Source organism: Camellia sinensis, chromosome 7 (assembly GCF_055761805.1).
Source record: "Camellia sinensis isolate YWXY chromosome 7, ASM5576180v1, whole genome shotgun sequence".
NCBI lineage: Eukaryota > Viridiplantae > Streptophyta > Magnoliopsida > Ericales > Theaceae > Camellia > Camellia sinensis.
The window spans coordinates 104,456,170-104,528,258 of record NC_138967.1 but is presented as its reverse complement, the minus strand read 5'-3'; the positions used below and the strand labels follow the sequence as shown (position 1 = coordinate 104,528,258).

General features: G+C 34.8%; 2 protein-coding genes, 1 long non-coding RNA gene and 1 other non-coding gene across 5 annotated transcripts; all 4 read left to right on the top strand.

Annotated features, from left to right (window-relative positions):
- Positions 1–6,788: 6,788 nt before the first annotated feature.
- LOC114315842 (uncharacterized) lies at positions 6,789–14,831 on the top strand. Its single transcript, XM_028262447.2, has 3 exons — positions 6,789–7,273; positions 12,209–12,496; positions 13,389–14,831. Exons 1-3 carry the CDS (start codon positions 7,121–7,123, stop codon positions 14,553–14,555), a joined length of 1,608 nt encoding a protein of 535 aa, XP_028118248.2. The 5' UTR covers positions 6,789–7,120; the 3' UTR covers positions 14,556–14,831.
- Positions 14,832–35,940: 21,109 nt separating this feature from the next.
- Positions 35,941–50,487, top strand: LOC114315843 (callose synthase 12). The gene is made up of 2 exons (XM_082878951.1): positions 35,941–41,538; positions 50,129–50,487. The coding sequence occupies exon 1, from the start codon at positions 36,187–36,189 to the stop codon at positions 41,530–41,532; it is 5,346 nt and encodes a 1,781-aa protein (XP_082735077.1). The 5' UTR covers positions 35,941–36,186; the 3' UTR covers positions 41,533–41,538; positions 50,129–50,487.
- LOC114315894 (small nucleolar RNA J33) lies at positions 39,173–39,253 on the top strand. The gene has a single exon (XR_003647958.1). It is a non-coding gene; the product is annotated as a small nucleolar RNA J33 (small nucleolar RNA).
- A 10,007-nt stretch (positions 50,488–60,494) lies between the features above and the next one.
- Positions 60,495–69,366, top strand: LOC114268111 (uncharacterized). Of its 2 annotated transcripts, none has more exons than XR_014335814.1 (5): positions 60,495–61,152; positions 61,860–61,904; positions 63,440–66,742; positions 67,450–67,494; positions 69,029–69,366. It is a non-coding gene; the product is annotated as an uncharacterized LOC114268111 (long non-coding RNA). The 2 variants fall into 2 exon arrangements; XR_014335815.1 differs by having other exon boundaries at positions 60,776–61,152; positions 63,440–64,166.
- Positions 69,367–72,089: the final 2,723 nt, after the last annotated feature.

Here is a 72,089-nt window from a genome sequence, read left to right as displayed (position 1 = left end):
ATTCGCAAACCGTCCAAATCTGAATAGTGAACACCCCTAGTTGCATCTTTTGGAACCTTGTGGATGTGATTAGGAGTAGAAATTAGCCATCTATTCATAAGTTTAATATGTAGAGTAGTTTTTCTTATTGTTACACACTTTCTCTTCACATATTTTGTCTTCTAGGAGCCTTGATCCATGTGTCTCAACTCTTCACTCAAAGTCAATGAGTGCTAGGGATTGTTTCATAGGATTGCTTGAATGATCCGTGGGATTTGGTGTTGAAAAAGTTGTGTTCTTTCATTATATTAAGTATTTTGGAAGTAAAATAAGAGGTTTTATGTCAAAAGGCATTGAACTCTCTCTTCTCAATCATTTGTAAACATGAAAAATGGTGGAAACACCCTTGTTCCATGAATAGAAGAAGAGTTTTCAATGGATTTTTCATGAATCTATAACTTTTAAAGCAAAGCTTCCACTAAGAAATTATGTGCATTAATCTATTCTCTCCAATTAATAGTATGGATTTGGGTACTAACCTGCCCTTATTCACAAAGAGATGATGTAGGTTCCCATATATTTCTTATGTTTGAATTTATTTTTGTTTTGATCCTCTTAATTTGTCAATTTGTTGCAAAATATATGTTGTATATATTTGTTTATGCTATTGTTAAAGATTGAGACCAATCTACCTCTTCCTTAAGTGATTCTTTTGAGTAGAGGAGGTAGAAAGGATGAGCACCCCTTAGAAGATGTTCTTAGCTTTTATTCTGGAATTTCTGCACTAACCTAAGTCTCAACCTAAAGAAGAGTTTCAGCCGACCTATTTCCTATTCGACTTGCCCATTTTGTGTTTGGCCAGATGATTCTCCCAAGAACAGAGCAAACAACTTCTGGGAAATGCTCTCCTAGGTGGTTCTAGAGCTGCTGGATGATTTATTTGCCTTGTTTATTATGATTTGTTAGATTCAGCAGTAATTTGGTTGGATTAATTCAATGTTGTAATAACGTTTTCAGTCTCCCTTCTTTTCTTTTATTATTTATTCAAAGTGTTATAATAATCTCTCTCTCTCTCTCTCTCTCTCTCTCTCTCTCTCTCTCTCTCACATTCGAATCGTTATAGTAGTCTTCTAACCCTACGTCTTTCTAACCCTTTTATTTATGCATTTTTTGTATAGCATCATGTCTTATTTATCATGCTCATGTATTGCATCCATTTTTCATGCATTCGGATCCAATTCATTTGCATTTGTGGAGTTTATCATTTCTAAGTTGAATATATGTGCCATCCCATGTCTTAAGATGATACCCATGTTATATCTTAGCATCCGAACCTATAGATGCATGTCATGTATGTGTTACATTAATTATTTGTATATAGGATCATGCATATACTAAACTATTCTTTCAGCTTCTCTCGGAGTACTAGGTGAATATTTGTTTGCTTTAGCATATTGTGTATATGTCCTCTATCATGTGCATTGCTATACCATGAGACTAAATGCTTAATTGAAATATCTATATGAATGCTAGTGGATGAAGGTTGTGCTGCTTATGTTGGAATGTAATTGATTCTTATGCTTCTAAATTTGTACAAAAAGGCTTTCAAAAATGCATGAAATCAAAATATAGCCAAAATAGGTGATACAATCTATATTTGATTGCCTCGGATAGTAATGTTCATATTAATAATAACCAAAACATGAATATATATATATATATATATATCAATTATAAAAACTACATCATGGCTCAGTAGAGGTCGATTTTTTGATCGGCTAAGTGGGGTTGCTTAATTAATGACCTTCTCCTCTCATACCTGAGCTTCCGAGCCGAGACACTTTGATTATGATAAACACTAGCTTTTAACACGAGTCACGAGTTTCCTAATTTTTCCAAAAAATTAGGTAGCAACTCTAAAATTTGGTGATGTAATCCATTTTCAACAAATCTTTGCAATAAAATGGTTTTCTTACAAAAGTTGTTGGATTTAGACTCTCATCTTTTGTTTCACATTGCACTAGTGAGATTAAATCAGGAGATTGGGAGTTTGAACTGTTGGGTGGCTTGGTAACCCCAGAGGCATCCCACAAGCGACATTTTGCTCGACAAAGTAGGTTAGGAGGTTTGTCTAACTTTGAAAATCTGTGGCAAATGGCATTTTACTCGGCACAGTAGGTTCGAATATTTGTCCAACTTTGAAAATATTTGGCGAGCAGCATTTTGCTTAGGAAAGTAGGTTGAGAGGATTGTCTAATTTCGAAAATCTTTGTCAAGCGGATTTTGCTCGACAAAGTAAGTTAGAGGATTTTTTCAACTTCAAAAATTTTTGTCGAGTGGGTTTTGCTCAACGAAGTAAATTGGAGGGTTTTTCGAACTTCGAAAATCTTCGTTGAGCAAGTTTTGCTTGGTGAAGTAAGCTAGAAGGTTTTTGCCCAACTAGCTTTTGCTCGGCAAAGTAAGTTGGTGGTTTGTCCAACTTTGGCATTCCTTATCGAGCGGGCTTTGCTCGGCAAAAAGCAAGTTGGTGGTTTGTTCAACAGTGAGATTCCTTACATAGCAAATTTTGTTCACCAAGAAGCAAGTTGGCATTTTGGTAATTCCTAACTTGGCTAGGCACTCTTTACAATAAGTCCTAAGAGCATCTCCAACCCACTAGGCATATCATGCTTGTTAGTCAAAATGCCTAGTATAACTTATTTTTTTCAACTCCAATGCACTAGGCATACGATTAGGCATTTTAGCTCAACTCATATTCACTAGCTACATGTAGCTAGCCTTCAAGACTAGGCAAAATATATTTAATCATTAGGATCATTTCCCTCCATCTTTGTTGCTGATGTGGCATTTTATAAAATTAATAGTATTTAGATGAATAGCTAAAATAAAGAGCATGGTTGGAGTAGAAATATGAAATAATTGATAGGCAAAATAAAATATATACTTTATAGTAATATTTAGATAGGTAAAATGCCTATTACCGTTGGAGATGCTCTAAGATTAGACATTCTATGAATAAGTCTTAACAAGGTTAGGCATTTTCAGAATAAGTCCTAACAAGGCTAGGCATTTTTAGAATAAGTCCTAACAAGGTTAGGCATTTTAGAATAAGCCCTAGCACCCATGTATGGTTCTAGCTGGGTAATATTACATAGCTATTTTTATCAGAACAACAGAAAGCTTAGAATAAGCCTTAGCATCCATGTATGGTTCTAGCTAAGCAATATTGCACAGCTATTGTTATCAGAACAACAGAAAGTTTCCACTCCTTCACTGGGTTCAAAGAGAATGAAAGTTTGGAGGCAATTAAAAGGAAATAAAAATAATCACAAGAATTATATGGGTTTCGACATTGCCACGTGGTGGATTTATGAGAATTAGGGAAATTTAGTTAAAACCCCTCCATTGGACCCTTGTTTGGTAAAAACGACAGCCCAATTTGTTTTGTTTCATGAACCCCTTAAGGAGAAAACACATAATTGAGTAAGGACAAAATAAAATATCTCTTTTTTTTTTTTTTGAACAATATTGCCAGAATAACATTACTGCAAGACAATGTAACATGTTATTGTTAACCAAAGTAACTGTTAAACAGGATAACATGTCACAGTGAGAGAGAGTAACATGTTACTGTTAAATAGAGTAATATTTTACTGTTAGTGTTTACATCAATTTCGACGATCATAATTTTATTTTATTTTATTTTTTTAATAATTTCATAGTTAACATGGATCTTATTTGATAGATCTTGATGAGAGAATTTTAAAAATACTAATTTTATTAAAAACCGACATCTACATCAAAAGTTATATTATTTTAAAGTTTAATAATTTGATAATAATTGTATGTGTTGGACTTTTCAACGAAAACTTTTTATGCTTATTCTAAACGTATTAAAGTTTTATTATGATGGAGTTTTGACCAAATCCCCCTATGAAATTATCATGTGTATTATAATTGTCAAATCATTATCAAATATTGCATTAATGTTTTATGTTATGCAAAAGAGTTTTTTATTGATAAATCTCATTTAGAAGTATTCTAACTCAATAAGTCCCTAAAGGAATTTTTTAACCCCTTTAGTCCCATGTATTTATAATTTTATTCCATAAAGTATTTTTTCTTGATTTATATTATTTTCTTAGACTCTTATGCCCTTATATTTAATATTGATATTTAATTTTGGAGGAAGAGAGAAGGGAAAGGATCAAGGCATAAGAAATTTCATACACAAATTAAATAATATTCATGTTATTATTTTATATTATTATATAATGGGAATATATTTTTAATTGGCAACACATTAAAAATAATGTGAACATTCTCTCTCATTTAATGTGAACGTTCACAACACATTTCCGAAAAATTCTCTCTCATCCAATGTAGTGCTGTGAACGTTCACAACATGTGAACCTTCTTATTTTTAATTGACAACACATTAAAATAACGTTCATTATATTTTTAATCGACAACACATTCTTATTCATAACATGTAGTAATGTGAACATTCAATCTCATCTAACATAGTGATGTGAACGTTCACATTTGTATGTTTTAATATGAATATTCACATCATGTAATTAATAATACAATGGCAAAAATTCATTTTAAATTAATGTGAATATAATTATGTGAATATTCATTTCAATTACATGATGTGAATATTCACATTATGTAATTGACAACACAATGACAAAATTTCATTTCAAATTAATATGAATATAATGATAGTCAACATCTTGATGCATGAGAACTATCAAAATATAATGACAATCAACATTAAATATCAACATTGATAGGGGATAGAAAAGATTGAGGGTGTTTTGGTCTTCTTACCTCAAATAGGACCTAATGGAATAGTAAAAAACAATATGGTTTGGATAGAATAAAATTTTTAGAAGGAGAATTTATCAAAAAAGCTCCCTATGCAAAACTCATCAAGAGTTACAAGCTTATTGATATAAAAGTCCTAAACAATTGGAGATTGATTGGGATAGAATTTCTGTAACATTCAAACTACTTGATAGATAAGTCACTGAATATTATAAATAAACTACACCCCTATAAGTTAAGATGGCAATCGCGTGATGATGCTGATTATATTCTTTACTAGATTTCATCATCAATAAATACATAGGTTGTGTGATTCCAAAGGCAAAATTTTTAAATCACTTTTCAAAATTCATAACCAAACAAACAACTTAAAATTACTCAAAACTCAATTCAAAAATTAATTTCAAAACTCATAACCAAACACACAACTCAAAACTCAATTCAAAACTTTTTCAAAACTCTATTTTAAAAGAATAAATTCAAAAAATATTTTTTATTTTATTTTTTAAAATTAATTTTAGAGTCATGATTTGATTGTGAAGTCGTGTTTTGAGTTATTAGTTTTGAATTGAGTTTTGCAAAGAGAAAATTTATTTGGTTTTAAGTTTTGAAAAGAGTTTTGAGTTGTATTTTGAAATTTTTTGAATTTTATTTTTTTTAAATATTTAAAATTTTTCTTAATTTTATTTTTTTAGAGTAAATATTTTATATTTTAAATATTTATTTATTTTAATGTGCATCATATTTCATATATTTATGTGCTGCAAATTTTTTTAATATTAAAAAAATTAAAAATATTTTTATTTCTGATTTTAAATATTTTACTTATTTTATAAATATATTTTTAAATATTTTAATTTTTTGCTTATGTGTTGGTTATAATTTGAGTGTAGAGTTTTGAAAGTAATGTGCAGTTTCGAGTTATGTGTTTGGTTATGAGTTTTGAAAATAATTTTAAAATTGAGTTTTGAGTTATGTTTTTTGTTACGATTTTAGTGTGGAGTTGTGTTTTGAGTTTAAAATATTAAAATTTAAAATTAAAATATTTACAAAATAAAATAAAATATTTAAAATTAAAATATTTAAATAAAAATTATATATTTAAAATGAAAAATAAAATTTTCTTAAACATTTTTTAATATTTTAAAAAAATAAATCCAAAAAATTTAAAATATAACTCAAAATTCAAAAACTTAAAATTCAAAATACAATTCAAAACTCTTTTCAAAATTCAAAATTCAAAATTAAAAAAAAATTCAAAACTCCTTTCAAAATTTTTTTTAAAATTCATAACCAAATAAATTTTTTTCACACTCAAATTATAATTTTAAAACTAAACCAAACAAACCTAAAACTAAACCAAAGGCAATAATTTTTCTGTGTCTGCACAAAAACCAACATCATTTAGTACATTATATGGCAAATTACATATACCTCCATTGAGATTTAGCTAAATTACAGATACCCTCTGAAGTTTCGGAAATTACAGATACCCTCCTGAGATTTATATTTTCATAACAAATTGCCCCCTGAAGTTTATAATTTCATAACAATTTACCTCCTAATTTGTTGTGCAAATAGTACCTTCAGGGGGTATTTGTAATTTCTCAAACCTCAGGAAAATATCTATAATCCTGCTAAATCTCGAGGGGATATATGTAATTTTCCCTACATTATAATGAACATCTCAGCAAAGAATTATGATGTGTACCTTTAGAAGGTGTATATAGGATGTTTTTTATAATTTTTTCACAAAATATTATAATTTAAGTTTAAAATATTATAATTTTTTTATTAAAAAAATTCATAACAAAATCTCATAATATCATAATAAAAATTACAAATATCATAATATTATTATTCTTAATTTTAAGATACATGTCATAATACACATTACAAACAATTATAATATTCATAATAAAAATGATAATTTTTTTATAATATAAATTATTTAAAAAGATGGACATTGTAAAAAGATGGACATTGTAAATTTTTTCGCAAAGAATATAAGAATATAATACGTAAAGTCGGTTGAGGATTGATGAGTCATCATCAGATTATTATCCTTATCTGACGAGTCCAATCGCCTCCTCATTCATTCATTTTAAACGTTTCCCAGCACATTGTTTTTGTGTGAAATCAAAATTTGATTTTGCAGACTTATTACCCAAGCAACTCTCTCTCTCTCTCTCTCTCTCTCTCTCTAGAAACCAACCTTTTCTTCCTTCTCTCTGCAAACCCTAGATCTATCTCTCTCTCGCTCCCCTTCGATCTCCTCGGACGAAGCTCAAACCTTCGATCTCTGCCCATGGCTTCTGGATCGTCGGGCCATAACAACTCTGCTTCAAAAGGGTTCGATTTCGCCACCGATGATATTCTCTGCTCGTACGAGGACTACGGCAATCAGGACAGCTCTAATGGCACTCACTCCGATCCCGTAATCGGTTCCAATTCCGCCAAGGTATGGTTACTTAATATAGTAGCTACTGGTTTCATTTCTAGTCGAATTGTGTGATTGTGCGTTTAGGGTTTTGAAATGCTTAATTTTTGTAAAATATGAATCAGTTATGTGAAATTTGTGTTGTTCGCTTTGTTGAATAATTTGAAGTTATGAGGAGTCTCTGTTACCCTAATTGGAATGAGAATTAAATGTTTTAGTTGTCGGGAGCTTTTATTTCTGTGATTGCAAGTTCGAGGTTTTAGGGTTTGAACTTCTGCTTTATGCCTTGGGGTATGCGTCACATGCCATGGTGGTCCAGTTTTCGTGCCGAATAGAGGTTCTAGCCGATTCATGAGAATTAGAGTCAAGGGATAGGTGTTGATGCAGCCCAGTGAGGAAGAGAGCATGTATGGCTGTGATCGAGTTGCTTGTCGATTGAAGAAATTAAACCTTCTGTTTTATTTACTTTAATTGCAAAAGCTCTTGTTAAAGAAAAAAAATTATATGTTTCCAACACCATCCCATGGAAAATGGGTTTTGTATCGATCGGAGCTGTGTTTGAGTGGATGAAATTTGGTATTCTTTCACCCTTAAGTTACATGGATGAATTGATGAATATATGGACAGGTATTGTATTGAAATTGGAGAAAACATGAACCTTGCATTTATAGTATTTAGATGAACTGAAGTGGTTACAAGAAGAAAGAATGACACAGGCTTACAAGGTAATGGAGGTGAAGATGGTAAGATAAAGTAGATATTGTTATGTCACATGTGATATACTTCTATCATTGAAAGGTTTGTTGATCTTAAAATTGGTTAGAACATAATTCAAAGCAATCCTACAGATTCTTTTCCTTTGGAACAAGGTGAATGGCATCTGATTACATATGTATGCTATTAGGCCTCCTTTGAATGGCTAGATCTCCTTTTTGTATAGGAATTACTTGGAATTTTGAATGTAGAAGCCCTCTTTTATAAGATTCTGGATTAAACATTTTCTTGCGCTGTATTTGTATTGCTCCTCCCTTCTGGTATATTTCACATTGTGACTTAACATTTTAGCAATTATATTGGACACTCATAGGTTTAAATATGCCATAGATTCACTAGGGAAGACTAGGGAGACATCTCGACAAGAAATGGCAATGGGGTAATGTAGGGTGGGGCTAGGTTTGTGGTGTATTGCCCCATCATGTTCCTTGACGGGTGGGAAAAAATAAGGAGGCTCTAGGGAGGTATTGGAGTATCTTCTCACCTTTAGGATAGCGCGATACTAATCTGAGAGATGATTGGGCATATGGGGGACAACAATTGATGAGTTCTAGAAGTTTAAAATATTAAAGATGATATGATGTGTTAATATTTTTGGTACTTTTATCTTATTATATTCAACAAATGAAATAAATTATATATATACACACATAAAAGTATTTAAGTAATATAATTAAGGTAGGGGAAGCAAGCCTCCTCCCATCTCCATTTTCTTATCCGATGGGGAAAACCCACTTAGGCTTAAATATTGGACTCTCATAGGTTTAAATATACCATAGATTCACTGGGGAAGACTGGGGAGACATCTTGACAAGAAATGGCAATGGGGTAATGTAGGGTGGGGCTAGGTTTGTGGTGTATTGCCCCATCATGTCCCTTGACGGGTGGGAAATTTAAGGAGGCTCTGGGGAGGTATTGGATTATTTTCTCACCTTTAGGATAGGATGATACTAATCTGAGAGATGATTCGGCATATAAGGGACAACAATTGATGAGTTCTGGTAGTTTAAAATATTAAAGATGATATGATGTGTTAATATTTTTGGTATTTTTATCTTATTATATTCAACAAATGAAATAAATTATATATATACACGTATAAAAGTATTTAAGTAATATAATTAGGGTAGGGGAAGCAAGCCTCCTCCCATCTCCATTTTCTTATCCGACGGGGAAAACCCGCGTAGGGCGGAGAGAGGATCATACTAGGGGCAGGGGCAGAGCAAATTGACATCCCTTATCTAGAAATGCTAAGTTAACAGTTTAGATAAACTCTACTTTCTGCTAAAAAGTAGGATCATAGCATTCATGATACACTACAACATATAAGAGTTTTAGAGACAGGTTTTTTTTGTCTCAAAAGTATAAATTTTGTTGCAAAAAATATTTAGGGACTAATTTCAGTTGCCGTGAGGACAATCCCTAAAAGATTGTCCCTAGAAAGTCAAAAAATAAACTTTTAGGGACAATTTTGAAAATGTCACTAATAAATGCACTTTTAGAGAGAAAATAACTTGGTTCCAAAAAGGTTTACTTTTTGAGACAAAACTCGGGATCCCAAAAGGTTAATAATTCATCAGTAAATATCCAATTTTGTTGCTAAAAATAAAATAACAACACTTTTGGTAACAAAAATATCGTCCCTAAAAAATGATTTTCCCTAAATTTTTATTTCTAAAACCTTAATTTCTTGTAGTGATATTTCGATTCACGATTCATGAATAGATTAATCGAATTAGTGGTGGATTCGCGGTTCAATTCATGATTCATGTGATTATTAAAATTGTTGGATTTGACACATTTCGAACCCTTTTTTTACCTCTTTTTGTGAAAATTCTCGAATACAACTGCTAAAAGTGTTTAGTATGAAAATGATTAACATGTTTTTAACCATTTTTCTTATTTTTATGAGAAAAAATGTCAAAATAGATATTCTAAAAATGTTCGAGGCTAAAATATCTTGTACTTATAAATTTTCTATTGTTATTTTGGTAAAATAAATATAGTTTAATTTAATACAGATCAAATCAGTTGGACTCAACAATTTCACTACTCTTTTTTTTTCCCTCCTGTTTTTGAACATTAAGTATACAAGCCACTTTTTTATGTTTAAAGTAAAGGGTTTCTACCCAGTCTCTTTTCTTATTTTACCCTAGGTTTCTAGGTAATTTTTTGGATGACTATGATTTTTAAAGAATTTATTCTGATTAAGATTTGGACCTACATCTCTTGGGATGAAGGCAAATGTCTTTCCACTTATAAAGTTTCATATTTGATTTTTACACAGATCGATAGACTTGATTTAACTTAGAGACGAGATAATCTTGTCCATATATAAAATTGTATAATATGTGTCAAAACTAATTTGTTTTATTTTATTTCATAATAACATCATTTTTTTGTAGTTTATGTTGAATCTTACTAGTCTCGATTTGATTCAATTCACGATTTGTAAAATTAGGATTTTGATTCACAATACGACTTTTGATTTGATAACTATGACTATGATAGGGTGATTTGCCTACACTATTAGAGTGATTGGGTTCTTATTTTTTTGTCGGACGAGTGATTGGGCTCTAATTAACTCTTTGTTTAGTAGTTCTGGTTTGGTACCAAATGAGTCCTTTAGATAATAATATATCCTTTAGATAATAATATATAAATGGACGTCCCACTTAATTTTATAATCTTTATCGGTTGTGGTCTATGCATGTAGTTGTGTATTCACGTTGTTTCTTTTATTCTCTAGTTTAATGTGGATTTGGAGAGAGCACCGAACAATTATCTTAAACTATTACCTATGTTTTATTTTATTTTGTTTTTGTCCTCTTGGCTTACAACTCTTTTAACACTTTGTTTGGGAACTTAGTAGAGAAGAGAAAAGATTGTGTTTCTCTCCCTCTTGTTTGGATAAAAGGAGAGAAAAGAAAAGAAAAGAAATGATAATGATAATGATTTCTCTACTGTCTTGCTTGGTTAAACTACATAAAAGAAAAGATAACAAATTATTTGATGTTATATTACCAAAATAACCTTTTATAGGTGTCTTTTTTTTATTTCTTCTATATCTAAAGGGACAATTTTGGTATTATAAAAAATTATAATTTGTTAGTTTCTTCTCTCTCCCAATCTCTCCACTTTTGGAGGGGTCAAAATAACGGTTGTGAGAGAAATGGATTTCTTTTTATTTATTCCCATTTCAGTCCTTTTACTAATACAAACAGGTGAGAAAAATGCATTTCTTTTTCTTTTTTTTTCCCCTTCCCAAATCACCCAATACGGACGAACTGTAAGAATTGATTCATGAAAGTTTTAATTGGAACCAAACTTCATTGACTCTACCCTTAGACATTTGAACTTTTCATTGGATTTGTATTCAAAGACAATCCTTGCAAAATTACCCACTACTTGCAAAATATCACATGCCGTCAATATAATCCTGACCCTGATAACCCATTTGGGTGCAGATCCTTGTTTAGTGCTTTAATCTACCCTTGTGAGGGGGAGGCTTTATTTCTCAAGGTAGTCCTAAATTTGTTTAGGTGAATGAAAAAATCTAGTCTATTGATGTATTAAGAAGTTAAATCTTTGCTTTTGTGGGACAACTCATTGAACTTTGTTTGGATATTTCACCTGTACTCGAGGCAGCAAAAGTTATGCTGCCGTATATGAAGATTAGTGTAGTTGTTAGGACCAAGATACCAACTGCTAATTTATGGCTAACCTAAAATCACATATTTTGTCATTTCTTTGATGTTCAAAATATTTGTAGCCTTTTAATTGCTTTGATTTCTTTCCAGGATTGTGATTTCCTAATTTGCCATATGAATCTCCATTCCTGGTACAGTTGTCAGTTCATCAGGCAAATTAGTTGTTTAGCGAGGATATTAAAACCAGCATGATACTCTTTTAGAATTTCAGAAAGCTCATATTTTGCTAGAAAGGTCTTTCCCTCATTCCAAAATTGTTGGGAACTAAACAGAAGTCATTTCCAGATGTCAAAGCAATTTACTTTCTTCATGTATTTTTCTACATATTTTCCTGTATTTTTCTACATCTTTTCCTGTTTTCAATTCATTATCAATGCCATTGACATCACAAATATTGTTGTTTTTTTTTGTTTATATGGAATTTCAATTGTATTTGGCAGCTTGACAATGCTACGTTTTTTTATTTGAGCAGGAATTCCACAAAAGCAGGATGGCAAGATCATCAATGTTCCCTGCTCCTGCCTATAATCCACCAGGGGATTCTTTTAACGAAGAAGTGATCTCTACCGTTGAAAAGTCCATGAAGAAATATACTGACAATCTCATGCGCTTTCTTGAAGGAATTAGTTCACGTCTGTCGCAGTTGGAATTGTATTGCTACAATCTTGATAAATCCATAGGAGAAATGCGTTCTGATTTAGTGCGTGATCATGGGGAGGCGGATCTCAAGCTTAAATCTCTTGACAAGCATCTCCAAGAGGTGAGTTCAACTTTCCACAAATACACTTTTTTTTTTTTTCCTCCCCTTTTTTTTCTAGATCATGCATTGATTTTTATTGTTATTGGTAGAAATAAAATTTGGCCCTTTAGACTGTGTTTGGTTGGGAGATTTGGAAAGGGAAATGGAAAATGTAGGTGAAATGTGAATAAAATATACTTACATTTCACATAGTTTTACACACTTTTTCCCTTTCCTTTTCCAAATCCCCCAACTAAATACAGCATTAAGGAACTACCGTGGCAATGATATATTCAGGCAACACTAGGAAAACACTTCCTGGAGGTGATGAATTGATGCTCGAGCCTTAATATGCATGCTGTTTGGCATTGGTAAATTAGTTTTGTGATAGAGTTTCTAAATCTCTATCTGCATTTCTCAAAAGTCTTGGAAATAACTGAGTGGAAGGATAGAAGCAGCTACTTGTATCTCAATTGCAGGATATCTTGGGTTTGAGGTCGAACATAGGGGATGCCATAAATGTATCTTTAAAAATTGGAACCTCCATTTTCTTGATTTAACAAGTGCTCTTGTACTGTTTGCAGTAGTTTTCTGGGATTTGAAGGCACATGATAGTAGGAGGCTTTTATATATTTTAAAAATAAAACAGTGGGGAGTCTTTTTATTTGTCATCCTCTTCTGTTTTTGGTAGAACAAATGGAAAGCCTTTGTTTCTGAGCCTGGTGCAATACAAGTATGGTGATACGAAGAGGGCCTGCTCTGCTGTGTATAATTGTACTTTCACCTGCACTGATCCTTCTTGACTTGCTTTTGTTATATGTTTCTATTTCAACATGTGCATTTATCTTACGTTTGTTCACTTCTGCAAGTGATTGAAGCAATCAGTATACCCTTTGTATGGTGTGCACTGCAGGTCCACAGGTCAGTGCAGATCCTAAGAGACAAGCAAGAACTTGCTGAAGCACAGAAAGAACTTGCCAAGCTTCAGCTTGCGCAAAAAGAATCCTCTTCTGCGAGCCACTCCCAGCAGAACGAGGACAGGGCTACACCACCAGCTTCTGATCCCAAAAGGACTGATAACACACCAGACATGCAATTAGCTCTTGCCCTACCCCATCAAGTTGCCCCACAGCCACCACTCCCGACCAGACCTGTGGAGCAACAGCAGCCTATGCCACCACCTCCACCACAGAGTGTGAGCCAATCACAGGCATATTATTTACCTTCAGCCCAGATTCAAAATCCACCGGGTCCCGCCCAGCTATCTCAGACTCAATATCTACCATCCGATTCTCCATATCGAACTCCCCAAATGCAGGACATGTCAAGGGTAGCACCGCAGCCAGCACAAACTCAAGTGAATCAGGCACCACAGGTGCACCAGTTACCTCAGTATCAGCAGCAGTGGGCCCAGCAGGTGACACCACCACCACAGTCATCTATGCAACAACCCCAGATTAGGCCCATGTCAACAACATACCCTCCTTACCTACCAAGTCAACCTGCAAACCCGTCCCCACCAGAGACGCTCCCAAACAGCATGCCAATGCAAGTGTCCTATTCAGGAAGCCATGTCGAACCAATGCCTTACGGATACGGTGGGCCCGGTAGAACAGTTCAGCAGCAGCAACAGCAGCCTCCACCTCAGCAGCTCAAGAGCAGTTTTGGAGTACAGCCCAACGATGGATACACGACTTCTGGACCCCACCCTACCCTCTCTCCGGGGAATGCTTATATGATGTATGAAGGAGAAGCTGGAAGGGCACATCCTCCTCCCCCTTCTCAACAACCCCCGCATTTTCCTCAAGGCAGTGGCTATCCTCCGACAAGTGTTCCACTTCAGGGTCCACAGCCAAATGCTGGCCCTAATCTTATGGGTCGTCCACCTCAATTCATGCGCAACCATCCCTACAATGAACTGATTGATAAATTGGTGAGCATGGGTTACAGGGGTGATCATGTGGCCAGCGTGATTCAGAGGCTAGAGGAGAGTGGCCAACCTGTTGACTTCAATACCGTGCTTGACAGGTTAAATGGGCATTCTTCTGCTGGGGGTTCTCAGAGAGGATGGTCTGGGTAAACCCCAATTGTTCCATGCTCCAAATCATCATCCATTTCCAGGAAAAACAAACATTGCGTGGTTTTAGTTATCGCATTGTCAAATAAAAACTGTTGTGATTTGCACTTGCCAGGTTTGGTGTATATGGATTGAGAGGGATGAGGATCATTGTATGCTTGTTATTTCATTCCAATACTTTTGTCGTCAGTTGTTATATACCATGTTTTATATTTTGCAATAGCAAGACACGTTGTGATTTCTATTGTTGCTATTAGGCAACTGTCATTTTCTTTCAAATTGCATTGTCATCGAGCACTTTACCTATAAACATGTGACGTTAATTTTTTTGGTGATAGTATGTAGTCGCTTCCTGTGCTTGAACTCCTGACCTCTTGCGCCTTTAGATGCCCACTACCAAAAATAATTTTGTTGTGAGTAAACAAAATCCTTATTTTGATTGATTCGTTCATTTAAATCTACTGCTTTAATGGTGTTTAAAGCAGTTGAGCATTACATATTGAACGGTTCGGATTTGGTTTTTGTAGAGAGCTGATAGAGCTTAACAGCACGTTCTAGTCCGAGACAAGCCTGTGTCTTTGTTAATCCACTTAGCAAAATCGAACTGTAGCCACATGCTTGAAGGGGACTGACACGACTCTTGGATATTTCGTCCCTTGTTTGGCTGAATTTTATTTATATGGAATGAAAACTGTGTAGTTTTGGTTACTCATCAACCATCTGCAAGGTACTAAGAAGCCATCTATGAACTTTGAAGTCTGATCTTGAACCTTGTTTGGCTGAATTTTATTTATATGGAATGAAAACTGTGTAGTTTTGGTTACTCATCAACCATCTGCAAGGTACTAAGAAGCCATCTATGAACTTTGAAGTCTGATCTTGATTGAATTTTACGTTGTGGGTTTGTGAATTTGGAAGGAAAGAATTTGACACACTATTTATGTAAGAAGAATATAAAGTTAAATTTAATAATTGAGATATTGTTATGAAACATGTATAGGAGACATGAATGATTACAGTTAATGTTGTGGGATAGCCATTAGAAATTTAGGTTTATAGTGTAGTAAATGTTTTTGCTATTTCCTACTATTCCATCTGTAAATGTATTTGTCTATAAAAGGAGATGCAATCCATTTGTAATATCAGAACACAAAGAAAGAAATGGTGAGAATTATACTAAAATGTAGAATTAAATCATTAAAAATAATAATATAATTAGATCTTGAAGATTTATATTTGAAGGTTCCTAAAAAACCAAATAAGAGTTCTTGAAGAATTCAGGCCTCGTTTGGGAACCCTCATTTTTAGCCAAAAAACCAAAAAGTTACTAAATTAGCCAAAAAGCCAACAACCCATACCAAAAAGTCAAAGATTCTCCTTTCTCTCTACTTTTTGCACATCTTTTCGTAAAAAGTCAAAAAGTCATTCCAAACATACTAGTTTTTTTTAACTCATATTTTAACCAAATAGCCAAAAAGTTACTAAATTAGCCTGTTCCCAAACGAGGCCTCAATTATCTCTTTATCTTGTGTAAAATTTATTACTTTACCTGCTTCACATTTTCTTCATTTTATAATAAATATAAAATTTTAATTTGATTTTGAAAGCTTGGTCAAATTCAATGTAAAAATTATTCATTTAAAATCCTTCACACAAGTTGTAGTTTGACAACAGATATTAATAAAATATTTTCTTCCTATTTTTAATTTACTTTTTCCATTAGTTTCTCAACCTACTAACAATAACATAATCTTTTACATTTTTATAAAATTCAACTTTAAATTTGTCTCATTTGAAATGCATCCACTCAAATGGAGCCTTGTTGAATTTCAGGCATTGTCCACATTTTCTCCTGCTCTCGTATGCAGAGCATGTGCCAAGTCTCTATTTCGTGTGATCGCTTTTTGATTGAAATAGTTAAAAAATCAAAATACTCAATTGCATCATTTTTATTATTTTTTTATACATGTTTTTTAAAAAATTAAAAGATGGATTAAAATAATTACTTCCCAAACGAGCTAACAATAAAATGTAATATGTGACGTTCTTTTTCCTCTTTGCTTTTAATTGATTAATTAATTGGAGAAATTACAAATCTATGTAGAAGATTAAAAATAATTACAAATATGTAGGGTATGATTTTTTCAGTACAAAAAAATTGAAGTAAAAGTTGTACCCCCAACTTTTTGATAAATAATTTATTCGCTTCTCATGTCTTGTAATTTTCCCTCATTTAAGTGGCAATGAGGGTCAAGAAAGGGATACTTTTGAATACAAGGACAGCCATTTTCAACTAATTAATGTAAAGTTAGGGGGATAAAAAAAAATTATAACTGAATGAATGAATGAATACGACAAATATAAAATTGATTATTATTGGACTGAAATCCTCAAGATTGTATGGGTGTAATAGAATGGAGATCTTTCATTTCAATTTTAGAATGAAAAGGATTATAACCCAGTAATTATTGAATATTTCAGAAGTATAATAACATAATATTTTATGATATTATAATTGGTGAAAAATAATATTATTATATGTTTTTTTTTCTGGTTCTAACTTGTCACATGTTTGAGATCAAGATTGGACCGTCTAGTCCAGCTCATGGGTTCATATTTGAGCCTCTTTTCAAAAATTGAAGTAAAAGTTGTACCCCCAACTTTTTGATAAATAATTTATTCGCTTCTCATTTCTTGTACTTTTCCCTCATTAATTGGCAACGAGGGTCAAGAAAGGATAGTTTTGAATCCAAGGGCAGTCATTTTCAACTAATTAACGCAAAGTTAGGGGGATAGAAACAAAATAGTCTGGTCTTACAAATGAATGAATGAATACAACAAATATAAAATTAATTATTATTGTACTGAAATCCTCTCCATTGTATGGGTGTGATAGAATGAAGATCTTTTATTACAATTTTAGAATGAAAAGGATTACAATCCAGTAATTATTGAGTATTTCGGAAATACAGTTACGTAGTGTTTTATAATATTATAATTGGTAAAAAGTAATATTATAATTTTGTGTTAGGTGATTAAGAAATATAAATGGATATAATGCATGATGATTGGTAAAAGAATATGAATATATGGTATTCCGAAAATACTTAATAATTTTCTCACAATCCATTATTATTACTAGAACTTGGGACCACAATGTGTGAACTCACAATGTGGATCCTTTGTAGCGCTTAATTTTAGTTAATGGTGTCAAAATCGTGTTTGAAATCCACATTTACAAAAACCTTTTTTATTACACACGCCTTTAATGTCTTCTTTTTTGTCATTATCTTGATGACTTTGCAATGTAGGACTTTTAGACCATGTAAGGGATGATCGAGGGTCAGGTTTGATCGAGTGGTCTCTTATTCGTAGATAGATGCAAGTTGATTTAGTGGTTTGGCTTTAAGTATTTTATGCCTTTTCTTAAACTATTTTAGAATAATTTTTTACTATTTTCGACCAGATTTGAGTCTAAAATTTTAGGTTTTGTTTACTGAAACTCTCAAATTATAATTTCATCCTTCCATTTGCCCCTTTGTTTCAAAATATAATTCTCTTTCACGATTGGAATATTTCTCTCTTTCATCTTCGCCATTCTAAAAAGCAAGGGAGTTTTTGAATTTTGTGTCTACCCGATCATCCCTTTGGACGTTTGGCCGATCGTTCAGCCGGTTGACCGAAACAGTGTATTTTTTTTTTTTTTTTTTGCAATTACCAATCGCCACTTGTTGTTTTAAAAAAAAAAAAAAAAAGACATTTTTTAAAAATAGAATTTATTTTTTTTACACCAAAATGATAACTTATTTTTTTGAATTGAATGTTAAAAAGAGTTTGATTATGAGTTTTGAATAGAATTTGCAATGGAGTTTTGAGCTGTGCGTTTGGTTATATGTTATAACTTTTTGAATTAAGTTCTGAAAATTCTTTTTAAAATTCATAATCAAACAAATTTTCTCAATTCACATGTCACATTAAAAATTCAAAAATCTTTTCAACACTCATAACCAACAAATTTTCTCTTTTCAAATCATAATTGCAAAACTCACAAACTCAAAATACTATTCTCAAATCATAATTCTAAAACTCTATCAAACACAACAAGATTCTTCATTTTTTATAATTAAAATAAACCAAACTTTCATATTTCCATTAATAATTAATATTATTACTAAATAATTTTTTTTTTTAACATACAAAGCATAAAAATCTAATATCATTTTCTTAAGGAGGGTTGGTAGATCCGATTGGGTCTGGTAGCCTCTTATCTGTTATCCGTCCGAACATAAGTTGATTTGAAAAAAATGTATCTGCATCTGTTCGCCCATACTATCAGAACCATTTAAAATATGATGAGTCGGGTCGGGGTCGGGTCTAGTTTGAGGGTGGTCGAGCGAGATTTGAATCTAAGAGGGTTTTCGCATCGAAGTTGGTGGTGGTGATGTCGATGGTGATAGTGATGTGATAGGATCTGGGTTGCCCTCCAATGAAGATAAAGATCTAAGTTGTTGATGAGTATGAGCATCGTGATGATTGAGGTCGTCGGAGTGTGTCGTTAAGAATGGAAGTGATGGTGGGATTAGGGTTAGTGATAGACATGGAAGGACAGGGATAGGGACAAAATTAAAATTTTATGTGATGACAAAATCTTAATAAAATTAAATTTAAAAAAAAAAGGTCCAAACTAGAATGGCAGAGATATTTAACAACCCTCATAGTGATTACTAAATTTTTAATGAGAGATAATTATCTAAAAATCTTATTTACAAGTATTAGAGCTCAGGTCTTATTTTAAGATTTTTAAACTAATAAATCCTATTTAGTAAAATTAAGAATATTAACAGTTTTTCCTAATTTTAAATCTAAGAACATTATCAATTTTGAATAGTAGTGTTCCAGATAGTTATTTCACTAACTGATAAAAAAACAGAGTATGAGATTAAACGTTTTTGTTCTTGTACTTATTGGTTTGATTTAACTATCCAATAAAATTTAGAACACTATCAATTTTTTTTAGTTTTAAAATTAGTTTTTTTCTTTTTAATTTTTTTTTTCAGTTTTGCTCATCAATGTTCCATCATCATGATCTTTTATAAACACAAAATTGTCAGTTTTGCACAAAAAATAATTCAGTTTTTTAAATTTAAAAAAAACATTTAGTTTTTTTTTTTTTTTTTGCACGTAATTTTTTTTAATTTTTTCAATTTAAAAGTTAATGTTTTAAAGTTTTGAAAATCAAAATAAGTGTCAAATTATTATATTCATTTATAAATAATCATAAATTATAAACAATCTTTATTTGAAAAGCAATTCCGATTATTAAAAATTTAATGGGACTTGAAGGTTTAAAAAATCTTAGTTAGAACTTAATGGAGTATAAATTCCTAAATTAGGGCTTGTATGTAAATGTCCCTTTTAACTATTATGGATAAATTACAAATACACCCCTTGAGATTTAATTAAAATACGAATTACCCTTGTAGTTTTGAAAATTACATTCCACCCGCTAGGGTTTCTAATTTTATAAAAATAGTCTATTTTATTAATAAATCATCAAGTCAATTAACAGTTTTTAATAATGTTAGAAATATGTTTCAATTAATAATTTAGATAATTTTATTATTATATAGGAGAACAATTATGAATTTTATTTTTTTAATTAATTTTGTTAAATAAAAAATTATAACAATGAAGTATTTGTAATTTTTCAAATTATAAAGGACAATCTATACTTTAAACAAATCTCAAGAGTGTATTTATAATTTACCCATAATATGAATAGTAAAAAACTATTTCTGAAACACATGTCTTCTTTATATAGAAAGAAATAATCTTATGAACAAGGAGGTAGCTCCCCTCCTGTCTACAAAGTGAGTGGAGGGTATCGTTTAGGTCACGCGGTCAATCCAAATTTTATTTCAATAATTTAAATTATTTATTTTGTTAAATATTTCATATATTTTATTTTTAAAAATCTAAGTTGATTCGATGATTATAATCTATTTAATTTATTATGTTTATCACCAAAACAAAAATAAAAAAATGGATGGATTATTTTTTAAAATGTAATTTTCATCTTCTTTTTTTTTTTTAGTGACAAATGTGATAAATTGATTAAGTTATGATTATTATATTAACTTAATTTTTTTATAGATACAATACATGAAATGTTCGACATAATGAACAGTTTAAATTATTGGAATAGGGCCCGTAGTGATTTTTATGGGCCCAAACCACACCCTTCAATACAATACAGATTATGGACCAGAAGTAATCCTTCTCGTATGAATAATATAAATGAAAATTTTATCAGAATGAAATTGAGCTTTTAACAAACCAATGAGAACAAGAATAAATTCCTTTTGAAACACTCCTATACATATTAAAATTGAAAAATGAGTGAGATCACTAAAAAGAGGAGCACTAGTAGCTCTAAAGTGGTGTGGGGGCATGATGGGATGTTTTGCTCTTGTGTTTTTTTTTATTTTTTATTTTTTGAATTTTCACCTCATTAATAGTCAATTAGTGTTCCCAAATTAGTGGGATTAATCATTATTGATTAAAATTAAAGGAAAGTTATGAGTACGTGGTGTAGACCGGATTTATTTATCAAAAAGTCATACTTCAATTTTAAGTGATAAATTTATCACTATAAAAAAAATTTAAATATCATTAGATTACTTACACTTTTCACATCATATCTTAATATAAACTAAATAAATTAAAAAGTCAAAATATTCCAACCATTTATAAATTTGATAAGTATGATAACTAATACCAAATAATCATTTCGTGAACACAAAATATATCTAAAACTCTCAAAATTCTCTCATTATTAAAATAATGGACAAATAAGTATATATATATATATTCCAAGATTTGTGAGTAAATAAATTCACTCAATAAAATCTACAGGTAATTAATTTTAAAATGAATGAAAAATCAGGAATAATTCAATATTTTGTTTAAACCAACTCTTTTTAAGTCTGGTGTGAGTTTCGCATTCAACTAAAATAGTCACATATAAATGTTAAAAAAAAAAAAAATTTGTTGTCTTTAGTATTTTTTTCAAACTTGTATCAATTTTTTTTTCTTTTTTAATTCATCTCTTGTGCAAAGATCTAACAGATGAGATTAAAAAATCCAAAAAATTCATAAGCTATTATTGTTTGGTTTTGGATTTCAGAAAACACTTTTTAAAAAATTATACTTTTTATTTCTCGTTTTTTTTTTTTGTGTTCAATGAATTTTTTAAATATTTTAAGTATTTTTTTATAAAATTTTTAGACATATCTAACATAAATACACTTACAAGGTATAATATTTGTGATCTTTTTTTAAAAAATTCACTAAATACCAAAAATACAAAAAAAAAAAAAGAAAAGAAAATTTAGTACATTTTTCTTATTTTTGTGTATTTAATAATTTTTTAAAATATTTTTTTATAAATATTTTACTATTTAGATACATCTAAATAAAGTGAATCTAAAAAAGTAAAAAAATTGCTTAAAATGTTAAAAATATTCACTAAAAAAAACAAAAAATAAAAAATTCAATTTTCAAAAAAAATTAAATTCAGAAAACTGAAATCATACACATTGATTATTATTATTATTATTATTATTATTATTATTATTATTATTATTATCTTTAGTGGATTTTTTTTTCTACATTTTTTTTCTTTCGGGTCCATATATTCTATAGAACCTAAGGACTTTATAGGATGAAAGAGATTAGGAATATAATGGAATTAAGTGAGGAGATTATTAGTGTTGTGATATTAGGTTAAAGATGGAGGATAAATAGTGTTAGTTTGTGTACTAGTTTAGTAATATTAGTTGGTTGTGATTAAATTTATTAAATTATTTAAAAGCCCTTACACATATTTTTGTAAAGTGGGGGTACAATATTTTTTTGTATTTATTAAAATATTAAAATATTTCTTTCACAAATTATGTATTTTTAAAAAAACTATATGATTAACAAATTATTTAAAAAATATATTATTAAAAATATTTTAGTCCATTTTATTTAATAAACTAACTAATGCACCTTTTGAAAAGGGAAAAAAAAATTATATGAAATTCCAATAATACCCTTCTTATATCCTTTTATTTGATGTAGGACAAGAGGTATAAAAATCTTTCAATCATTAATCCCCTCACTCAATTTCTAATCCCAATCCCCTATGGCTTTGTTAGTCCTACAAATGGGGGGATTACTAGTCTAAAGGGAAAATTAATCCCCTCACTCATGTCCCTAACCAAACACAGTAACACTTTGTACTCCTTAGACTAGTGAGATCGCTTCGGGCTCTCTTGTTATTGTAATTACAGCATCTTTGATTGACAATAAAGTATTGATTTGGATAGTATCATAATGGTAAAGTATGATTGAACAATAAATATTGATTCAGATAATTGTCCCATGAGCAGTCTTCACTTTTTACCTTTTTCTCTGTTCACATTGAATCTGGATGTGAGGCTAGAATCATTGAAAAGTGTGTTTTTGGAGCTTCGATTTAGATATGAAAACGATCCAAAACGGAGTCCGGATGAGAGAGTTATGCCCCGTTTGAATTTTGAGTACCTGAGTTATATGCATAGTCCACTCAAGCGAACTTCTGACTGCTCGAGTGATCTATTCGAGATTCTAAGATCCTAAGAGCTTATGTTCATCTCTCGAGCACTTCTTTGACCGCTCTAGCGGTCTATTTAAAGACAACACTTTACATTCCTTTCTTGGATTTCATTTTTTTTCTCTTTTTTCCCTCCCACTCCTCCATAGCTAAAACTCTAGACCTTCAAACCTTGGTTTCATCAAATTTTCACCAAGAATCCACCCTTAACCTTGAGCTAAAAACGTAGAGCACATGGAGATCAACATTATAGAATTTTTTTTGGGTCTATATTATAGAATTTTCCTTACATTTTTTATAAAATTAAAAAAAAGTGGTGAAAAAATTTGAAAAAACTAATCCCTGACACCCACAGTAAATCAAACCATAATCGAAAGTTATTAATAGGTTCGAATCGTTCCCTAAAAATTCAGATTAAACCACACAATTTGACTAATTGAATTGATTTATTTATTTGACCCAATTTTTTGAGCAATTCCTTAATTTGGCAGAACATGAGGTCACAAATGTGAAAAAGCGTGAAGCTTCATTGTTTGTTTGTTTGTTTGTTTGTTTTTTGTTTTTTTTTATATATATATATACTAAAAAATACACTATTAATAGCACTAATGCATTGAAAATGGCAAAAAAAAAAAACAAGACATAAAAAGTGAGCGAGGTCCACTGCTACATCATTAGTATTCTCCCTAGTGCTCTCTTTTTAGCGTTTCCAAATATTTTTCTACAATGAAAATATGAAACTTGAATACAAAGTTATGAAATAGTCAAAGAACACTTAAAGTTGAAGGAAAATCCAAAACCTTTGATTTAGAGAGTTTTGTTCCTTAACAAGGTCGCCAATTCAATGTAGAAGGAAACAATACAACTGTATTGGATGAAAATTCAAAACCTTTGATTTTGACAGTTTTGTTCCTTCACATGGTCGCCAATTGGCAGCAATAGCAACTGTAGGGTACAAATGCGCGTTTTAATACAATTCAACAGTTCATACTATAATTTATAATATATATCTAAATCATTGTTGTTTCATTGTCGGTGTCTTGTCAAAGAAAAAATTTTGGTTAGTTCTATTTAGCCTCTGTTTGGCAAGTTGGTTTTTGGGCTTTTTTGGCTATTTTAGCCACAAAAGACAAAATAGGCTATTTTAGCCATAACAAACAAAACATCACATCCAACCCATAATCATTACATTCTTCTCTCACAAAAAAACTCAAAAAAGCCAAAAAGCTAAAAAGCCCTTCCCAAACCAAGCTTTTAAGCCCAGGCTAAAATAGTCAAAAAAGCCAAAAAGCCAACCCACTTTCCAAACGGAGGCTTAGTGGTGAACAAACTTTGACTCCGGCTGGATTTAGGTTGTGCTTGCATTATATAGGTCAAGTTTGACATGATTGAAAAAAGATAAAAAGTTAAAAAATTATTATTCTATTTAAGTCATATCATATTATTTAAGTCACATCACTTTTCTAACACATCACTTTAAACCCAACTCAAACCCAACCCATATTTCATAAAAAGTTAAAAAGTGCACTTATTTAGTCTTCCCAAACTAGGCCATAATAAGAGGGAGATTTTATTTACACTCACAAAACTATTTAAATATTCTTAATTTTTTAGTATATTCTATTTAATTATTTAAGGTTTTATGTTACTTTCAATATATCTTATAATTTTTTCGAAATATCCTTCAAGATATATTCAAATGAGAACAAAGTCACCATCTTCAGATTTACAATATCGAAAAATATTGTTTAGTTTGAACTTTCAGATCTGAATATATTGACTTTGTTTGGCAGTGTATTGCCAAACAAAGTGAATTTGTTCGGATTTGAAAGTCATTGCCAAACAAAGTCAACATGTTCAGATTTGAAAGTCCGAATAGTAATGACGTTAAATAGGTTGAATATTCGTTTTTACGTAAAAGAAAAACACAAAAATTAATAATTGTAATTTAATATTAATGTGAATGTGAATATTTACCTCCTCTTTGATGGGTTATTTCAAAAACAGTTTTCATTATTATTCTTATCCATTGTTTAATTTTGTTCAAATTTTCTTTTATTCGCAAGGATAAGAAACAGTTATGTTAATGATAATAGTGAGTTTTGAGAGAGTAGTTTGGAGTGAGGAAGAAGAATCAGAGAAAACAATTGAAACTTATGGAAGAATATAAAGAAAATATATGTGACTAGGGTGTATCATGAGAAAAAAATAATATTTTATTTTAAGGTTTAATATAAGTTGTCCTTTTTAGTAAATTTACATAGAGGTATAATAGGAATTAAAATTTCAAAATTTTAGCTGGATATATTTAATGATTTTTTCGGTGTAAATAGAGTCCCCATACATATGTCATTTAAAATTCGACCCGACTCGATATTGGACCTAATCTAACCATCTCAAATCCAACCCTAAATAAATAAATAAATTATGAGTTTGCCCACTTAACCCAATAAATATAAATTATTATTTTTTACATTATTTTTATTCATTTTAAATGGACATTAAAATATTTAAATTCTTTTATTCATTATTGAATTTGGAGCTTAACAAAATTTAATAGTAAAATAAATATGATTTTTAACAAATATTTCAATTTGGGTCTCGCTTTGGTCCAGTCCACCATCGGACTGGACCGTGCTGTTGGGCCCGTGGGGACCCACCACGGGTCCCGTTTTGAAAATCTGAACCGTTCAATGTGTAGAACTCGTCAAGTACTATATACTTGTGAAAAATCACGTTGATCGGATATCGATAGCTATGTGATCAAATTGGTTTTGTATAAAAAAAATAGACGGTGAATAAATTAACGGTTGATAAAAAACTGTTTTGATCACATAGCTATCGATATCCAATCAACATGATTTTTCACAAGCATATAGTATTCGACGAGTTCTACACATTGAACAGTTCAGATTTTCAAAACGGGACCCGTGGTGGGCCCCCATGGGCCCAACAGCACGGTCCAGTCTGATGGTAGACTGGACCAAAGCCAGGCCCTTTCAATTTAAACCCTAGAAAGAAGTATATTTACTCTTATATATATATATATTTGATTTTATGATAGGTCCAAAGTTAGTTCGGGAAACAACAGAAAAAGTTGCACTTATCCGTAAGAGATTGGTTACGGCTTAAAGTTGTTAGAAGAGCTATGCCGACCGTAAGAGGATATTGTTATCCTTTGAGATGGGAGATCACATCTTCTTGAAGATATCACCTAGACGGAGTTTGATGAGGTTTGGGAAGAGCGGGAAGTTGTCTCGTAGGTTTATTGGGCATTTTGAGATCCTAGAGCAGATTAGAGAGGTAGCCTATCGTTTGGCCTTACTACCACAGCTTTCTGGGATTCATGATGTATTTCGTATCTGTATGCTTTAGAAGTATGAGTCACATCTATTACACGTGTTGGATTGGACGGAGTTAAAGGTAGACGAGGATGCCCCATATGAGGAGAGACCGGTTAGAGTTTTAGACACTCAAGACCAAGTTTTGCGAGACAAGACAATTCCTTTAGTAAAAGTGTAATGGCGACACCAAGGGATTGAGGAGGCCACTTGGGAGCGCGAGGCTGAAGTTCATAAGAAGTATCTGGACCTATTTAATGATGTTTGAACATGTATTAAAAACTTTGTTGTGTTGATGTAATATAAACATTGTATATGTTTTGGGAATGTAAATTGTATATTCAGTATTGAAAACTTGTTTATCATGTTGATGAGATAGGGTGACTGGTGGATAGGTCATGGTGATGAATTTAAATTACTATCATTGTTGTAATTGGTTTAAATATGATTTTAATGTTTGGTTTAAAATTTCGGGGACGAAATTCCTTAAGGGGGATGGTTATAGCGATTCTAGTTTAGACCCCGACCCATTAGATGTTTTGGATCCAGGTTTCATTGTCTTATATTATTGTTTATACATTGTTTCCCCTCATTTCTCTTTGAGTTTGGCCTTGGGATGTGTTGGTTATGTTTGGAACAAGTTGGTAACGTGTTTTTCAAATTGTTGTTGTCTAGAATTTTGCTTCTTCGCTCGAACAACACTTCTTGCACTTGAGTGGTCCTTGTGTATTCTCAATATTTTTTCAAGTTTGCAAACTACTGGAAGTTGGCATTCTTCGCTCGAGCGAAACTTCTTGCGTTTGAGCGGTGGTCTTTTGTTTGTAAAATTTCTAGGAGTTTGTATTTTTCGCTCGAGTGGTACAACTTATTGTGTTTGGTCGCTTGAGCGACACATCTTGCGCTTGAACGAGCTATGTGTATATCAGTTCGTAAAGTCACTTTTCTGAGTCACTTTTCATCTCTCTCTCTCTGTCTCTCTCTTTCTAAACATTTCAAAATCTTACTTTCTATCACTCTCTCTCTAGAACTCATCTATTTCACTCAAATCCACCTCGATCATTCGATCTTTTCACTCGTGTCCCTTTGTTAAAAAGATAGAGCTCAACGAGGGCTTCATTATAATCGGAGCAAAGTTGGTTTTCAGCATCTTTGAGTTTTCTACTCTCATCTCTCTCTCTCTCTCTCTCTCTCTCTCTCTCTCTCTCTCTTATCTTCTAAACTTGAGGTAGGGATTTTTCACACTTTCTATGAGTTTTAACTTAATTATTTGCTATTTCTAAACAATACGATGATTTTGGGGATTTTTGAAACAAACCTAGGGTTTTGGATTAAAGATTAAAAAAAGGGTTTTCAAATGGATTTTTGGAAATGATTGTGGTGTTGAAAATAAAGTTGAGTTGTGATGAAATTGATGATTTTGATACTTATGATTGATTTTGAAAGAAAAAAAGAATTTTGCGCTAAATACCTAAAATGTAAATTTTGATATAAATAATGAACTTGATGTTGGAAAAATGGAATTAGGTTGATGCCGATGAGGACAGTGAAGTTGGATATGTATTATCTCTTACGTCTTGAAAATTTGGAAAGTTTATCCTTATTGAAAATTGTTTATTTATTTAGAAATATCTCTTTTGAGCTATCGGTGAAGGATAGTTATGATTATTGTAGAAATTGCATGAGAATTTGAGAAATTGAAACTATTTTCTCATTCATTTGCATTGAGTATTATCTCACACTTTATATATTGGGAATGTTTATCGTTTTAAGAAAAATGGGTGAATCTGGGAAACATGTATTGCCTCATTGAAGCAAGTTGGCCTGAGTGTCCATGATGAAAGCCCTAAAAATCGCACGCATACATGGATGCCGATCCCGCGGACGAAATATCCGTAAAATGGTAATAGTAGTGCTTGTATAGCCTATGTTTACATGGGTGCCGGTTCACGGTTTTCCGCGGACGAAATTTTTGTGAAAGATTGTATGGGTTTTGAGATTTCTAGAGTGTGATTCACTGTCCTATTTTCTATTGTAAAGGGAATGATTATGAATTATGATATAAACTTGGCATTTGCATAGTTTTGGACAGAGATATAAAATGTTTTGACACAGTATTGCATATGCATTTACTTTATAACTTTGTTAAGATTCATATACTGTGTTAGATTATTTCTACTAGGCTTTGGCTCACCTTATGTGGGAAAAATATTTTAGGTGCTGATGATATCCCTCCGTCAAGGCAATAACTTGGGAGGACTTGGAGCAAGAGCTTCGTTTTGTTGATCTGTTGTATATGTTTTGTACATGCCAATGGCCTTTAACTATATTGGACTTAAATTCCGCTTTTATTGTAACCAAGTACTGTCTTAGAAAGTTGTAACTTTAGTGCATTTATTATTTGTTCTATTTTCATATCTTATCTCTTGTTGTAACATATGTTATAGATTTAGGGTTAAGCTTGTGAATGTATATCAGCATATATATATATATATATTTTTTGTAAAACTTAATTGAAAACTAATGAAAGATAATTATTTTATCATAATTGTCACTTACTGATATTGTGGATGTGTTGTTGTATTTATTTCGAGGCGTTACACATGCTAAGGGAAAAAAGATGGGGGTGGGTAGCATTGAAGAATTGTGCATTTTATTTTTGTTTAAATAATTTTTAGTGTCAATTGTTCAATTTTGGTAATCAAATGCGTGTGTGCACGTGGATTTTGACGATTTTAGATTGAATCTTTAAAATTTAGGTTAGGTTTGGCATCTCTTAAAAAAGTTAAAAAGTTATTATTTTATTTAAATCTCATCATCTTATTTAAATCACATCACTTCAAATCTAATTCATATTTCATAAAAAATTAAAAAATACACTTATTTAAAACTTCCTAAACAACCCCGTAATTTAAGCCATATGCCATGAAGACTTCATACCCTTTTTCCGGAAACATTTGAGGGCTCATATCCATGATAATTGTGTTTTCGGCATGTAAAGTCGACGCGGAGAGGTAAAATTGGTATTTCAATTTTCAATGTTGTTGATATTATCAACTTCTATTCATTTACAAACAATGATTTTAATTGAAGGCGGGAAATATTTTTTTATTTAATTTCAAGAGAATTTAGGTCAAGTTTGGCATGTCCAAAAAAAGTTAAAAAGTTAACACTATTTATCAAAAGTCAACAATTACGACTGCATAACTCTCAATTCTAATTTTCTCCTATAAACCAATTTTTACAATTTTTTATTACACATTTTTCTAAAAAAAGTCAAAAGTTAACCCAAACATCTATCTTTTCTTCTTCAATTTTTTAGTCCAAAAAGATAAAAAGTGTACTTATTTAAGACACCCTAAACAACCCCTTAGTGTAATTATATTAAAATTATAAGTTTTTTAGTTTTTTTTTTGGTGATAAATTATGTAAACAATCCTTGTAGTTTATACGATTTGCCAATTTAATCAATATTTATTTAACTTATTCGATTTTGCTCATTAATTTAACAGATTGTGTCATTTTAGTCCAATAAATAACAATTGTTAAGTTTGGTAGACAGAAATTCTACATAACGTGCCAATTTGGTTCCTGTAATTTACAAAATGTGTCAATTTAGCCCATATTATTTTAATTTGCTCGATTTTGATAAGATCCAAACTGACACATTGTGTAAACTATAAAGACTAAATTGACACATAGTTTGACTTCTATCTATCAAACCTAACAACCATTATTTATTTAACCAAAATGATACAATCTGTTAAATTAAGGGACAAAATCAAATAAATTAAAATAACATGGATCAAATTGACACATTATGTAAATTATAAAGATTATTTATATAATTTACTTTTTTTTAAAAAAAAATTTCAAGGGAGATAAATATAATTTACCTTTGTACATGTAACAAGAATATAATTATAGTAAAAAATTGACTTTTAAATTATGAGTCAAATTTCGTAATAATCTTTTAAGGGTAAATTACAATGACACTCTTTGAGATTTATATTTATTACAGTTTCCTTCCTCACCTTTTGGAAATTACATTTCCCCTTTGAAGTTTAAAGTTTCATTACAGATTCCCTCCTCAGCCCTTTTAATTTTTTTAAATACCAATTTTACCCTTATTGGATAAATCACATTGACATCCCTCACATTTTAAAAATTACAATCCCCTCCTTAAGGTTTAAAGTAGCATTACCAATTGCCCCCTTGGTTATTATTAGTTGAAAAAAAATTCATTGAAAAAAAATATTAATTGGAAAAAAAAATTAATTGAAAAAAAAATATGTTAGTAAAATTTTTAAATTTTTGTTTAAAAATCAACGTAAACTCATTTTTTGAATTTACATTTTTTCTCAAATTTACAAACTGAGACAACCATTTATAAACCAAAAAAATTATCAAACTAGTTTTTATGACAGTTTTTTAAAATTTTGTAAATATAAATTGAAAACTGAAAACGAAATGGTTACCAAACAAGTCTCAGATGATAAAAATGTCGTAAAATTAACAAATAATTAAATAAGTTACCAACGTAAGAAATGACTTATCAAAAGATTCTTAGGCTATGTATTGTTTGATTTTTAGAATTTTTTTTAAAATTAAAAATTAATTTGGTTAAGAAATAACAAATAAAAAAATTATTTTTTAAACGAAATGAAAATTATTTTTTATTTTTTATTTCTTAACCAAATTAATTTTTATTTTTTAAAAAAAATTTCTAAAAATCAAACCATGTATAGCCTAAGAATCTTTTAATAAGTCATTTCTTATGTTGGTAACTTATTTAATTATTTGTTAATTTTACAACATTTTTACCATCTGAAGCCTATTTGGTAACCATTTCGTTTTCAGTTTTCAATTTATATTTATAAAAATTTTAAAAATTGTCATAAAAACTTATTTGATAATTTTTTTTTTGATTTATAAATGGTTGTCTTAGTTTGTAAATTTGAGGAAAAAACGGAAATTCAAAAAATGAGTTTTCGTTGGTTTTTAAACAAAAATTTAAAATTTTACTAATAATTTTTTTTTTCAATTAATTTTTTTTTTCAATGAATTTTTTTTCCAACTAATACTAACTGAGGGGGCAATTGGTAATATTACTTTAAACTTTGGGAAAGGAATTGTAATTTCTAAAATATAAGGGCTGTCAATGTAATTTACCCAATCAGGGTAAAATTGGTATTTAAAAAAATTAAAAGGGTTGAGGGAAGAATCTGTAATGAAATTTTAAATCTCAGGAGGAGATATAATTTTCAAAAGGTGAGGAGAAGAACTATAAATATAAACCTTAGGGGGTGTCAGTGTAATTTATCTATCTTTTAATTATAGTAAAAAATATGATAAAAAATAAAGGTGAAAAAAGTGAAATGAAAAAAAGAAAAAACATCTGGTGTGCATTTAAGATGAATGTTAGTGAAAAGAAATTAAGGAAACAAGATAACAGCTTGCTATTTTTCTTTACCAAAAAAAAAAAATTGTGATAACAATTAAATATGATATTCATTTTTAAATTAATTATATTTTATATTTATTCACACTACAAATTTTAAAAAATAAATTATATATATTTATTGAAATTTATTTAAAATAAAATATAAACTAATTTATATTTTAAATAAATTATAAAAATATATTTATAATTTGGGATTTTTATTGATAAGTCCAATTTAGAAGTGTTTTAACCCAAGAAGTCCATGAAGGAATTTTTTAACCCATTTAGTCCCATGTATGTATAGTTTTATTCCATAAAGTCCATTTTCTTGATTTACACTATTTTCTTGGACACTTATGCCCTTATATTTAATTTTGATACCCTTATAAATATTTTTTGAACGATTAGCAATTTAATGATGTGAACATTCATATTTTAAAATTCACATTGGTAGAAATGTAAAATTGGCCCGTGGGCGGCCCGAAACCCGGCTGCGAGCCGGGGCGGGCCCGGCCCGTTGACAATGTGAATATTCACATTGACATATTAACATTCACATTAATAGAAGTGTAAAATTGACCCTCGTCCCGTGGCGGCGCGAAACCCGCCCGCGACCCATGGCCGGCCCGGGGCGGTCCCGGTTCGGCCCGTCGACAATGTGAATATTCACATTGACATGTTAACATTCACATTGATAATAAGAGCATAAAATTGGGCCGCGGCCCATGGGCGGCCAAAAGCCCGCCCGCGGCACGGGGCGGGCCCGGCCCGGCCCGTTGACAATGTGAATATTCACATTGACATGTTAACATTCACATTGATAGGAATATAAAATTAGCCCGCGCCTCGTGGCTGCCCAAAACTCGCCCACGGCCCGTGGGCGGGCCCGGCCCGGCCTGTTGACAATGTGAATGTTCACATTGACATGTTAATATTCACATTGATAAGAGTATAAAATTGGCCCCCGTCTCGTGACGGCGCGAAACTCGCCCGCAGCCCATGGGCGGCCCGGGGCAGGCCCGGTCCGGCCCATTGACAATGTGAATATTCACATTGACATGTTAACATTCACATTGATAAGAGTATAAAATTGGGCCGCGGCCCATGGGCAGCCAAAAGCCCGCCCGCGGCCCGGGGCAGGCCCGGCCCGGCCCGTTAACAATGTGAATATTTACATTGACATGTTAACATTCACATTGATAGGAGTGTAAAATTAGCCCGCACCTCATGGCTGCCCAAAACCCGCCCACGGGCCGTGGGCGGGCTCGGCTCTGCCAGTTGACAATGTGAATGTTCACATTGACATGTTAACATTCACATTGATAAGAGTATAAAACTGGACAGCAGTCCAGGGCGAGCCGACCCGGCCCGCCCCGTTGACAATGTGAATATTCACATTGACATGTTAACATTCACATTAATAGGAGTGTAAAATTGGTCCCCGTCCCGTGGTGGCGCGAAACCCGCCAACGGCAAATGGGCGGCTCGGGGCGGGCCCGGTCCGGCCCGTTGACAATGTGAATATTCACATTGACATGTTAACATTCACATTGATAAGAGTATAAAATTGGCCCGCGGCCCATGGACGGCTAAAAGCCCGCCCGCTGCCCGGAGCGGGCCCGGCCTGTTGACAATGTGAATATTCACATTGACATGTTAACATTCACATTGATAAGAGTGTAAAATTGGCCCGCAGCCCGTGGGCGGCCCGAAGCCCGACCGCAGCCCGAGGCGGGCTTGGCCCGACTCGTGACAATGTGAATATTCATATTGACATGTTAACATGCACATTGATAGGAGTGTAAAATTAGCCCGCGCCCCGTGGCTGCCCGAAACCCGCCAACGGCCCGTGGGTGGCCCGGGGCGGGCCCGGCCCGGTCTGTTGATAATGTGAATATTCACACTGACATGTGTAACATTCACGTTGATAAGTGTGTACAATTGGCCCGTGACCCGTGTGTAGCCCGAAGCCTGACCTCAGGCCGAGGTGGGCCCGGCTTGTTGGCAATGTGAATATTCACATTGACATGTTAACATTCACATTGATAGGAGTGTAAAATTGGCCCGCAGCCCGTGGGCGGCTCAAATCCTGATCGCAGCCCGAGGTGGGCTTGGCCCGACCCGTGACAATGTGAATATTCACATTGACATGTTAACATTAACATTGATAGGAGTGTAAAATTTGTCCACTGCTCGAAGCTCGCCCGCGGCCCGGGGTAGGTCCGGACCCAAACTCGGACTACCCACGGGCTTCAGGCCGCCCGTGGGACGCGAGTCAATTTTACGCTCTTATCAATGTGAATGTTAACATGTCATTGTGAATATTCACATTGTCAACAGGCCGGGCCGGGCCCGCCTCGGGCCGCCCACGGGCCGTGGGCGTATTTCGGGCAGCCACGGGGCACGGGCTAATGTTACACTCTTATCAATGTGAATGTTAATATGTCAATGTGAATATTCACGTTGTCAACGGGCCGGGCCCGCTCCGGCCCGGGGCCGGGCATCGGGCTGCTCACAGGTCACGGGCCAATTTTACACTCTTATCAATGTTAATGTTAATATGTCAATGTGAATATTCACATTGTCAACGAGCCGGGCCGGGCCGGGCCCGCCCTGGACAACGGGCGGGTTTCGGGCCGCCCACGGGCCACAGGCCAATTTTACACTCCTATCAATGTGAATGTTAATATGTCAATGTGAATATTCACATTGTCAACGGGCCGGACCGGGCTTGCCCCGCGCCGCCCACGGGCTTCGTGCCGCCCACGGGACGCGAGTCAATTTTACACTCTTATCAATGTGAATGTTAACATGTCAATGTGAATATTCACATTGTTAACAGGCCGGGCCGGGCCCACCCTGGGCCGCCCACGAGCCGTGGGCTAGTTTCGAGCAGCCACGGGGCGCGGACTAATTTTATACTCTTATCAATGTGAATGTTAACATGTCAATGTGAATATTCACATTATTAACGGGTCGGGCCGGGCCCGCCCAGGGCAGCCCACGAGTTGCGGGCGGGTTTCGGGCCGGCCACAGGCCGCGGGCTAATTCTACGCTCCTATCAATGTGAATGTTAACTTATCAATGTGAATATTCACATTGTCAACGGGTCGGGAAGGGCCGGGCCCGCCCCGACTCGGGCCGGGGCTTCGGGCTACCCACTAGTCATGGGCCAATTTTACACTCTTATCAATGTTATTGTTAATGTTAATATGTCAATGTGAATATTCACATTGTGAACGGGCCGGTCCGGGCCCGCCCCGGGCGGCGGACTGGTTTCGGGCCGCCCACGGGCCGCAGGCCAATTTTACACTCTTATCAATGTGAATGTTAACATGTCAATGTGAATATTTATATTATCAACAGGCCGAGCCGAGCCTATTTTTTTTGCCTGTGGGCCGGCCTGGCCCGGCTCGACTCGAATTTTTCCGGGCACCCACGAGGATCGACATAGGCCGGGCCCCTACACATTGACGATATGAACATTTACGTTGACGGTGTGAACATTCACATTAAGGGTATTTTGGTAATTATGTCACCCATAGGACTTATTGAAATATAAGAAAATAATGTGAACTAAATGGAACATAAGTAGATGAAAAGGGTATTTTGGTCTTCTTATCTCAAATTGGACCTAATGGAATAGTCAAAAAGAATATGGGTTGGATGGAATAAAGCTCTTAGAAAATGGATTTATCAAAAAAGCTCCCTTATAATTTATCCAAAAGTATTGTAAACAAATTGATTTCTTACGCGCTATGCCGCTCTATTCTTCATAAAAAAAAATATTTGATAACTCAAAATTTTATGATTTAAATGGTTTAAATTTGTCAAAACAACATCATTTTATATTTATTTATATTCAAAACGATGTTATTTTAAGTGATTTAAATTATTTAAATCATAAAATTTTATCAAAACGATGTCGTTTTAGGTTCATTTACACTCAAAACCAGGTCGTATCGTTGATTCTTCTTCTCCCTCCCCTTGCAATCATTCTCTTTTCTTTTGCAATATTACAGAAGGTCCCCACTCAATCCAATCCTCTCTCTCTCTCTGTACTTTCTCTCTCTTGGTCAGGATCTCCACACCCCCAATCCAGACCAAGCCCACATACACCGATCACACCTACTACCACCACCACCACCAACACCCCCACACCACTTTGCTTCCGCCGCCGCCGCCGCCGCCGCCATCCTTCAGATCGGAGATGCAATGAGCCTCCGGCAGCGTCCGCCACCGGTCCAATCCCACCACCCTGGTCCATCCCACGGCTCAAACCGGCCTTACTCCGACACCTCCGAAGAGCCCTACAACATAATCCCCATCCACAACCTCCTCGCCGACCACCCCTCCCTCCGCTACCCCGAAGTACGCGCCGCCGCGGCATCCCTACGTGCCGTCGGAGACCTCCGTAAACCTCCCTTCATCCAATGGCACGACCACATGGACCTCCTCGACTGGCTCGGTGCCTTCTTCGGCTTCCAAAACGACAACGTTCGCAACCAGCGAGAGCACCTCGTACTCCACCTCGCCAACGCCCAGATGCACCTCACCCCTCCTCCCGACAACATTGACTCCCTCGACCCCGCCGTCCTCCGTCGCTTCCGCCGCAAACTCCTCAAGAACTACACCTCCTGGTGCTCCTTCCTCGGACACAAATCCAACATCTGGATCTCCGAAAACACGCGACGAGACTCCGATCACCGCCGCGAATTGCTCTACGTCTCGCTCTATCTCCTCATCTGGGGTGAGTCCGCTAATCTACGCTTTGTTCCTGAATGCATTTGCTATATTTTTCATTGTATGGCTATGGAACTCAATAGAATTCTTGAGGATTACATTGATGAGAACACGGGTCGACCTGTTTTGCCCTCAATTTCTGGTGAAAACGCCTATTTGAATCGGGTTGTGAAACCCATTTACGAAACCATTCGTGCCGAGGTAGAAAATAGTAGAAATGGGACTGCCCCACATTCTGCGTGGCGGAATTATGATGATATCAATGAGTACTTTTGGACTCGGAGGTGTTTTGACAAGTTGAAGTGGCCAATTGATGTGGGTAGTAATTTTTTCGTTACCACGAGTAAAGGGAAGCTTGTGGGTAAGACTGGATTTGTGGAGCAGAGGTCTTTTTGGAACTTGCTTCGGAGCTTTGATAAGCTTTGGATTATGTTAATTTTGTTTCTTCAGGCAGCAATAATCGTTGCTTGGGAGGGGAAGGAGTATCCGTGGCAGGCATTGAAAATTCGCAATGTTCAGGTTCGGGTTTTGACTCTGTTCTTTACTTGGAGTGGGTTCAGGTTTCTTCAGTCACTTCTTGATGCTGGGATGCAGTACAGTCTGGTTTCAAGGGAGACTTTGTCGCTCGGGGTGAGAATGGTGTTAAAGAGTGTTATTGCTGCTGTGTGGATCATTGTTTTCGGGGTTTTCTATGGTAGAATTTGGACCCAGAAGAATCGTGATAGAAGCTGGTCTAGTGAGGCTGATAAGCGAGTGATTACTTTTCTAGAGGTTGCATTGGTTTACATAGTGCCGGAGCTTCTGGCACTGGCTCTTTTTATTTTACCCTGGATTCGGAATTTCCTAGAGAATACAAATTGGAGAATCTTTTACTTGTTGACATGGTGGTTTCAGAGCCGAACATTTGTGGGTCGTGGCCTTAGGGAAGGCCTTTTGGACAATATAAAGTATTCTTTATTCTGGGTTGTGGTGCTTGCTACAAAATTTTGCTTCAGTTACTTCCTACAGATCAAACCCATGATTTCTCCGACAAAAGCCCTCATGAATCTTAAGGATGTGAAATATGAGTGGCATGAGTTTTTCAGTAACAGCAATAGGTTTGCAGTTGGCTTGTTGTGGCTTCCTGTGGTCTTCATTTACCTCATGGATTTGCAGATTTGGTATTCAATCTACTCCGCATTTGTTGGTGCCGCAGTGGGGTTGTTTGACCATTTGGGTGAGATACGAAACATGCAGCAGTTAAGGTTGAGATTCCAGTTCTTTGCTAGTGCAATTCAGTTTAATCTCATGCCTGAGGAGCAACTTTTAAATACAAGGGGAACACTGAAGAGCAAGTTTAATGATGCAATTCACCGGTTGAAGCTGAGGTATGGGCTTGGCCGACCCTTTAAGAAGCTTGAATCAAACCAGGTGGAGGCAAACAAGTTTGCCTTGATATGGAATGAGATAATTACAATATTCAGAGAAGAAGATATTATCAGTGACCACGAGGTTGAGTTGTTGGAGCTGCCTCAAAATACCTGGAATGTTAGTGTTATCCGCTGGCCTTGTTTACTCCTCTGCAATGAGCTGTTGCTTGCTCTCAGCCAGGCCAAAGAGTTAGTAGATGCACCTGACAAGTGGCTTTGGTATAAAATCTGCAAGAATGAGTACAGGCGTTGTGCTATTATTGAAGCATACGACAGTGTAAGGCACTTGCTGCGTGCTATTGTCAAATCCAACACTGAGGAACATTCCATCATAACAGTTTTGTTTCAAGAAATTGATCAGTCGATTGAGATTGAGAAGTTCACAAAAACATTCGATATGAATGCATTTCCCCAGATCCATGCCAAATTGATAGTTCTGCTTGAGCTGTTGATCAAGCCTAAGAAAGATATTAACAAGGTGGTGAATATTCTTCAGGCTCTTTATGAGATTGCCATTCGAGACTTTTATAAAGACAAGAGAAGCAGTGATCAGCTGAGGGAGGACGGTTTGGCTTCTCGTAGGCCAGTTTCAAGCGAGGTGTTGCTTTTTGAGAATGCCGTCGAATTGCCTGAAGCTGATAAAGAGACATTTTACCGACAGGCTCGGCGCTTGCACACCATTCTTACATCTCGGGACTCGATGCACAATATCCCGACAAATCTTGAGGCAAGACGCCGAATAGCATTCTTCAGCAACTCTCTGTTTATGAACATGCCCCATGCTCCCCAAGTTGAGAAAATGATGGCTTTTACTGTATTGACTCCTTACTACAATGAAGAAGTGCTGTATAGCAAGGAACAACTTCGAATTGAGAACGAAGACGGGGTTTCCACTTTATATTATTTACAGACTATCCATGCAGATGAATGGAAGAATTTCATGGAGCGGATGCGCGGAGAGGGAATGGTAAATGATGCTGAAATATGGACAGACAAGCTAAGAGATCTTAGGCTTTGGGCATCATATAGAGGCCAGACACTCTCCCGCACTGTGAGAGGAATGATGTATTACTATCGGGCTCTTCAGATGCTGGCTTTTCTTGATTCTGCGTCAGAGATGGACATCAGGGAAGGATCACAGGAACTTGCCTCGATGAGACGAAGTGGTAGCATGGATGGATTCAACTCAGAAAGGTCACCATCTACGAGGAGTTTGAGTAGAGCAGATAGTTCAGTGAGTCTGTTGTTCAAAGGCCATGAATATGGGACTGCTTTAATGAAATACACTTATGTGGTTGCCTGCCAGATATATGGGGCTCAAAAGGCAAAAAAGGACCCCCATGCTGAGGACATTCTGTATCTGATGAAAAACAATGAAGCTCTTCGAGTGGCCTATGTTGATGAGGTTTTCTCGGGGAGGGATGAGAAGGAGTATTATTCTGTTCTGGTGAAGTATGATCAACAGTTGCAGAAGGAAGTGGAGATCTACCGAGTTAAGTTGCCTGGCCCCTTGAAGCTTGGAGAAGGAAAGCCGGAGAATCAGAACCATGCCCTTATCTTCACTCGTGGTGATGCAGTCCAGACCATTGACATGAACCAAGATAACTATTTCGAGGAAGCTCTCAAGATGCGGAATTTATTGGAGGAGTTCAGACACTACTATGGTATCCGAAAGCCTACTATCTTGGGAGTTCGAGAACACATTTTTACTGCCTCTGTCTCATCACTTGCATGGTTTATGTCAGCTCAAGAAACAAGTTTTGTCACCTTGGGGCAGCGCGTCTTGGCGAATCCTTTGAAAATTCGAATGCATTATGGCCACCCCGATGTCTTTGATAGATTCTGGTTCTTGACTCGGGGAGGAATCAGCAAAGCTTCCAGAGTAATTAATATCAGTGAGGACATTTTTGCCGGTTTCAATTGCACATTACGAGGCGGCAATGTCACTCATCACGAGTACATCCAAGTTGGTAAGGGAAGGGATGTTGGATTGAATCAAATATCTATGTTTGAGGCCAAGGTTGCAAGTGGAAATGGTGAGCAAGTCTTGAGTAGAGATGTCTACAGGTTGGGACACAGGCTCGATTTCTTCCGGATGCTGTCATTCTTCTACACTACTGTGGGTTTCTTTTTTAACACACAGATGGTGATCCTTACTGTCTATGCTTTTCTGTGGGGTCGACTTTATCTAGCACTTAGTGGAGTTGAGGCTTCTGCAACGGCAGACAATAACAACAACAAAGCACTGGCTACAATCTTGAACCAACAGTTCATCATCCAACTTGGTTTCTTCACTGCACTCCCAATGATTGTGGAGAATTCTTTGGAGCAAGGGTTCCTTGGAGCCATATGGGATTTCATAACAATGCAGCTTCAGTTGTCATCTGTATTCTACACATTCTCCATGGGAACTCGTGCCCACTACTTTGGCAGAACTATTCTTCATGGTGGTGCAAAGTACCGGGCAACTGGGCGTGGTTTTGTTGTGCAGCACAAGAGTTTTGCCGAGAATTATAGACTTTATGCTCGTAGCCACTTTGTGAAGGCAATTGAGCTTGGGCTGATACTCATAGTGTATGCTTCATACAGCCCCGTAGCTACTGGCACCTTTGTTTACATAGTATTGACCATCTCAAGTTGGTTCTTGGTTGCGTCATGGATCTTGGCTCCATTTGCTTTCAATCCATCAGGTTTTGACTGGTTGAAGACAGTTTATGATTTTGATGATTTCATGAATTGGATTTGGTACCGTGGTGGTGTGTTTGCAAAAGCTGAACAGAGCTGGGAAAAATGGTGGGATGAGGAACAGGATCATCTGAGGACAACTGGCCTTTGGGGAAAGATTTTGGAAATAATCCTTGACCTCCGTTTTTTCTTTTTCCAGTACGGGATTGTATACCAGCTAGATATTGCTGCTGGGAGCAAAAGTATTGCTGTTTACTTGCTCTCTTGGATCTATGTGGTTGTGGCTGCTGGCATTTATATGATTGTAGCATATGCTCGGGACAAATACGCTGCAAGAGAACACATATACTATCGATTGGTTCAGTTCCTCCTTATTATTCTTGCCATTCTTGCAATCATTGCCTTGCTGGAGTTCACCCACTTCACATTTGTTGATCTTTTCACAAGTCTTTTGGCATTCCTTCCTACTGGGTGGGGCTTTATTTTAATTGCCCAAGTACTCCGTCCTTTTATACAAAAAACCTTGATTTGGGAGATTGTTATTTCTGTGGCTCGGCTATACGACATAATCTTTGGAGTGATTGTTATGGCTCCTGTGGCACTACTATCATGGATGCCTGGTTTCCAGTCGATGCAGACAAGGATTTTATTCAATGAAGCATTCAGTAGGGGCCTGCAGATATTCAAGATATTGACAGGAAAAAAATCTAAAGCTGACGTGTGACTTGAGGTAATTGTCAATCACCTTTTCTTTTCTGGGTAGGTCAAAATGTGGTTTCTTTTTTTTTTTTTTAAATTATAAGAAATTACCTTTATTTGAAACCCCAGACTTAATGGACCCAGCTGTGTGCATTACATATTTTTTTTAAGATGATGACCATCTAATTGCCTTTTTTAGCATTTTTCAGTGAGCACAATATGATAGGTATAATGAGCAATGCAGTGTTGTCATTGACGTTTTGAGTGCAGTGTGATCTGCTTACTTTTTTGGGTGGTTTACTAAACTTGCATTCTTCTAATTGTTAGATCACCAACTATCCTGAAGGTTAAACTGCTATAGAACACCCTCCCTCATATGCAATCCTGTCTTGCACATGAAGAGACAACCAAACAACCAAACAGAATTCAAACAAACATATCAAATGCAAAAAGAGAAATTTGTGTCCAAGACCTTCTAAAGCCAAAACTCTGATACCATCTTAGATTAGCAATTACCCCAAAATCTTACTACCAGACTAATACTAATAAAACTTTTAAACTGTACTAATGGGCTCTTGGCCATATATTTTAACTTAAAGGCAAATGAGTAATGCACGTCCACAATCCTAACACAATAGGCCACAACCTAAAACTCATTATCTTATTAGTTCAAAAGCTAGATAATGCAATGTAAAATCTAATATTTATAAGTCAAGAATCCTAATCGAAATAGGAAACCAAATCCTAATATAATAGGAAAACAAATATTAATAAAAATCCTAACGAAACTAAAACTCATAATTAAATCATGATTAAAAATAAAATACTAATATAAATTAGATAATAAATATTAAAGACAATTATAAAATCTCCATGGTGCACACACATTCTGCATCACTTAGCTTTGTGTTTTTTCCTAATAGGTCTTTTACTTGATATTTCTCATAGAATATAGTTTATTTATTTATTTTTTAATTTTTAAACCATGTATTATACTAAGTTTAACAACACTAGCTCTCCATATGCATAATACTCATATGTTTATGCGCAAAAAGGCATACGCCTTAAATTGATGCGCAACCTTTTGATGATTCTCACCATAGTTGTCAAATCAAGATTCGAATCGTGAATCAAAATGGCTTTGTACCAAATCGTGAATCATAAAGATTTGGTCACCATTTTTAATTTACTTAGAAATATATATATATATATATACAGAATTAGATGTTAAATATATATTATAAATATGAAATATGTAAACTTAAATGACAATATTGTTTTGAATGATGATGACGTGGTCTAATGGGTAAGAAATAAACACGGGTTTCCATGTAAGATCACTATCTTATTTTTTTCCTCTTTTTGAGATATTTCTTATCACCCTTTCTTGATAAAGAAAGTGAACAAAGACGTACTCTCAATTTTTTAAGTAACAATAACTTAACAACAATGTTGACATTTGAACAATAAGCATACAGACTTTTCCAAGCAATAATGACCCCAAAAAAAAAAAAAAAAAAAATTAATTAGAATTTGTTATTTTAAAACCTAAAATACTTTGAAAGGTATATATGCTTGTAGTTCAAAATCTTTTTTTTTTTTTGGCAAAAAAAAAAAGAAAAGAATTGTAGAACCATTAGGTTTAATTGACCTCACTCATGTAATCTTGAACTACATTTATTTCAATAAAAAAAAAAGCATTAGACAATTCATTGTGCAAATTAATTTAACCTTAAACATCTTTAAAAGATATATTATGACTTTTTTTAGGAAAAAACAAAATTAGAAGAAAATGTTAAAAATATGTTGGGTCTAACTAAATCTGATCGGATTTTATTAAAAACTCATGATCACCAAAAAAATAACAAATTATGTATATATATCGGTTATTTCATACTAAACATTATTATTTCATTTTCACTAAAAGATAGAGAAAAAAAAATCTAAATATGTCAGACATGATAGCTTTAAGAATTGTATGAATCGTAAAAAGTGAATCGAATTGTGAATCGATTGTGAATTATCCGATTCACTATAGATTCACTTTCAAAATAGATTCACCCATAGTTTCGTATCAATTTTACATAAATTGTGAATCAAATCGCAAATCGCAAATCGTAAGATTTTTGTGACATAGCTTCTCACCGAAAAATTGAAACTTCAATGCATTTTTCCTTAGGCCTCGAGGTGAGCCTCAATATTGCCTTTCAAAACTTTGATTTTAACTTTTTGTTGGAGCGCTTGGAAGACAAGTTTAGTGGAAAATAAGAAACCCTAGGAATAATTTTTCAATTAAGAAATTATATGCTCGTGCTTTTTGTGTTTGGAAGGAATGATTGAAAAAGTTTATGAAGGAACCATTCTTACACTTTGATGTTGAAAAGATGCTACAGTTAGAATATAAGAAGCACGGACACGGATACAGATGCGGACATAGACAAGGATGCATGATGATTTCGAAAAAAATAGGGACACGGACACGGCAGTAAAATATGTTTTTATATATTTTTATTTACTATTTTGATTAATATCACATCCACAAACAATCAATATTAATCAAAACTAACTCCAATTCTATTTTTTTATATTTAAAAAAAGTACTTTTAAATTAACACTTGCAGTTTATGTCTTTTTTTATGGATGATCTATGAAGTATTTAAATCTAAGAGAAAAATAATAAACATTTAACATTCAACTTTCATCAAATGCATTAAATAAAATGGGAGAGAAAATAACTTGGCATGTCCTTAGTATGTCTCCGAAGTGTCCCCAAACTTTCCCCGGCGTGTCTCCTGAAAATAAATTAATTAAGAGGACATGCCATGCGGTGTGTCCCATACGTGTCCTTAAAGTGTCCGTGTGTCCCCAAAGTGTCCGTGTGTCCAACATGGATACGGCACTTGTTTTGAAGTGTCGGTACTTCATAGGTTAGAATGATGACCTCTCTAGTTGCCTTGTTGCTGGTGGCTGGTGGCATGGATTACGTGAAGTAGCGGAAGGGAGTTGAGATTATTTAAGCTTTTGGTTTGGTTTTCAAATTCCTGATGTTGATAACTATTTTGATTTTTTTGGTTAAAACCCAAAATTGTACCTTTTTCCAGAGTCGTTGGTTAGCATACTATGTTCTCATTAGCATTATACAAGCATTGTATTTAAGGAGATATTTCACTTTGAATCAAAGAGGGCTCGATTGTGGAGGGTATAGGGTGGTTCTTATGTGTTTGATATGTTGCATTTGGAGGGACAAAATTGAACTTGGTGTAGATTTGCCATGCATAGATTGAAAGCCACTTAATCGCCTACTTTTCAATTTTAGATTACATGCAAGTTTTGTGACTGATTTCTTTCATAGATTTTGTAGAAGAGCCTCGTTTGTAGATGAGTTTTGGATTTGATTATATAAATCATGTTTATAGAGGTGGTGCTCCTACTGATGCCTTTTGAATGACAAGTCAAAAATGAAAGGAAAAAAGAGGGTTGATTTTTAACTTTTAAATTCTAATGTTCTAGTCCTATTCTTTCATACTCTGTGATCACTCTTTGTTACAGTTTATCACCATTTCTATTGTACAAACAAAGTTACCCATTTTTTGGAATGTGGATGTGACTGGATAGTTGAACCATTGAAGCATTAAGTTGGGCTCCTTACGGCTCTACAGACCTTAAAAAACTTGAGCCAAAGAATATGCTAAGCCATCACTGTTTCTCACCTCATTTTCTTACCTACTAGATATAAGGTGGTGGGGCCTACATTGGTATAGGTGATAAAAAGTGGTGGCTGTATCATTTTTGTTTATATAAATTTGCTCAGTCCAAACAATTGACTGGTATCATTAGTGAACTAGTCTTCTGTTTAAGTTCTTAACTTAGTTTGGTGTCATGTGTGAGGCTATTATAAATTAAATTTGGGATAAATCATGCGAGTGGGTTAATTAATGGGGGTGTGTATCTTCTTGAACTCTCTTAACAGTAGCAGCAACTAACTAGTTCCTTTTCTTTGCTAAGGATGATCTATTCCTTAGTTGCTCGGTAAGATTTTTTTCATATCTTTATTTTTTGATTATATTCGAAAGACAACTAGAAAGGGTACCTTTGTACACTAGATGTGTGCAAAAAGGCCATGGACCCTAATAAGAAAACTCTCCCAAAAAATCTTCAAAAGCAAAAGAAGATTCACATAAATTTTCGTTTAGCTAAAAACTATGTTACATAGACAGGTGTCGGGTGCAGGTATGTGAAAGTGTTGAATTATTTAAATGCTTATTTAATTTTTTTGGAGTAAATTGGAACAAACTAACATAGAGCATATTATGCATAAAGTGGGAGTATTAGGGACCATTATATAGTAAACTTGACTACTTAGGCATACTTGATGGGTGCATGTCAAACTAAGCATGCCAAACACATATCCTATACCCTTACTCAAATATGTCCAGTGTCCAATGTAGACACTTCACAAATTTAGAAGTGTCCATGTAATGTAGGCCAAAAAATGAAATTTGTGAATTGAAGTAGCTTTTGATTTATGTATGAGCAATTTTGTCTCCTTAAAAGTGCACATCTTCTCCACTCCATGATTGATAGAATCTGGAAACTAAATCAAACATAAAATACCCCCAAAATGGTCAGTATCATACAATACCAATTGGGAAGCAAGTATACTCTCTTTTCTAAATTATGAATGTAAGATTCGAATCCAAAGTTGCATTCCAAACGAAAAATGACACCCTTGATGGTACTGCTATCCTCCAAATGCTCTGCCATAGGACTGTGTTACTACCTTGCCTTTTAAGAGTAGAATAAAAAGATTTAATTGAAAATCTTGCTTTGTTACTCATCTACTTGATTCCATTTTCTCCTTGCCGATCAATTTCCACACTATGTAGAAGCCCATAGAATTCACTGGTCCCCATAACTCCCAATCTAAAAAGCATGAAAACTCCAAATTGAATGTCATGTACGTGTTTGATACACATGTCGTGGACATGTGCCCACATGTCTGACAGGTGAGTGTTAGAGAAGAAAGGGGTGATAAAAGGTTATATTGATGTGATTAGGGAAATGTATGAAGGTGTGGTGACCACTATTAGATCGCTGACTGGAGAGATAAGTGAATTTTCAATTACTGTGGGGTTACACCAAGGATCAACCTTAAGTCCTTATCTTTTTGCTTTAGCTATGGATGAGTTAATGAGAAATATTTAGAATGATATGTCACGGTGTATGCTTTTTGCAGATGATATTGTCTTAGTGGATGAGACTAGAGAAGAAGTTAACACTAAATTGGAGACTTTGAGAGAAACACTTGAATATAAAGTATTTAGGATAAGCAGAACTAAGACATAGTGCATGGAGTGTAATTTTAGTAATAGTAACAATGGAAATAAGGGAGGAGTGAAGATTGAGAACAAAAAACTATCTAAGAATAAACTTTTTCGTTATTTAGGATCAATTATTACAACGGTTGGGGAGATAAGAGCAGATGTGGTCTACAGAATTAAGGCGGGGTGACTTAAGTGGAGGGGAGTACGTCTGAGGTACTGTGCGATAAACGAGTATCCACTAGATTACAAGGAATGTTCTATAGAACGGCTATTAGATTAGCGATGTTGTATGGGCCGGAATGTTGGGCAACTAGGAAACAACATATAGATAAGATGAGTGTTGCTGATATGAGGATGCTAAGGTGGATGTGTGGTAAGACTAGAAAAGATAGAGTTAGAAATAGTGAAGAGAGACAAAAAAGTATATACGTAAACTTGGCAGCATACTCTTAACGAGTGTAAATTTTTCCCATTTCTAAAGATACTACCTTGTCCACCTTGCCAACCTCTTCTCAAATCTTTTTACCACATTGTCCCAAACTGTTGTAGCTTTTAAAGAAAAGCCAAGAGGAAGACCAAAATATCTAACAGGTTAGTTGCCACTTTTACACCCTAGATTGGCTGCCAAATTTTCTGTGTTCTGCACCTCTCCAATGAAATTTGTTCGCTTTTCTCCACATTTACCTTCAACCTCAAAGGTAATCAAAATGCATCTCAACTATTTGGGTTGTTCTTCCTTCGCATTATAAAAAATAATGGTGTCATCTACAAAGAAGTCGGACACAAACAACCTCTCTCCACCCATCCTAACCTTGAAGGCATACCTCCCTGAACTACCTGGTTAATAAATCGAGTGAGAGCCTCCATGACAATGATGAAATGAAAGGTCAAAGGGGGTCATTGGCTCAGACCTCGTAAGCTTGGGGAGAACCTTGATGGAGAACAATTCATCATAATTGAGAAATGGACTGTAAATATGCAAAACCTAATCCATCATCTCCACTTCTCACCAAACCCCATCCGCTCGAGCAAGTATACGAGGAAGGAAGTATCAGTTGAATTGATCATACTTGTTTTCTATGTCCACATTACAAATAACTCCTAGGGCTGCACAACTAATTTGAGAGTTGACCACCTCATTTGCCACCAAAACTGCATCCAAGATCTGCTTGGCCTCCACAAAAGCATTTTGAGCCTCTTCCCCGCCACCAACCTCAATCTGAATGCAAGAACTTTCACCATCAATTTGAATGGATAGGGGCTAATAGGCCTAAAACCCTTCAACTCCACTGCGCCACCTTTTTTTGGCAACAGGGACAATGAAAGAGGCATTCAAACTCCTCTCAAGTGATCCATGGTCATGGAAATGACAGTTGACACACCATAGCCATAATGTCCTTCGAAAAATCCGAACCTTCTTGGAGAAAAACCTTAATTATACCATTTGTGCTAGTAGCCTTATTCCCATAGTTCATTATAACTTGCTCTTCAATGCTACCACCACCTTCCTCCTGTAAAAATGTCTTTGCAAACCACGCCTATCCTTCTTGGAGATAGAATCAAAATTCAATCTGTCCAGTCTAGGCCTCCTACCCTCACTTTCCTTGTACAAAAATGATGGGGATTGAAAAGGAATTGGATGAAGTATAAGTTGAAGATTGAGATTATCTTTAGGAATTTTAATTAATTTAGAATTTCCTTCATGAGAGTTTTGTTTTAATTTGGAATTGTGTTAATCTTATGATTTTGTTTCCTTATTTGATTATTCCTTTAATTTGGTGTCCCTATATATATGGCCTTAGGTAATGGATTTGGGAGACTTGATTTGAATATTGATAGAGATTAGTTCCCCTTTTTCTACTTCTCTTTGTTTTTCTATCCTCCTACAAATTCCTATTCTTTTATTCTCTTCCTGGTTCTGCATCAACAGGTTTTGATAGAATTTCTCCTAACCCCCCTAGTCTCTTGTCTTCCCCATTTATAACAAGCCTCCCTATGTGATTTGTTCTTCAACGTGCATTTGCTAAGCAATGGAAGAATATTTCCCTTGATCCACAAATACCTTGCCTTATGTCTCCAGCTGATTTCTTCCGTTCTCACAATATGCCCCAACTCGCCTTTGGTATCTTTCCTTTGCAACCCCTCCTCTTCTGTTAACCCCTCTTATCTTCTTTGGGACCCAGTTCCTTAATAGAAGCTAACACACTGGCCTTTTGGTGCTCAGGTTTGCAAAGTTCTTTATTCTTCATACAACTCCCATAAATCTTACCAATACACATGCTTTTTTACCTTTTCATAATCACATATATTGGGATTTTTAATGTTTTTTCCCAGATTTTGTTTAATTTACGAACAGGAATTGATACTTGTATTAATTTTTATATTATTTTTAGATCGTCAAAAGAAATTTACATTTTTTTAGTAATTGGTGATTTTTATGTATCAATGTATTTAAAACTCAAAAATAAACAAAGGTACTCAATGTGATCCATCAAGCATTGTTATGTTACACACTTGCACCACTTTATGTTATTTATATCTTAACTAATTGTTAGAGTGTTATGTTGTGTTGCTAATGGCTAACTTTGTACCCACTTTATGCCTCCTAGACCCTTATCTAATAGGTACTAAACTGGATGTACTGTTTTCTTTTCTTTTATTTTCTTTTTTTTTAAATGGTTCTACACAGTCAAAACTTGTGTTGAAGATCAAGAAGCCAACACAAAAATCTGGTAGGTTTTTGCTTGAAAGTAGTAGAGCTAAGGAGTTTTGACTGTTTTGGAGTTTAGGAGAGCGATTTTGGTCGAAACAAACGGGAAAATATTGAAGAAAACCATTCTGTTTAAAGCAGACTGCTGACATATCATAACAGCTGTAGCAGCAGCATAATGGAACGTTATAACTACCGTTACACTTGTGATTTTTATGCTACCCGCTAAATCAAGTTGTATCGGAATTGGGACGTGTCAACGATTACATAATGTGTTTTGTAATTGTTACGTAACGTTTTATGTAAGATACTGTCTCCAAGGGATTACTTGACATGGATCTATCCTCTTGCTATCTTTCGGTATGTATGCAAGGCAATTCCAAGAATTTTGTTTTGGTATGTCATGTTTTGATCAATGGTAGATAGGCTGAGACGCCTTTATCTAGTACCCTTTTGTTTTGAGTATGGTTATTTAACTTTCCAGTGATGTGTTTTTACTGAAATTGATGGCAGTTATTAGATTGATTTTCATAAAAATATAGAACTTCAACAACTTGCTTCTAAAATGATCGTTTTGCATTTTGCAGGTTTGGAGTTGGCACGAGGCGTAGAAACATGTAGAAGTTGAGAGGCCAGTAGATTGTAGAGGTTCTTGTGTGTATGTTGTTACAGTGGTGGCAGTTGCCTATTCATTTCACCTTCATTTGATTAAGGGAGCAGATTATGCCAAATGGTTTTTCAATCATCACTGGGTTTATCTTCCTTTTTACTGTTGTAATTAATCAGTTTTTCATACTTACAATTCATGTTTTGCATGGGGACTTGTTATTTGTGATTATCAATCCCCCGCAGGTTTTAACTTTACAGCGATACGCATTTGTCTATTGTCAGTAAACCAGTGTGGTAGTCTAGTCTGATTATAAATTTTTGTGTTGTTTTCTCACAATGCGGCTATTTATTTGTTCATATTTTTTTGTTCCTGATGTTGATACAGTTCATTGTACTATAGAGATTAAAAGGGCAATGAGGGAAAATGTGTGCTGTTTTTTTTTGCTTTTTCTTCACTCTCTCTCTCTCTCTCTCTATATATATATATATATATCTTTTTTTTCATGAGGAAAATATGTATACATATATTGGATTGGCTAATCTTTGCACGGCTGCAATATGTTAGCACGTATGTATACATATCCAACTCTAGAAGTTTTCTGTTGCGAGCAACCATGGTCACTTGCTCTCCCTCCCCTCCCCCCCCCCCCCCCCCCTCTCTCTCTCTCTCTCTCTCTCTGTTTAGTGTTAATGGAGATGGAGGGAAGATCAATTATGTAACTAGATGGAGAAGAAATGAGGGAGAGGAGAGCTGGTGGCAGGGTGGTAATGTGCTTGTCAAGGAGATGGTGGCTTGTTTGGATTATAGGTCGGACTTATTTAAAAAAATTAAATCATACTTACCAGTAAGTCCTATATACAAAATTCAAAATCTATTTAGTTTCAAAACAAAACAATTGTACTAATTAGTCTTATATATTTTTAATTGTTATCAATTTTTTTTTTTTTTTTGTTAATAAATTTAAAAGCGTTGATATATCTCACTATCGTTGAACTTTTGTCAAATGGTCATCAGAGATTTACCGAAATGTTCAACATCACTGGGAAATCATCAGAGTATTGTCGGAATGTTTTGAATGTTACTGGAAGTTGTTGAAATATTCAGTACGTTCGCTAGACGTTAAGAATATCGTCAGACTCACCAGAATATCAAAGATATTGTTAGAAAAAAAAAATAAATGGAGAAATTAAAATAAAAAAATATAGTAAAATTTGTTAAATATTGATAAATTAAAAAAATAATAATAACAACAAATAGCAACAATGGGAAAAAATATATATATTATTTTTCAATTTTTGTAGGGTTTAAACAAATATTCTCTAATATTAATCAAACTGAAAAATAAGTTTTGAAATTGAAAAATGTTATAGTTTTAAAACTTTGATTCTATTAAGCATTTATCCTTGTTAATTAAACTGGAAAATATGTTATGAAACTACAAAATTTTTACAATTTTAAAGCATGATTCGTTTCAGCACCAAACAAACTGAAACTGTAAAATTTTACAATTTTCACCACTTGTAACTAAAACTCAAAAACAACCTGCTTAGAATTTAAAAATTTTCTCCATTAAAATAAGAAAATAGAAGTGTGTAGCAAAGAAAAAATAGAAATTGAGAGATCGAATGAGAGAAACAAATATAGCGAGAAAATTATACTTCGATAACTATTTTTGGTTTAAATCTAGTTAGATCTGATGTAGATCTACTCAAATCTAATATATAAATATGAGTAGATCTACTCATCTTTTTTACCAGAAACTCATCTCATTCCTTATCGGTGAGGGTGAAGAAAGAAGTTGGTGGTTACCGATGGACCCCAATCAATGGTGGTCACTGGTCATCGATAACTATATATCAAAAAGAGAGAGAAGAAGCAACGCGTGGTCGCTGGTTGCCAAAAATCAAGAAGAGAAAGAGGTAGGGAAGAACGAATGCACAGAGAAGAGTGAAAAAGAAAAATACGTATTTGACTTTTGAGAGTATCCAAAAGGTTGTGGGACTAAATAGAATTCTCCTCTTTCAAATAGGACTTCCAGGTAATTTGCCCAAAAATTAAAATCACATTTTACCCATAAACATAAATCTTACATGCCAAAATCAAACTGAATCGGGTTATATATTTTTTATTAGACTTATATTATTAAGTTATACACATTTATTTTTTCTTTTCTAATAATTAATATGATCAAATTAATTAATACTATTAAAACAATTTATAAATTCACTAAATTGACAAATTATGATAATGTTATATGTAAAAAGTTGAGAGTTTGGAAGATATCACCGGTCACGTCACTATCAAATTCAATTTTAACAAATTGTGTGATTTGTGCATTTTTTTATTATTAAAGTACAATTTACAAGGATAAAATTTTTATAATTGGAACAGTATTGATTTTAATGGATTAAAATTTAATTTAACAATGTTACTTTTTTTAAAAAATATTAAAAAAAAAGATTGGACAGATTATTTATGCGGGCTTGTACTGACCGGGTTCATGGGTAGGTTTGGATTTCAAACCTTCATGCAAAGTTCTAAATGATCTTCTATGGAATAGGATGGGCTAGGTAGTCAACCGGATTCCATGGAACAAGTTGGACAAGTTAAATAATACCGAATTTTTTACCCGCGGACCATTTGATGACTCTAGACATGGGTGAAGAAAACATGAGGAGAAAGATGTTGATCATCGTGCATCTTCAATAAAAGCTGAGCAACGTAAAACTGTGTAACAATGGCATGGTGTCTTATTTAACTGACCAAGTAGTGGTTTCCAATTATCCTCATTTGGAGTTTTCTTTTAGTTTGTGACATGTAATAATACCATGCGATATTAATGTTACATCAAATATCTACTTATCCTTCTCTTTATTTTGATAGATTTGAAATAGAAAATTTTGAGAGTTGACGTTCTTGCTGTGGGTTAGCGATTATTGTAGGAGAGGCTTCAAATGCACCTCAAAAAGGAACAAATCCAAACCTCTGTAGCTTATGTAGCTTTAGCCAGCCTCTCCCTAACTTCGTCACCACCTTCCCCCCCTTTTTCTTTCCTCTTCTGCCACGACACCCTTGCTTCATAAAGAGGAGAAGAAGAAGAAAATGAGGCAGTTGTGGAGAGTGAGAAAGAGTTTGGGTTGTGGCAGCAGGCGGTGAAAGAGGTAGACGAGGGAGCGATGGATAGCAAGGAGGTGCTAGGGCGTGTCACGGGGGAAGAGGTGGCGGCGACTGAGGTGGTTGGGTTGGGTGGGGGTAGAGTTAGGATTAATTAAAGTGTTGAAAGAAAAAGGAAGGGTAAATTATACAAATAGTCAATGTAGTTTACATGATGTGTCAATTTAGTTCTTGTTATTTCAATTTGTTCGATTTTGCCTCTTTGTTTAATAGATTGTGTTATTTTAGTCCAATAAATAATGGTTGTTAAATTTGGTGGACGGAAAGTCAAAATATGTGTCAATTTGGTGTCTATAGTTTACACAATGTATCAATTTGGTTCCTGCCAAAATCGAGCAAATTAAAACAATAAGGATCAAATTGACACATTGTGTAAACAGCAGTGACCAAATTGACACATTGTATAAACTTTCCATCTACCAAACTTAACAACTGTTATTTATTAGTCTAAAATGACATAATCTGTTAAATTAATAGGCAAAATCAAACAAATTAAAAAAATAAGGACTATTTGCATAATTTATCCAAATGAGAAAATTTTAAATTTGCGAGTGAAATCTCTAAAAAAATTGAGACGTCCAAAAAAAATTTGAGAAGTATTTGAAGGCACCCTTTTCTTGTTGGTATGGTATATGTTGGCTTTGTTAAAAATGGCTTGATGTGCTTCATTTTTAAGTTGGGCTGAGTGGGACTCTTAAAACATCTCTAATGGTGAAGTTAAATTGTATAATATGAAAAAAATTATGAAAAGTGAAATTTATTTATTTATTAGCCTTTGTTTGGAAAGAAGGGTTGGGTTGGTTGGGTTTAGAGCTATTTTAGTTATAAATAGACAAAGTAAGTTTTTTAGCTCAAAAAGATAAAATATCACATCCAATCTATAGTCATTACATTCTTTCTCTCACAAAAAGTCAAAAAACCCTTTTCAAATGAGATTTTTTAACTCCAGATTAAAATAGTCAAAAAATTAAAAAGCCAAAAAGTCAACTCACTTCCCAAAGCATTTGTTAATTTGAAAAGTAAGTAAGTTATCCAATGATGTAATTAAGATGTGTGTTAAATGACTAATATGCATTTTTATATATAATGTGACTAGGGGTGGGTGCAGGTTGGTTGCGGCCACAAAATCTCTATTGCGTCATTTGTCCGCCAGATTGGTGAATTGAAAAAAATCAATCTGCATCCGTTCGTCAATCCGGCGGATTGGCGAATTGACGAATTGACAAATGGATATAAATCGGTTTAGCGGTTTAAAATTTTATAAATTTTCAACATAACATGTGCACTTCCTAAAAAAAAAAAAAGAGTATTATAGTCAATGACTTAAAAAAATATTATAATCACTGCATGTCTCGTCCACAAAAAATATTACAATATATGGTTCTTAAAATATAAAAATAATTCAAACCACCAAAACCATGAACAGAGCAGTAGTAGAGATTATATGCCTCTATATTGTTACATCTATATCTATTTTTGAAAACAAAAATCAACCAACATATATCATCTTTAACACTTATTATTTTTAGAGTTAGATTTAAAAAGCAAAAAATATAGATAAATAATACATTATTTTTTTCAATTCAAAAAAATATATTCAAGTTGAAAACTCTTTTTCAACAAAATATATTTAACAGAATATTTAAATTCTTTTTTAACAAAATATATTTAACAGAATATTTAAACTCTTTTTAGTTGAAAACACAAATAGAATATTTAAACAAATTGAAGAAAAAAAAAAGCTCACAAATTATTAGGCGTGCTCATGATTTGACAGTTTCAGTTGCGGCCAAATGCACATCAAATCCACCATCCATCCAAAAACTAGACGAATTAGAAAAAATCAATTTGCAACCACGCGTCCATTTAAAATGTGATGAATCAGTTCGATTCAATTAATTTGGATGAATCGATATATCCGATATTTACCCTAAATGTGACCCACCTATTGCTCTCTCTTTTCCAATCACATTTTCCACACTCTCTTTCCTATCTACCACCTCTGCCGCATGGCAAAGATAGACCCTTTTCTGACCCTCTCTGTCTATCTTGTTCATTAAGGCAGTAGCCACAGTTGGAGACCTTCTTAGTGTTTGTTTGGAATCTACTGTATAAGCGTTTTTTTTTTTTAATTTTTTAGTTAAAAAAGTAGAGAAAAAAATATGTATATTTAGAATAATTTTTTAACTTTTTATGAAAAGATGTGTAATAAAATATTATAATAAAATTAAAATAATCATTCTACCTTTTGACTTTTAAGTAGTTGAATTCAAAGAGTGAAATAATAATTTTATCCTCTAAATTTATCCCACAAGCTACTCTCAAATAATATAAACTTTTTAACTCTTTTAATAACTTTTTAACTTTTGAACTTTTATGAATTATCCTAAACAATTTCTTAATGTCTGATCACTTTAACAAGGAAGGTCACTAGCAAGACCATTGGAGCATATTTGTACTTTGTTAGCTTTCTGCTTTCTGACAGTAATCAGTGGATTAGCAAAAACCCACTGGAAATGATATACTCCTTATTTCTGCCGTGGTAGGGCTATTTTTTTTATTGGAAGGTTGCATTAAAGTCTAAAAGATTGGAGTGTTAGTTGGGTTCAACTGCGGTACCAAAAGTGATATTTAGGTACCATATATAAAAATAATTTTAAACCATCAAATTAGAATTTCAAAAATGGTATTTAGATGAAAATAATTTTAAACCATCAAATTAGAATCTTAAATCTTTATCATCCAAAATCAAAACAGCTAACCGGCTACTACCAGTCAAGTCCCTCATTTAACACATCTTCCCTCTCTCCCTCTCTTTTTCCGGCCACACCATGGATTCTAGTGACTTTTTTTTAATCTCTTTTCTTTCTTCTTCTTCTTCTCCGACGACACAATAGACTCTGGTGATTGTTTTTTTTAATCTCCTTCTTCCTCTCCGGCGACACCATGAATTCTGGCGAACTATTTTTTTAATCTCTTTTCTTCTTTTTTTTAATCCGTAAACTACAAAGAGCAGTCCAAACTCAACAAAATCGCTGAGAGCATAGAGGGGATTCCAGACCCAATCTAAGGGTGAAGAGCCCTTCGAAAAGGAAGAGGCTAGCCAATTGGCAACACTATTAGCCACTCTAGGAACCCAAGAAAAAGAAAATGAAGAAGGTGACAACACTATTTTGTTGATTGATGGTTTCTGAAATTGGAATTACAATTTCTCTATAAAGAATTCATAACCATGGGATTTTTATTTTTTTAAATTAAAGAATTAGGAGGATGCTACCTAAATAGATACATATATTGCACCCTCAAGAATATATGAACATGTACCCTTTTTTTTTTTTTTTGATGCTTAAAAATTGTATATGGAGGGATGAACATGTACTTATTGACTCTTGTAATATGAGAATATAATTTTGGAGCAATAAACATTTGTCTCTATAATGGTTAAGTGGGATCAAATTTAATGATAAGTAAGGTTGAGTGTAATTACACTGTTGAGTATTTTCTCAATGAATGGTGAGGAGAGTTGTAATAAATGGGAACTATGATGGCATTCAACGGTAAGTTGAGTAAATAAACAATGAATTATGAGTATGGTCACTTTTAATGGTAAATAAACTCACAATGAGTGATAATTAGTAGAGATAGATTAACAAATAGTAAATCTTCTTATTATTAAATAATTCAATCTGACATTTTTATCAGTTAATAATTCTCAATTTATAACAAATGTGGATAAACTTCAAATTAATTGTGACATTTTTACCAGTCAATGATTTCCATTAACTATTCTATCAAACTTGATTTACTATTCAATGAGGCTTGACTTATTACTCCATCAAACTTGACTTATTACTCAATCAAACACCATTTACTACTCAATATGACTTTAATTACTATTCCATCAGACTTAATTTATTACTCAATGATTACTCTATTTACTATTCTATCAAACTTGACCTACTACTCAATCAAACATTACTTAATACTCAATGGTACTCGGCTTGCTACTCCATCAAACTTGATTTACTACTCGATCATACTTGACTTACTATTAAATCAAACCCCACTTACTACATTATTAGATTTGACTTACCACTCTAACCCACCACTTAAAATATTTAATAAATATATTCATCACTATTCATTCCAAGCCTAACTAGTAAAAATATCTTTAAAAAAACGAATGATAAATATTGTGCTTATAAATGGTCAGTACTTAATGATACATCATCTATCCTACTCAATAAGACTCGACTTACTACTTCATTAACTTGAGTTATTATTCAATTAAATCTCACTTACTATTTAATAAAACTCCACTTACTACTCTATGAGACTTGCCTAACTATTCAATTAAAACTCCACTGATTACTTTAACGATTTTTTTTTCTCTGTATTCATATTTATATATAAATACCATATATACTATATACATATACATACAAACGATATACCAAATACACATATTACATGCATATACCTAAAGACAAACTATATATATACAGATACATACAAATACATATATACGTATACAGACAAAATACATATTATATACATACATATACACTCTGTTTTTGTCTCTCTCCCCCTCTTCTCCATCGTCTTTTTTGATTTTGAATCTGGCACGTGATTTCAACAATCGTGGCGCCTGGCCAACAGGTTATCCAGTCTGTGCTCCTCTAAACGTCGTCGCTTTACTCCCTGAAAACACAAATGTGAGCTAGCTGGCGGGTGTGTGTCGGATACCTCTCCGATGCCTAAGTCAGCACAATAGACAGATAGACAAAAGCTCTGTGTATTCGAGAATCAAAGTTGTGTTACCTCTCTATAGGTGATGTTGTAAGCTTTTATAGGTTCCGTGTGGCATAATCCTAGTAGGACTCTTATTTCTCCATGCAGAGTCCTTTTAGGAATTACTCTCCTAAAAGATAATGTTTATCCTTCAATACCCCCCTCACTGCTTAAACCAAGTGAGATGGTCCTAGCTCGGCGGTATGTCCAAACGACCGAGCTAGCATTGCCATGGCACAATGACAATGTAACCAAGCTAACAATACTCATGTTACATTTATCCCAGCGCTTTATGTGTAACATGTTACCTCGACTTCGCCTGTAGACCGTGCTAACCATAGCGTACTTGGACCGAGCTACCCAACAGCAAGGTCCTGAGTAGAAGCCAAAAATACCTCGGCGCAAGATGGTTTGATCGAGCTAACTGTCACCGCGCCGACCGTGGTAACCGAGCTAACCACCAAGCTCTTTCGGACGGGGCTATCTGCAAGGCTCCTCTGGACTGGACTAATTACAAGGCCCTTTTACTCAACCCTTCTTACTATGGCCCACAAAATGGTCCATTACCCAGCTTGACCCAATTTACATATAAATTACTCTCTCAATTGCCCCCTTAATTCCATCTGCGCAGCATGATAGGGATTACCTGTTACCAACCGAGCTGAAAAATCTTTAGCCTTCTAACCGAGCTAAAAAACTTTAGCCTTCCAACCGAGCGAAATTCACACTGTGCTATCAATCTGTCCGGTCAAAACGTCTCTTTAGTCTCTAATTGAATCAATTTCCATTCCAAGGACACGTAGCAGACTCTGATTAGCCCAATGCAGCTGTCACGCCGTCTTCGTACTCCGCATTTTTTTGAACAGTCCCGCCTTTTTGTCCTTCCCTCTTCACAAAACAAACCCTTCATTTTGAATCATACACTTCACTATTCATTTCCTTCTTTCTCTCTCTTTGAGCCTCTATCTCTCCCCAACCTTGTATTTACAGAGCTTGTGTTTGTTGCTGCTACTACCTCCATCTTCAGTGCCTTCACCTTAAACTGGTAAGTGGTTCGAATCTTCTTTCTTTCTGTTGATTTCGCACCTCTTTTGCAACACAAAGTATGTTTTATTTGTATGTTTTTCAAAGCACATTCCACTTTTGCTTCCATATTTCTGGGAAAAACCACGCAATAGAACCACTTGATTTTTCAAAAAAATTGAAAAATACTGTATTTGATCCAAAATCACACATCAACCGAACTAGGATACTGTTTGTATTAGATGCAAGCCTAGCCACACCCAACAACTGCACTAAAACTTCACGCCATACTTGCGGTTTCCATAGGTTAGGGACCGTTTGTTTCTTTTAACCGAGCTATTAAACAGTACTAGGTTTGCGCAATACCATGCTAGAAAGCCTCAACCATCGACCGAGCTAAAACTTGGGGCTAAACCAGCTCCCTTAGTTCAAACCGAACTGAGAATACTGCCCCAACGGCTCAACCGGGCTAAAGCTCATTGCTTAAACCGAGCTAAGATTGGATAGCATCCCACGTAGCCGGGCTAGGACTTCATTTATCTTGCCTATGTTTCTTGTAGCACGGTCCCACGATCTGTGCTTAACACCTTTCTCTTTCACTTTGCAAACTTAGGTCGGCCAGGCACTCCCTTGAACGCTTCAGCCGAGATACTCCATATCATCTCAATACCGAGCTAACACTTGTCGATAATTTATATATAATTAATGGGAAAGTATAGGTTTTTGGTAAACACCCCAGGTGCTATGGCCGAGTTCCGAAGGGATTGCCATATCCCTGATGATGTCCATCTCACTCTAGCCGAACTAGATACACCTTGGGGAAACCCTGGTTTTGTTCCTTTTACCCTTCTTTCCATTGTAGAAACCGGACTAAGATTCCCTGTACAGCCTCTTCTTTGCGAGTTCCTTAGACAAACCAACCTCTGCTCTACCTAGCTTTTCACAAATTCGTACCGTACAATAAATGGCATTGTCGAGCTAAACCGCCGGGCTGGCCTTAATCTCGGTCTAGCTGAGCTCTTCCACCAATACTCCATAGGATTGGCTGAAGATGGCTGGGTTTACTATTTAAGAATAAGACGCCATCGTGAAAAGATAATAAAAAATACCTCGAATAAAGATGTGAATGATGATGATTTCTTCTGGGTATCTAGGAACTTTGAGGACCAACAAGCCCAGATCCTGGGCGACAGAATAAATTGAAACAAAGGTGTAACCGGTAGGATTACCTCGGCTCAATTCCATGCTTTTCTGTACTTCGGTTTTCTTATCTTGAACCGTACTAACTGTAGTCTCCTTCCTTCATGCAGATTTGAACTTTCTCAAGTCCCAGTACATGTAATGACCCCAAAATGCGTATAAGAAATCATCTTTATTTCCCTATGAAATGATGTGGTTTAATTTAATTATATCTATTAGAATTGAAGCATTATCGGTTGAGTTACGGACTTAAAATGGGAATTACCGACCTTTATGGGTTCAAAAATCAAAATTGAGTACTTGGATATGTTAATGGGAATTTTTGGAATTATTTGGGAAAATTAATTTGAAATCTAATTTGTCTAATTCGTTAATGGACGTTTGGGTGATTAACTTTATACTGCAAATTAAAGGCATTAAATACTTCAGATACCGGAACAGGGGACATATTTATGATCAGCATAATTTTTAGAGTTATCTGGGAAGTTTAATTGAAATGTGATTTTGTGCGATTCGTAAGGGCGTGTTTGGCCCTTCCTATTTGTGGGAAGCTTTTATATATGCATATATGCCTTATGGGTTGTTGAACTCATCTATTTTGAACCAAACAAAAAAATAAAAATATCTAGAGAAAGGGGAAGGAGAACCGTGAGAGAGAGAGAGGGAGAGAGAGAAGAGGCAAAGCTTCTCCCTAAGGAATTCAACATCCATGGAAGCTTGAAGATGGTTGAAGAAGATAGAAGAGAGAGGAAAGATCAACCAAAAGCTTGGGAAAATTGAAGAGACTAAGGGATGAACAAAGGTTTGGGTAAGGTATGTGGCTCTAATTACTAACCTTGTATAGAATCCATCTACTACTTGAAATCATGGATTGATATAGAAGATGTGAGCTTTGAACCCATGAACCTTGATTTTCTAAGAATTCCTTGATTGAAGAAGTAAAATCATTAAATTTGTTTATTGTGAGATTATGGTGTTTGATGAAGAATAATAATGTGAAATTGGTCATGTATTAAAGGGTTTTGGGCTTTGATTTACATGTAATTAAGGTTTGATTTTTGAAAATGAAAAGTCCCACAATTTCAGCCATTTTCGGACTGCTGCTGTCCAGGGCCGCACGTGCGGCACTGTTCACCCGCACGTGCGGGGACAGCTCTGTCCAGCCAACTTTGAATAGGTATATCTTTTGCATCCGGACTCCGTTTTGAGTGATTCTTGAGCCTAAAATCAAGCCCCGGAAGTCTAGTTTCCAATGGCTCTAGTCTCACTCCCAAATTCTAAATACAGAAAAAGTTATACCCAAATTAGTGATGACTGTTCACGTTATGTCAATTAGTTATGTACCATTTCTTCACCTAAACCATTTCCTATCGATTTCTCCCGTTTTCTAAGACATGAATTACAACATATTAAAGAATAATGAGCTTGGTACCACCATGACTAATTGATTGAACGATCAAAGAGAATAAGTAAAGGATCGAGTATAACCTCATATTATGTGTTGTGCACTGTAATTGTAGGTCGAGACGAGGACATTGTACCATTACCACCGGGAACCGATCACTGTGAGTAGTAGTACTTCGATGTATCTTTAACCATTAATGATTATTGTTATTGACGTTATGATCTTCGTCATAAGAATTATGTTGACATGTATGTTATGTATGCTACGTAAATATTGTGAAATTATGGAAACATCAAAGGTGTATGCTATATGAGGAACATTGTGAAATTATGGAAACATCAAAAAGGATTTGTGAAATATGCATCTCGAATTTGTGAAGTATGGATCACCAACTTGTGAAATATGAAACGATGTGGCCGAGGGCCATTTGTGAAGTATGAATTTCCGAATTGTGAATTGTGAAACTATGAAGCTAAGAGCCGGATTGTGAACCTATGAAACCCAAAAGCTAATTTATGTATATGTGAATTTATGAGGCCGAGGGCTGACTTGTGAATTTATGTGGCCAGGGGCCATTTGTGAACTATGAACCTATGTGGCCAGGGGCCATTTGTGAAATTATGAAGCTATGAGGCCAAGGGCCAAACTTGTGAACTTGTGAATCCAAAGGGCCGAAGGCCGATGTAATTAGTTGTGAATCTATGAAACCTAAAGGCTATCGTGAATGTGTGAACCCCTTAGGCCAAGGGCCGAACTGTGGAATTGTGAAACCGATAAAGTCATCTGTAATCTAATGAAAATGTGCTTACCTTGCCCTGTTAACTTTATGTTAATTATGTCAACTCGTGGGAATGATGTAATGGTTACCATTAGGACTATTAATTACAAGGCAAGGCAACTATGTTAACATATAAGAACGATTAAACAACGGTGTATACTATTGATTAATAGAGCACGTGAATTAAGTCATTTACCCAAAAGAATTTATGTTCATTCTTGAAGAATAGATTCAGAGTAAATATAAGAGTAGCTATGTGTATCCATATGAATTTGAAGTTATTTTACTATGTTGCTTATGAATTGGAAGTTATTCAGAATCTACGATATAAGTGCAAAGTTTAGCATTATTATGTGACTCTCATGAGAATGTGAATTAGTCTCTTATTGTTAAGCGTATGATAATGACATGATACAACAAGAAACGCTCTAGTTATAATATGTTCCGTTTGAATTAATAAATGATGTTCAAGTATGTTTCAGGCATGTTTCCAGTATGTTACAAGTTCAAGTATGCTCAGGTATGTTTCAAGTATATGTTACAAGTTTGAATATACTACAAGGTCAGATATGTTACAAGGGCCTTAGTGCCATATGTTTCAAGGGCCTTAGTGCCATATGTTACAAGGGCTTTATGCCATATGTTTCAAGGGCCTTAGTGTCATATGTTACAAGGGATTTATGCCATATGTTTCAAGGGCCTCGTGCCACCATGTTTCAAGGGCTTATAGCCACCATGTTTATGTTGCAAGATTGAACTTAAAGCCGTTATGTACGTAGCACAGAACCAGACTAACTATGTGAACTCTACATCTTTATATGCATTGCTATGTGTTATGTTTCAATTTAAGCATCGTTTTATTTATGTATTACTATTCACTGAGCTTGGCTCACTCTGTCTAACGTCTGCTTCTGTAGGTAACCAACCAAGTGGTCAGTCCTAGTCATGACACCCGTTTTCTTTTGTCAACCTTCGTGGGTTCAGGCGCCTCACGAAGCCATTTATTTTTGTAAAGTCTATTGAAATGTTGGCTTAATTTTGATTGCATATTTAAAGTTAAAGAGGTAGAACTTCAATGATTTTTATATAAGCCCAATGATGGGGCTGGGTCTGTACATATGGTTGTTTATCACCGATGCCACAACATATGGTTTGGAGCTTTATCTATTTTCCATGATAAATGTGATATATAAGAGGTCCTGGCATGTAGATGTAGCTCAATGGAATTTATATGTATTGTTATTTTCCTACTTTATGCTTCCGATGAGGCCCCATATGTTATTTATTACAGGTTAAGTGTTCGTTTTCAAACGGGTCATGCCCAAACTTTTAGGGGCGGGTTTGGGGCGTGACAAGTGGTATCAGAGCACGAGTTGCTATCTCACACACGAATCCATTGAGCTTTAGGATGTCCAGAAAAGACTTAGGCATCATGTATGACATCCTTAGTGCACATGAAAGGAATTGATAGCAACGATAATGGTACATGTAATGACGCTAACCACAATGGTTATTATTCATGTCTATTATACATTTCTTGTATATATTGTGATTGATTACTATGCAGAACATGGTAAGACCTGCAGATGGGATTAAATCAATAAAGTTGCGCAGCAGAAGCGTGGTAAGAATTCACGTTGAACGGTAAGACAAGTTATATGCCTATGACTAAGTGAAATGTGCGTTATTAATTGTGACTGTAGAATTGATAAATATCTGCGAAGCATCTGTTTAGATGACTTGCTTACATGATTTAGTACATAAGATAATATGTGTGATGTGCACTTTCTGTAACATAGGCACATCCTTCTTATTATAACAATGTTTAAACCTGCGAGTTCGAGAGGTTATTGTAAGTTGATAGTTGCTAAAATAAGTTTCGCATGATACTTTGTAATATGTTGAAAAGGACTAGCTGTGATAAAAAGTTATACATATAGTGATTCTGTTTTGTTCATGCGTAATCTGTAATCTGTAATCAGGATTTCTTACAAGGAATGGTCGAATAATATGAAGAACCCCACCTATATGATGAGTCTGCCCATATGATACCGGTAAAAAAAAAATGATAAGTTATGACAGAAAAAAAAAAAAAAAAAAATTGGAATTTTGTTTCTGCATTTTAATGCAAACTGTTAAACTAATCCCTATTCTGTATTTAAAAAGGGGTTAAGTAAAGTTTATGACTAACTAGTCAACTTGAACTTATGACGACATGACCAAGTGTCTAGTATGTTATGAGAAGTTACGAAACTGTATGTTCTTTGTTTTGATACTATAAGGATGATTTGTGATCACATGTTTTTAAACAGTAAGTATTTTTCGAAATGATCAAAATGTTATGAACTTCCGACATGTTTATGACATGATAAACTTTCTGGATAATTTTCCAAAATGACTAGATACGCTACGAAGCTCCGAATGTTCAAGATATGACAAGATTTCTGAAAGAAATATTCTGCTATGCGTGAATGAGTTCTTTAATTGATAATTTATTGTTGCATACTTGATGAAAGCTTTATGTTTAGCCTCAAGTTATTCTGCCTATCTGTTATAAGTTAAATCGGAGATTGTTCTGTCAAAGTTTAAATAAGTTTAAGGCTATTGAGAATTATTCCATCATCTGATATCTTTGAAAGGCCTGATATGTTTCTGAGTAATATCTCTGAACGACGTATTGTATGTACGTATGAAGGGTTTGAAGAACTTTATGTATTACATATTTTTGGAAAATGTTTTTGTCCATGTTAGAAACATTTTACTACCTATGGAACAAGAATATAAGAATTTCATGGTAAATGTATTATGTGCTTGCTGTCGTGATGTTGACTTTGAGGTCTTCTAAGCCAGCATAGATTTTAAATGAATACTACTTTACTGTAATGTGGGAAGTATGACCATTAAGGTTTGATCTGTATTTGATTTTACGAATCCTCTACTCTGAACATGTAATTTCTTGATATGAAATTTAGGTTGGCACTTGGAGTTTTTTTAGAGATTTGATTTGAACTGATAAGTCTAATTCAGATAATGAACAAAGAGCCATGAAGTTGTTGCGTTAGAATTTAATTACTACGATGGGTCTAATTATTGTACGAGGTATATACCTTTGAAATCCGATTATGTCATGAATGTTTCCTTAACCTTTGAGGAATTATGATAATGGGGGTTATTTGTGAGTTTGAATTATGTTTGATAGTTTATGAGCTGCATGCGAATGAATACTTGAAATGAATTCATTTCTGAATACCCTTAAGTTGTCATATTATGTGGAAGATATGATTTGTGGAGTAATAAATTAAAACGTACAAGTTATGAATAATGAGACGATACTTTGATGTTATTACATACTACTATCAAGTGGGTTACCAATTAGTCAGTAAAGACACATTACTTCTGATTTTGGGAGCAACCTCCATTGAAATTGATTGTATAAAATTGGGAATGGCTAAATGATTGAGAAATGTTATATGTCCAAGACGGAACTAGACTTGTGACAAGGAGAATCAAGTTTGGAGGACCAAACTTCTTAAGGTGGGAAGGATGTAATGATCCCAAAATGCGTATAAGAAATCATCTTTATTTCCCTATGAAATGATGTGGTTTAATTTAATTATATCTATTAGAATTGAAGCATTATCGGTTGAGTTACGGACTTAAAATGGGAATTACCGACCTTTATGGGTTCAAAAATCAAAATTGAGTACTTGGATATGTTAATGGGAATTTTTGGAATTATTTGGGAAAATTAATTTGAAATCTAATTTGTCTAATTCGTTAATGGACGTTTGGGTGATTAACTTTATACTGCAAATTAAAGGCCTTAAATACTTCAGATACCGGAACATGGGACATATTTATGATCAGCATAATTTTTAGAGTTATCTGGGAAGTTTAATTGAAATGTGATTTTGTGCGATTCGTAAGGGCGTGTTTGGCCCTTCCTATTTGTGGGACGCTTTTATATATGCATATATGCCTTATGAGTTGTTGAACTCATCTATTTTGAACCAAACAAAAAAATAAAAATATCTACAGAAAGGGGAAGGAGAACCGTGAGAGAGAGAGGGAGAGAGAGAGAAGAGGCAAAGCTTCTCCCTAAGGAATTCAACATCCATGGAAGCTTGAAGATGGTTGAAGAAGATAGAAGAGAGAGGAAAGATCAACCAAAAGCTTGGAAAAATTGAAGAGACTAAGGGATGAACAAAGGTTTGGGTAAGGTATGTGGCTCTAATTACTAACCTTGTATAGAATCCATCTACTACTTGAAATCATGGATTGATATAGAAGATGTGAGCTTTGAACCCATGAACCTTGATTTTCTAAGAATTCCTTGATTGAAGAAGTAAAATCATTAAATTTGTTTATTGTGAGATTATGGTGTTTGATCAAGAATAATAATGTGAAATTGGTCATGTATTAAAGGGTTTTGGGCTTTGATTTACATGTAATTAAGGTTTGATTTTTGAAAATGAAAAGTCCCACAATTTCAGCCATTTTCGGACTGCTGCTGTCCAGGGCCGCACGTGCGGCACTGTTCACCCGCACGTGCGGGGACAGCTCTGTCCAGCCAACTTTGAATAGGTATATCTTTTGCATCCGGACTCCTTTTTGAGTGATTCTTGAGCCTAAAATCAAGCCCCGGAAGTCTAGTTTCCAATGGCTCTAGTCTCACTCCCAAATTCTAAATACAGAAAAAGTTATACCCAAATTAGTGATGACTGTTCACGTTATGTCAATTAGTTATGTACCATTTCTTCACCTAAACCATTTCCTATCGATTTCTCCCGTTTTCTAAGACATGGATTACAACATATTAAAGAATAATGAGCTTGGTACCACCATGACTAATTGATTGAACGATCAAAGAGAATAAGTAAAGGATCGAGTATAACCTCATATTATGTGTTGTGCACTGTAATTGTAGGTCGAGACGAGGACATTGTACCATTACCACCGGGAACCGATCACTGTGAGTAGTAGTACTTCGATGTATCTTTAACCATTAATGATTATTGTTATTGACGTTATGATCTTCGTCATAAGAATTATGTTGACATGTATGTTATGTATGCTACGTAAATATTGTGAAATTATGGAAACATCAAAGGTGTATGCTATATGAGGAACATTGTGAAATTATGGAAACATCAAAAAGGATTTGTGAAATATGCATCTCGAATTTGTGAAGTATGGATCACCAACTTGTGAAATATGAAACGATGTGGCCGAGGGCCATTTGTGAAGTATGAATTTCCGAATTGTGAATTGTGAAACTATGAAGCTAAGAGCCGGATTGTGAACCTATGAAACCCAAAAGCTAATTTATGTATATGTGAATTTATGAGGCCGAGGGCTGACTTGTGAATTTATGTGGCCAGGGGCCATTTGTGAACTATGAACCTATGTGGCCAGGGGCCATTTGTGAAATTATGAAGCTATGAGGCCAAGGGCCAAACTTGTGAACTTGTGAATCCAAAGGGCCGAAGGCCGATGTAATTAGTTGTGAATCTATGAAACCTAAATGCTATCGTGAACGTGTGAACCCCTTAGGCCAAGGGCCGAACTGTGGAATTGTGAAACCGATAAAGTCATCTGTAATCTAATGAAAATGTGCTTACCTTGCCCTGTTAACTTTATGTTAATTATGTCAACTCGTGGGAATGATGTAACGGTTACCATTAGGACTATTAATTACAAGGCAAGGCAACTATGTTAACATATAAGAACGATTAAACAACGGTGTATACTATTGATTAATAGAGCACGTGAATTAAGTCATTTACCCCAAAGAATTTATGTTCATTCTTGAAGAATAGATTCAGAGTAAATATAAGAGTAGCTATGTGTATCCATATGAATTTGAAGTTATTTTACTATGTTGCTTATGAATTGGAAGTTATTCAGAATCTACGATATAAGTGCAAAGTTTAGCATTATTATGTGACTCTCATGAGAATGTGAATTAGTCTCTTATTATTAAGCGTATGATAATGACATGATACAACAAGAAACGCTCTAGTTATAATATGTTCCGTTTGAATTAATGAATGATGTTCAAGTATGTTTCAGGCATGTTTCCAGTATGTTACAAGTTCAAGTATGCTCAGTATGTTTCAAGTATATGTTACAAGTTTGAATATACTACAAGGTCAGATATGTTACAAAGGCCTTAGTGCCATATGTTTCAAGGGCCTTAGTGCCATATGTTACAAGGGCTTTATGCCATATGTTTCAAGGGCCTTAGTGCCATATGTTACAAGGGCTTTATGCCATATGTTTCAAGGGCCTCGTGCCACCATGTTTCAAGGGCTTATAGCCACCATGTTTATGTTGCAAGATTGAACTTAAAGCCGTTATGTACGTAGCACAGAACCAGACTAACTATGTGAACTCTACATCTTTATATGCATTGCTATGTGTTATGTTTCAATTTAAGCATCGTTTTATTTATGTATTACTATTCACTGAGCTTGGCTCATTCTGTCTAACGTCTGCTTCTGTAGGTAACCAACCAAGTGGTCAGTCCTAGTCATGACACCCGTTTTCTTTTGTCAACCTTCGTGGGTTCAGGCGCTGCACGAAGCCATTTATTTTTGTAAAGTCTATTGAAATGTTGGCTTAATTTTGATTGCATATTTAAAGTTAAAGAGGTAGAACTTCAATGATTTTTATATAAGCCCAATGATGGGGCTGGGTCTGTACATATGGTTGTTTATCACCGATGCCACAACATATGGTTTGGAGCTTTATCCATTTTCCATGATAAATGTGATGTATAAGAGGTCCTGGCATGTAGATGTAGCTCAATGGAATTTATATGTATTGTTATTTTCCTACTTTATGCTTCCGATGAGGCCCCATATGTTATTTATTACAGGTTAAGTGTTCGTTTTCAAACGGGTCATGCCCAAACTTTTAGGGGCGGGTTTGGGGCGTGACAGTACAGCTACCCCAACCTGAACACACTTCGCGCACACTCTGATATCCAAACAGGAGCTGGGCTGAGCTACTGAATTTTGAACTGACCTACCGATATAATAGCCGTAAGAAGACCAGGGTGACCGATTTCCTCTTAGAGCCATCCCCAGAACTTGATCCTTCCCTTCCACAAATCAACTTGATCCCATTGATTGCGGAGTAAGAGATGGCCAGGAAAAGAGTAGTAAGGGCCCTTCTAACCAAAACAAACTAGGTCGAGGTACCACCAGCCAACCAAACTCAAGAGACCGTGGTAGCCTTACCAACCGTGCAGCCTTCTTCATCTCGACCAAACAAGGGCGCTCGGACTTCCACGACCGAGCCGTGCCTCCTTGATGAAGAAGACACCATGCTTCCGCAATCCACACCGGCCAGCCCACAACTGGAGCATTCTGAACGAGCTAGCTCTTCCAAGTGGGTGCCTAGGGTTACCTACAAAAACCACGCTATCACTGACTCCGACTCAGTGGTCGCAGAAAAAGACCATATGCTGGCCTTTAATCTGGCCAATAGCGTCTTCTTTCCAGCCGACATGGATCACCACGATCATCTTACCGAGCTGAAGGCCATTTGCTCGGCTTCTAAATCAATGGTGTTGATAAGTTCTCCTTTTCCTTCTCAAAATTCCAACGTCTTTTCGCTCAGTTTATCTCAAAATTGTTTCTCTCCTTTTGTAGGCCCTGCAGAAGAACCACGTTGCTCACAAGCGCGTGTTGGAGCTTCGAAAGACCACAAGGGAGGCCATGGCAGAGGCCAATGCTAAAACGGCCGAGCTAAAAGAATCCTAACAGAAGATGGCCGAGCTACAGGCCGAAGTAGCTCGGCTTACCGGCCTGGTCAATTCAGCTGAAGCAGATAAGAAAAAGGCTGCGGCCGTGGTGAAAGACAAATATCTACGTGAGCTAGCCAAGCTTGAAGGCAAGAGGAATGTTGAGATAGCCGAGCTAGAGAAAAAGGTTGAGGACGCGGAAGACCGCGGTTTCAAAGAGGGGGAGGCCACTTACATCAAGCAATGCTAAGCTGCGAAAGATCTCTTCTTCAAATGCGGATGAAAGGCGGTTGTGGCGCAGCTCGGTCATGGTCCACAGACTGAGGTCTTTAACCCTCCCCCGTATTTCATACCGAGCTGTATGGTGGAGTACGCTACTGTGATTCAGCAAAAATTTCTGGAAGAGGAGGACGAGGATGCTGCTCTAGAAGGCAACACCCAGCCCGGTCATCAATCTATCTCTCCAACTCCAGTGGTCTCCATCCCTTCTTTGCCTGCTGTGTCTGATGCGGTGCCTCTAACCGAGTTGAACCAAGAGGTGCTTGTAACAACCGAGCTAGCTCTGGGTGAAGACCAGGTTATTTTGGACGCCAATTTAGATGACCTCTTTGCTTGATTATGTACTTTTCTTTTCTTTTAGGTGCTAACTTTAGAAGTTTTTGTAACCGGGCTACAGCCCCATCTTTTGTACTTTGGCTTTGCATTATCAATGAAATCATCTTTTGTTTTCTTCAACTGTCTGTTCAGTTTACTTTTACTTCAAATCTGAATGGAGTAAATTCTCTAGCCGAGATATTCTATCCCGGTCTTAACTTTGCAATCTAACTGGCCATACCTGCCAACCTCTTCAGCCAAGATCCTTATCTCGGCTGAAGAACAATAAGTGTTGATTTTTCCAGCCAACCTCTTCAACTCAGATCCTTATCTCAGTTGAAGAACAATAAGTGTTGGTTTTTTCAGCCAACCTCTTCAGCCTAGATTCTTATCTCGGCTGAAAAACAATAAGTGTTGGTTTTTTCAGCCAACCTCTTCAACTTAGATCCTTATCTCGGTAGAAAAACAATAAGTGTTGGTTTTTCCAGCCAACCTCTTCAGCCTAGATTCTGATCTCGGCTGAAAAACAATAAGTGTTGGTTTTTTCAGCCAACCTCTAAGTTAGTTATTCCTGCCAACCTAGAGTAAAGTGTTTGGCTATTCCAGCCAAACGTCCTGCAGCCTGGATCCTTATCCTGGGCTTAGGAGAGGTGTTGGTTATTCCAGCCAACCTCTAAGTTGGTTATTCCTGCCAACCTAAAGTAAAGTGTTTGGTTATTCCGACCAAACGCCCTGCAGCCTAGATCCTTATCTTGGGCTTAGGAGAGGTGTTGGTTTTTCCAGCCAACCTCTAAGTTGGTTATTCCTGCCAACCTAGAGTAAAGTGTTTGGTTATTCCGACCAAACGTCCTGCAGCCTGGATCCTTATCCTGGGCTTAGGAGGGGTGTTGGTTATTCCAGCCAACTTCTTCAGCACTGATTATAATTTTAGCTGAAGAGAGTGCAAAGTTGGTTATTCCGGCCAACTATGCTTTCAGTGCGCCTAACTCACTAAAACAATCTTTTATAGAAGGAAACAACTATACTAAAAAGAAACTACTTGTTTTATTGAGAAAGAAAAAATCACAAATACTTGAAAGAAAAGCTAGAAATAAAATAGTTTAAGATTGGTAGTGTTCCATGGCCTGGGAATGGCTTTGTTGCCTTCATCTTCCAAGTGGTATGCCATTTTTTCTGCTAATCCAACCACCTTGTAAGGTCCTTCCCAATTAGGCCCTAACTTG

Bases quoted from the DNA above. Each gene is read 5' to 3' on its own strand.
- LOC114315843 (XM_082878951.1), top strand. From the start codon at position 36,187: ATGAGCCTCCGGCAGCGTCCGCCACCGGTCCAATCCCACCACCCTGGT.
- LOC114315842 (XM_028262447.2), top strand. From the start codon at position 7,121: ATGGCTTCTGGATCGTCGGGCCATAACAACTCTGCTTCAAAAGGGTTC. The intron at 7,274-12,208 runs GTATGGTTACTT...TTATTTGAGCAG, and splicing joins TCGGTTCCAATTCCGCCAAG to GAATTCCACAAAAGCAGGAT. The intron at 12,497-13,388 runs GTGAGTTCAACT...TGTGCACTGCAG, and splicing joins TTGACAAGCATCTCCAAGAG to GTCCACAGGTCAGTGCAGAT.